At 48.0% G+C, this 69,295-nt stretch overlaps 3 protein-coding genes across 4 annotated transcripts; 1 reads left to right on the forward strand and 2 right to left on the reverse strand.

Moving 5' to 3' along the window:
- Window positions 1-26,387: 26,387 nt before the first annotated feature.
- CUNH7orf25 (chromosome unknown C7orf25 homolog) lies at window positions 26,388-31,585 on the reverse strand. Of its 2 annotated transcripts, none has more exons than XM_027835958.1 (2): window positions 31,469-31,585; window positions 26,388-27,982 (listed from the first exon to the last, which is right to left on the reverse strand). In XM_027835958.1, exon 2 carries the CDS (start codon window positions 27,959-27,961, stop codon window positions 26,696-26,698), a length of 1,266 nt encoding a protein of 421 aa, XP_027691759.1. In that variant the 5' UTR covers window positions 27,962-27,982; window positions 31,469-31,585; the 3' UTR covers window positions 26,388-26,695. The 2 variants fall into 2 exon arrangements, with proteins under 2 accessions (XP_027691759.1, XP_027691760.1); XM_027835959.1 differs by lacking the exon at window positions 31,469-31,585 and adding an exon at window positions 31,154-31,206.
- Window positions 31,586-32,751: 1,166 nt separating this feature from the next.
- On the reverse strand, window positions 32,752-45,336 carry PSMA2 (proteasome subunit alpha 2). Its single transcript, XM_027835939.1, has 8 exons — window positions 45,253-45,336; window positions 37,727-37,803; window positions 36,879-37,011; window positions 36,188-36,310; window positions 35,432-35,513; window positions 34,158-34,231; window positions 33,143-33,200; window positions 32,752-33,043 (listed from the first exon to the last, which is right to left on the reverse strand). Exons 1-8 carry the CDS (start codon window positions 45,291-45,293, stop codon window positions 32,927-32,929), a joined length of 705 nt encoding a protein of 234 aa, XP_027691740.1. The 5' UTR covers window positions 45,294-45,336; the 3' UTR covers window positions 32,752-32,926.
- Window positions 45,337-45,542: 206 nt separating this feature from the next.
- On the forward strand, window positions 45,543-51,734 carry MRPL32 (mitochondrial ribosomal protein L32). The gene is made up of 3 exons (XM_027835957.1): window positions 45,543-45,699; window positions 47,860-48,041; window positions 49,941-51,734. Exons 1-3 carry the CDS (start codon window positions 45,558-45,560, stop codon window positions 50,193-50,195), a joined length of 579 nt encoding a protein of 192 aa, XP_027691758.1. The 5' UTR covers window positions 45,543-45,557; the 3' UTR covers window positions 50,196-51,734.
- The last annotated feature ends 17,561 nt before the right edge of the window (window positions 51,735-69,295 follow it).

Genomic DNA, 69,295 nt, shown 5'->3' on the forward strand with positions numbered 1-69,295 from the left:
TTGTATCCTAGACCCTTCTGGAAGCAGCCTGGGGAGGCTTTTGGACTTCTGCTCCATCAGGTTGTCTACGTCAATAATGAAAGGAAATTGGAAATTTCCATCCAAGGTTAGTGGAAATAAAAATGTACTTTTTTTTTCCCCTTCCAAGTTTTTGAATCCTTTGAAATCTGGCCAGAGAACTGTGGGTTTAGGGTGAGATCTGGCCATCCAAACATGAACCAAAAAATTCACCTGAAAGCCGTCCCTACCAAGTGCCCAGGCTTGCTTTTGTGATGGAAAATGAGCTCTTACAAGGCGCTCTGATTCCCGGTCAGGCGCAGGTCCCGAGACACGTGTATCTCCACTGCGGAATGTGCATTGTTCAGGGCTCAGAGTGGGGCTGGGATTAGGAGCCCAAGAAAGGCTACCTACAGTTTTCTAAATCAAAGAAAAGCTCAGGAAGAATTGGGGGAAAGAAAGGGCAATGTTGAATCTTTACTGGATCACGAATGCCCTCTGCTGGCTGTTTGGATTTTTTCAGCTCTCCAAGTAGATTCTACCTAGTATCTTCCCAATCCAAGTGTGACTACACTTTGACTACTTATGGCATTACCCTCCATTACTGAAACTAAGAGACTTAGACGGAGACTAAGGGCTATTCTAATAGTGGCGTTGAGAACAAAGATGGAGGAGGAGGGTGCACTGGTCTCAAACCTGAAAATATCCACCATTCTCCCCTTTATTTTTCATTCTGGGGGATCCCTTGTTTGCATCCTGGCTCACATTTCAAGGAAACTTCTAGGAGAGAGCCATGGTATACATTTGTAGACATTGTTTCCTAGTCCTTCAGTTTAGGGGTTCCCATTGGATCTGCAAATCAATATAGGCATAAACATTTGGGACAAATAAGAAACCAAAGCTCACATAAACCCCTTCGCACAAAGGTATCAGCAAATGCATTAAAAAGCAACTAATAAGGAAAAAAAATAGGTTTGCTCTGTGTCTACTTCCAGGTCTGTATAAAGTCCTACTACCTTAAAGTCAAGTCAACAAACATTTATTAAACTCCTCCTATGAGCTAAGGAACGGGGAACCAAACAAAGGTAAAAGACAGTCACTGACCTCAAGGAGTGCCCAATCTAAGGAGAGAAACAATATGCACACAACTGTGTATGGATAACACACACATACACTTATGACAGATATATGATCAACTGGAGATAAGTTCAAAGGAAAGGCACTAGGGACCGGGAAAAGGCTTCTTGAAGAAGGTTGGATGTTAGTTAAGTCTTGAAAAAAGTCAAGGAAGCCAGGAATGGAAGTTAAAGTGGGAGAGACTTCCAAGCATGGGGGATAGCCAGAGAAAACTCCCCAAGTTGGGAAATGAGGTACCATGTTGAAAAGTCAGTAAGGAGGACAATGGCAGGGGGTTGCAGAGTATGTGGAAAGCAGCCAAGTGTAAGGGGGTTAGAAAGGTAAGAAAGGGCTTTAAAATTCAGAGGATTTTATATATGACCCTAGAAGTGCTGGGGTACCATTGGTACTTATTAAGGGGGATGGGGTGCTGTGGTCACACCTGCCCTTTAGGAAGATCACTTTGGCAGCTTTGGGGAGGACTGACCAGAGCAGAGAAGGTGCTGGGGCAGAGAGGGCCACGAGCAGGCGACTCTGCTTGTCCAGCTGGTGGGTAATGAGAGCTTGACCCGAGTGGAGGTTGTCAGAGAAGCAAAGAGAGAAAATACTGGAAGAACCCATAGGAATTGGTGAGAGATTGGATGTGAGAAGATGAGAGCGTGAAGAGCCCAGGATGACACCTAGGTTTTGAGCCTGAAGTTCAAATGATGGGAGGGCTTTTTTGGGGGGGCGAGGGGGCAGAGTTCTGTTTGAAACTTGTTCACAGGGCAGCTAGGTGATGCAGTGGATAGAAAGCCAGCCCTGAAGTCAGGAAGATCTGAGTTCAAATCTAGCCTCAGACCAAACACTTGACACTTACTAGCTGTGTGACCCTGGGCAAGTCACTTAATACCAATTGCCTCCCCCCAAAAAAGAAAAGAAACTTGTTCGGTGGAAGGTCTCTATGGTACATCTGGTTTATGATGTCCAGTAGGCAACTGGAGATGCAGGCAGCTGTGTCTGTGATTGAACAGTGGGAAAAGAAGGCACTGGGTGACCACCAGAAAATTGGAGCACACCTCAATCATTGCTGCTGACTAAACCAGAACCCCGAGCTGGGCACAGACTGGCTGCAGCAGCTGGTCTTGGCAATGCCGTGTGTTCAAAAGGCATCAAACACCCTCCTCCAGGAAGTGTGCAGCCCCAGAGGAAGGCAGACCAATCAGACAGTAGGAGCAAGGCATGACAGATGGGCAGCCCCAGCGCTGCCCTGGGACCCAGGGAACGGCGGAACACAACATAGAGGAAACTCTCCAGGCAGCGATCAAACAAGCAAGTGGGTCATCAAAACACATGTATTAAGCACTCACTACATAGCAGGTATGGCGCTAAGCAATAGGCATAAAGAGAGCCCTTGTCCTCAAGCAGCTCCCATTCTGATGGGAAAAACAACACGTAACAGTACGCAACTTAGAGAACAGATGGGAAAAAAGCTCAGAGGGGAAGAGACCAGGAAAGGCTTCTCACAATTGGTGGGAATCGAGCTGAGTCTTAAGAAATGTGGTAAAACAGGAGGAGGAGGAGGAGGAGGAGGAGGAGAAGGAGACAGACCAAGACTGGACTGGAGGTGGAGGAAGAAGAAAAAAGGAGGAGAGGAGAAAGAGGAGAAGGGGAGGAGGAAGAGGAGGAGGAGAAGGAGGGGGGGGGGGGGGAGGAGGGTTGCAGACAAAGGAACAAGCAGTGTCTAGACTCAGGTGGGGGAGCTTCCCCCTGCCTGGGGAAGAGCAAGAGTCAGGAGCAACTGGGTTGCCAGGAGGGAAGAAAGGCTAGAGGAGTGGGAAGACTTTGAAGGAATTCCTTTTTTAATGTTTGTTTTTATTCTTAACTTTAAAAATACCAAAGTGAAAACTGCCATATGCACTGACAGGAAAAGAAGCATATACAAACCTGCCACTCTTGGATGCGCAGCTGGGTTTGAAGAGCTGTAGCAAAGCCAACATAGAACTTTCAAAGCTTCTGCTGGGCAGAGACACCTTCTGACTTGCTCTTCTATTCTATCTTTTTTTGTTCAATGATCAGGCATTTCCCCCCTCCTACCTCCTCCCACCCACTGAAAAGAGAGAAGGAAGGAAAGAAGGAAAGGAGGGAAGTAAGAGATGGTGTCAGAAAGACAGAAAGAGATAAGGAGGAAGAGGGAGATGAAGAAGGAGAAATAGAGACAGAGTCAGATGGAGACAGAGGAAAAGAGAGAACAAGAGAACAAGAGGGAGGAGAAAGAGAGAGACAGAGAGAGAGAGACAGAGAGAGAGAGAAAGAGAGAGAGAACAAGAGCCCTTGTTTCATATAAGCATGGTCAAATAAAACACATTGCTACATTGACCACATTCAATAATGTATTTCTTAATCCTCATATCCATTCATTCATTGACCCTCTGTCATGAGTGGATATCATTCTTCTCTATCAGATTTCTGGAATCATGGTTGGTCATTTAGTTGATCAGAATTCTTTCGGTCTTCAACAAAGATGAAAATGGCATTAAGGTCAACTACTACACTGACAGTAAATTATTTAACTTGAAAAGGCTATAAGCCAAGACTAAAGTGGAGGGAGAGTTGGTACACAACTTTACGTTCATAGAAGACTGTACACTCAATGTAACCCCTGAAGCTAAGATGCCGCAAAATACAGATCGATTCTCTGTTGTTTGTGCTAATTTTGGCTTAACAATTAACACCAAGAAAACACAGGTGCTCAACCAGCCAGCCCCACATCATCCATACATGGAACCATCAGTTATAGTAAATGGAGAAATTTTGAATGTTATGGATGAATTCACTTACCTTGGCAGTTTACTTTCCAGGGATGTCCACATTGATGATGTGGTTGACACACACACATTGCCAGAGCTAGCTCAATGTTTGGGAGGCTCTGAAGGAAAGTGTGGGAGAGAAGAGGTGTTAGATTGCGTACCCAACTGGAGCTCTACAGAGCCATTGTGCTGACCTCATTGTTACATGCCTGTGCAACCTAGACAGTCTACCAGTGCCATGCCAGGAAATTGAATTGCTTCCACTTGAATTGTCTTGGGAAGAATCTGATCACCTGGCAGGATAAGATACCAGACACTGAGGTCCTTCCTGAGCTGAATTGCCAAGCATTCAAACTCTGCTGCAGACAGCACTGGCCACATTGTTCAAATGCCAACTGTATGTTTGCCGAAAAGCCTATTTTACAGAGAGCTCACGCAAGACTAGTGTTCACATGGAGGTCAAAGGAAGCAATCACAGGATACTCTCAAGGTCTCTGAAGAACTTTGGTACAGATTGTGAGATGTGGGAAACACTGGCAAAGGACCACCCAGCATGGTATGCCTGAATCAAAGAAGGTGCTGTGCTGGATGAGGAAAGCAGAATTGCAGTGGCTCCAAAGAAATGTGAGATGCCCACATTTAGAGCCATCTCCACTGCAAATGTTCATGTGGATTCTTTGTGCCCAACCTGTGATAGTCTTCCAAGCTTGCATTGGTCTGATCAGCCATAGCCAGACACACTGTACTTGGATCCTGACATAGTGATGCCATTTTGGTCCTCTTCAAGAATGAAGGACAACCAGCGCTCTTACAATACTAATGTTACAATATAAACTATTCTCCCAGTTCTTCTCACTTCTGCATCAGTTCATATAAGTCTTTCAAATCTTTAAAACCATGTCCTTCGTGATTGTTTGTAGCATAATGGTGTTATATGACATTCATATAACATAATTTGTTCAACTCTTCCTCAATTGATGGGCACTCTCTTAATTTCCAGTCCTTTGCCATCCGAAAAGGAGCTGCTATACGTATGTTTTGTGTGTGTGTGTGTGTGTGTGTGTGTGTGTGTGTGTCCTTTTCTGGGCATCGTTCCAAATTGCTTTCCAGAATGGCTGAACCAATTGGTAGCTCTACTAACCATGCATCAATGTGCCTATTTTCCCAAAAGCCCCTTCAATGTGCCATTTTTTCTTTTCTTTTCTTTTCTTTTTTGGAGAGGCAGTTTTGCCATTATGAAACACTTTAAATGTCAAACAGGATTTTATATTTGATCCTGGAAATAATAGTGAGAAAATAAACCAGAATTTATTGGGTAGTAAGTAACATAGTCATAGCAACACTTTAGAAAAATTTTTGGTTGTTGAGTGGAAAAGAAGAGAGGAAAAAAACCTGTATTAAGCACTTGCCATATGCCAGACATCATGAGAGGTACTGGGAATACAAATTCAAGCAAAAAGAAAGATAGCCCCTGCCCTCAATGTGTTCATATTCCAATTAGGGAAGACAACAAATAAATGGGACCTAAAAGGGTGGAGTGAAAGCTAGACAGGTACCCACGGTTTAGAAACTGGGTAAGTGAGGAGTATGATCAGGGAGGAAATGAAGGCTGGCTGCCCTGGATCTATTCACAAAATGGAGGTCCCAGGAGGAATTCCACTGAGAGCAATGGGTGGGCCTGGCAAAGGGATATTCTGGAGTGAGAATGCCATGTGGACAATTGTTCAACGATCAGGCATTTCCCCCCTCCTACCTTCTCCCACCCACTGAAAAGAGAGAAGGAAGGAAAGAAGGAAAGGAGGGAAGTAACAGATGGTGTCAGAAAGACAGAAAGAGATAAGGAGGAAGAGGGAGATGAAGAAGGAGAAATAGAGACAGAGTCAGATGGAGACAGAGGAAAAGAGAGAACAAGAGAACAAGAGGGTAAGGAGACCCGAGGCTCCGAGGGAACTTCCAGGATGAGGCAGCAGGAGAGACATGGTCTTAGGGTCCAGAAAGTTAGGGGTAGATCCATGGAGGGAAAGTGAGCCAGGAGAGACGTGAGGCCAGGAGACTGATAAGAGGACTCTTGTAGAGTCCACACAAGCAGTAGCAAGGGCCTGAACAGGGAAGGGGCTGTGAGGTGGAGAGAAGGGGACACATGGAAGAGGCATTATGGGAATTGGCAACAGACTTAACATGTGGGCTGAGTGTGAGTGAGGCAGGTTATAAGCCTGGGTGACTGAGGATGGTGGTATCCCCCACCATAATAAGGAAGGATTTTTTGAGGGGATACATTCTCCATAGAGGATTCCTGTGAGGCCATCAACAAGAGCCCCCCAAGATGAGATGGCATGGAGGAGGTGCATCTTGCCTTATCAGAATGAATGCCCATATTTACTGAGCTTCCAGATCCACGGACTATCGAGGACAGAGGTTGCTGTGGTCAAGCGTGAGAAATGTTCCTGTAAAAGCATTTCTGAATGCTGAGTTGCTTTTTGTCACCTTGTATTTTCTCAATTGACAGACAGTCATGTCAACCACTGTCATGTGGAGTGAAATACAAATGCGGGGCATTGAAAGGGGACCTTGTCCCTGCAAAGGTCGGGAAGTCCTGCATTACTCCAGGGAGTATCTCTCCTCCCCAATCTGAAGCCCAAACTCGACACATCGTGAGAGGTTCCAAATGGTCTTTTGGGCTGTAATCATGAAGAGGTTCAGCTGCCAAAGCTTATCTTAGGAATGGGCCTCTCCGTCTGGCCCCCTCAGCTCCAGATGAAATGTTTATCTGGGATGAACTCCCTTCCATCTCCCAAGATAAAACTGCTGCTGGCTCCAGGTTCAGGCAGCGTTCAAAGAACAGAGAGGACGACCATCTGTTCTGGTGAACAGGACGCTTCGATCATCTGAACGGTCCTGGAAGCTTGGGTCCAAGTACACATGTCAGCACATAACGAGAGAACGAGCTAACCTCCCTAGTGTTTCATACACATCATGTCGCTGGATCCTCACACAGCCCTGACAGGTAAATGCTAAAGAGATTACTATCCCCATTCAAAGGATGAGGAAACTGAGTGAAAGAGACAGTGAACTGTCCATTGTCAACCAGCTGAGAAGCATCAGAGGCAGAGCCAACCTATGTGAATAGGCATTGCCTCCATGGTATGATTTCAAGAGTAGAAGAAAGTTCTTCTGACCCACTCCTCCTCACCCCTAATAAAGCCTTCTCCCACTGTCTGGTTGGTGCTGAAAATTCCACAATTATAACCTTGTTTTCTGTGGCTTGAATTTTTACTCCTATTGAAGTGGAAATGGGAGAAACAGTGGAAAGAGCACAGAACGGGGCCCCCAACTAGCTTCCCTCCTCTGGACCTCACCTTGCTTCTATAGAGAATGAAGGTGTTAAATTAGATCATCACTAAGGTTCCCTCTAGCTCTTGAAGTGGGACTTTCTAAAGAGTAAATAGATTTATTAGATCTATTGCTATTATCTATATATTATTGGATATAATGGATTTCATTTATTATAGCTTTTCTTAATGGAAATACTCAATGGAGAGAAGTGTGATGGTCTCAAGCTGACCATGCCATTCACAGAGATGTTTTCCAGCCCCAACACTATTACTATCTGGCCTCTACTCTACTGAGGCCACAGAGGCTTGGGACCTGTGCCCATCCCTGTCTTTTACCTGCCATCACGATTTGCCTTGGGTTCATTTCTCTGGAGTTGCCTGACTCCTCAACGGGAGGATTAATCTCTTCAGCAATTCTTATCATCCCTACATTGGATTTCCAAGAAATATACTACTTGTCCAATTGCTAATTATAGAAATCATTATGTGCTTAAAGTCTAGATTTTTCCCCACCTGCAGGGTTGGGGAGAGAAGTAAAAAGGGGACCCAATGCACAAAATGCCCAAAACTTACAAAGCCAATTCAAAGTTTTTTGGTGAGGAGGTAGACACAGTTTTGTACTTGGGTTCAGGAAAACCACTTTTAGAAGAACATGGTGAGGGAGAGAATGGGGTAGACAGAATTTTGTCTGAAGGAGTTTAAGGGCTTTCAATCGGCTGAGTCCCATGATCACTGAGGAAGGTGCTGTGGAGTTGTTTACCATTGCTGCTTCTCTTCCAGAATGAAGCAGACTGAGATTGTTCTGGGTCATTCTCACTGATGTTGGGCTATGTTCTCCTGATTGTACATTCCTCAAGGCTCAAGGCTCATCTTTTCTTTTGAGGCTCAATTCTGTATAAGCCCAGTTCAAAAGTCACTGCTGCCATGAAACCTTCCCTGATTCTGCCCAACCAGAAGCAATTCTTCTCTTTCCTGAATTTAGTCAGACAATAATCATTTATGAGGTGCTTATTTATGAGGGTCAGACCTTGTGTTAAGTGCTGGCCATACAAAGCAAGGTAAAAACCATCCCCGCTCTAAAGGATCACACTTTTAAAGGAGGAGATCACATGTAAATAACTCAGTCCATAAAGAGATATACAGTGCAGATGAGGGATAGTTTCAGAGAAAAGGTGCTAGCCATAGTGAAGGAGACACAGACAGGCCTTCCTCCACACAGGGACAGACTTGAGCAGAGCTTGAAGAAACCACAAAAGACAGGAGGCAGAGCCAAGAAGGCAGAGCATCCCATGCGAGAGCTACGAACAACCAGAGGAAAATGTGCAGAACAGGGAGAGGAGGCACCATGTGTGAAGAGCCTGGGAATGCCAATGTCATTGGATCATGGAGCAGGTAGAGGGGACTAGAGTGGTAGGAAGGGGCAGGTTATGGAGGGCTCTAAATGCCAAACAGAGAATCATACTTTTCGCTCTGGAGGCAAACCGACATTTGCTGAGGGGGAGGAGGTTATGATCAGACGTGCTTTAAGAAAATGGTTGGGCAGAGGAGAGAAGGATAGGCTGGAGTAAGAGAGATGGTGGCATGGAGACCATCTAGTGGGCCAGGGCAATAATCTAGGAGGTGATGATGAGGCTTTCACCAGAGTGGAGGTGTAATTGGAGAGAAGAGGCCACATGTGATAGATATTATAAAGGTAGAAAAGACAAGAGTTGGCAATAGGTTGGATATGTGGTAAAAATGAGAGTGATGTCCAGAAGAACAGAGATTGCAAGCCTGGGTGACTGGGAAAATGGCGGTGCCCTCAACAGCAATAGGGGATTTCAGAAAATGGAAGGGCTTGGGGAAAACAAAGTGAACTCTGCTTTGAACATATTGTGGTTGAGATAACTGGACACTCAGTTTGAGATGTCAGAAAGGCAGTGGGTGATGCACAACAGTAAGTCAGGAGAGAGTTTAGGACTGGCTAAACAGCTCTGACAGTTGTTTGCAACAAAGGGAATAATTGAGCCCCTGAGAGCTGAGGAGAGCACTTAAGGAGGTGGTTTTAAGAAATAATAAAAGAAAGCCCAGGACCAAGGGGAACACCCACAGGTAGAGAGAGATCTGGATGAAAATACCAACTAAAGAGACCAAGGAGTAGCCAGATAGACAGGAGAGAGAATGCAGAAGATGAGGCGTGTTGACAGCATCAAAGGTTGCAGAGAGTCAAGAAGAATGGAGATTAAGAAAAGGCCGTTATATTGGACAATTAAGAGACCATTGGTAACTTTGGAGAGAGCAAAGTCAGTGGAATGGTGAGGTCCTAAGCCATACAGAAGAGAATTTAGAAGAGAGTGAAAAACAAGGAAGTGGAGGCAGTGAGTGCAGTTGACTTTCTCGAGGGGTTTATCCATGAAAGGGAGGAAAGCAGCAGGATGACAGTTTTCAGGGGCAGTCAAATCCAGTAAGATTTTTTTTAAGGATGGGGGAGACACAAACGTGTTTGGGTCCTGAACATTAGTGAGAGACTGGGGAGGATGCTGGGGGTCATGTACTGGAGAAGGCAGGAATGGATTGGATCAAGGACACATGTAGAGATGTGGGCCTTGGGAAAGAGAAGTGCCGCCTCTCTACGGGGAGCCAGGGTATTTCGCAGCATTTTGCTTGTGCTTCTCTTTGGGGATTTTAGAATCAAAGCATTTGAGAACTGGGAGGGGCTCCCAAGGCCTTTCAGTCCAACTTGTGCCTAAACAAGATTCCTCTCTGCCACAGGGACAGTCATCATGAAGTCTTTGCTCAAAGCCTTCCACTGGTGGGGGGGAGCCCATTATCTGCTGACGCAGCCCATCCTCCACTGGACCAGTTCTCATTGTTAGGAAGGCTTTCCTTACATCCGGACTAATTTCATCCACCCATTGCTCCTGGTTCTGTCTTCTGGGGCCTGGCAGAACAATGAGAGTCCTCCCATGGGCCAGCTCTTCAAATACTGGGAGGCAGTGATCCCATCCCTCCTGAGCCTTCTGTTCTCCATGGCATTCTTCCTTGGAAATGTCCCCTCCTGTCCATTGGAGATGGCCAAGGGGAAGGTGGCAGGAGAAAAGAGAAAGATTTGAGCTGAATAAGGAGAGAGACAGGGTCAAGATCTTTTTGGAACGGGTTTGGGCTTGTGAAGAAGGCCAGAGACTGAATTTGAAGAGGAAAATTGGGGTGAAATAGGGAGAAGTTGAAGGCAAAGAACTCCAGGTCTGGGTTCTGCTTCCAGAGAGGAGATGAGGCTTTGAGCTGAATAAAAAGGAAGAACAGATCACAAAGATGACCTTGAGGGGTCTGGACAATACCAGAGGGTAAATGGAGGCAGGGGGGAAGGGCTTAATCTGCAGGAAGAAAAGGTTCCAAGAATAAGGACCTAAAAAGGACTCAAGGAAAAGGTAGCTAGCAAGACAAGATCAGCACGGAAATAGAAGGACAAGTTCACCAATTCAATTGATAAGTAACACAAATTAGTGAAAGAAACAATGTCACTGAGAGAAGACGAAGGGAGTGGATCATGAGCTGCAAGGTTGTTAAGAGATGATATGAGGCTGTGGAGTTTTCATTGGCTGTCCTCCATGCCTGGAACACCCTCCTTCTTTTTCTCTACCCCCGGCTTCCCTGGCCTCCGTCCTGTCAAAGTCCCACCTTCTGCCTTTCCCAGCCCTCCTTAATCTTAACACCTTCCCTCTAAGGCTAGCCCCAATTTAGCCCATCTTAAAGTTTGTTTGTGCATCATTGTTTGCATGTTGTCTCCTCCATTAGACTATGAGCCTCTTGAGGGCAGGGGCTGCCAGGTTTGTTTCTTTTTACTTTCCTTGTAACCCCAGCACTCAGCATAGTATTTAGTGCATACACAGTAGGTACTTAATTAATGCTAGTTGACTGACTGACTGGGGATATTTAGGAAGTAAAGTGTAAATACTCAAGAGTAGTTTAAAAAAAAAAAAAGCTGAGAACCTCAATTAGTACGGAGCAAAGAAGGGATTGATTCTGCAGTGTTTGCTTTGGAAGTGTGGTGTTTGCATTTATGTCACAGCAAATGACATGCGTATTTCCCTTCCAAGTATAGTCTGCTCTCCCTCATCTAAGAAAAGGTGAAGGTGCACAAGAAACACCTCTCCAAATCCCAAGTTATCGGAGATATCGGAGTGGTCCTGAAACAAACAAATCAACCGAAAATGGAAGTGGGGTTTCAATGGGACAGAAAAGGGATCAGAAGTGGCCAAGGAGAAATGTGACCTTTGGAATGAGCTCAAACATCACCACGAAGAGGAGGATGGCGAGGAAAAGGACAACTGTTTACAAGGCGCTAAAAAGCAACAAACAGAAAAAAACATTGGAGGCTGCTCCTGAAAAAGAGGAAGTGTTTGCTGATCTTTCAAAGACTGATTTAAAAATAATAATAATAATCCATGGAAACACTGAAGTAAAAAACAATCTGGCAAAGACCTGGGGGAAGAAAAGGAGGCTGATGGCAGGCCGTGAGCCCAGGCTCAGAGAAAGAAGACAATTGTTTGTCAGCCTAATAACAACAGCATCGAGGTCGGTCTTCTCGGGACTTGTAGCAAAGAACCTTTTTAGACTTGTCGAACAGGGAGCTGCCGCTAGGTCTGGTATGTCAGCAGGCACGTAAAGTCTGCCAGGAGGAGCCTGGAAGGTGTTGCTGATGATTATGAACACCAGAGGGGCACCGGGTGGCTTTCCTCACGGCCTCACATAGCAGGCAGGAGACACGAGAGAAAAACTGATTCAGAAAGTGGAGAGTTTGTGATGGTAATGAGGTCTGCGAAGGGGGTTTGGATGTCGGAACTATGCTTGAAAGTACCAGGATGACGGTTCCCTGCCAGGAATGAGCTGCGCTTTACGAAGGCTGATTGGTAAGAAGTCATTTGCCTGGAGTCTTGTAGAATTCATGAAAAGAGCTTGAAATTTAAAAGTATGGCGAAGGGAGAACCCCGCCTCCCACTGTCAGTTCGGTCACCAAGCCAAGTACCATGCAGGAGGAAGAGCATCTGGGACGCTCCGAAGTCTGCAGGAGACAGAATCCAAGAAAGACGGCGGCGGTCAGACCCACGGTCTCCCGTGCCTAGATATGTGTGCCCAAAGCCAATAAGCAAACAAACACAGCAAAACCTAAAAAACCTAGGAACCGTAGTGCACAGAGACAAATTTGACTTCAAAGGTATCACTGCAGCTTGGTGGGATGAAAACCTGGCTGGCTTGTGTCTCCAGATACATTTATCTTACTCAAAAGAGCCAGGGTTGGGGGGGGGGGGGAAAGGGAGTAGGGTAGTACTGTGAATATAAAAAACAGACTTGTGTGAGAAGGTCTAGAAACCAGATGGGGAAGCATGGGGAAGAACTTCTGGGAGATCAAAGGAGAAATCAACAGAAGCAAGTTCACGATCAGAGAATTCTACAGATGACCCGGAAAGAGAGCTATTTGGGGAAGAGATCACGAACTGGCAGAGTTTTGGAACAGAACTGATGGGGGACATCAATTATCTAAACATCTTCTATAGCAATTGCCCAGACTTGGAGCTCTCTCTCTGTCTCTGTCTCTGTCTCTGTCTGTGTGGGTGTGCAGGTCTGTGTCTCTGTCTCTTTCTGTCTCTCTGTCTCAGTCTCTATCTCTCTGTGTCTTTCTCTACTCCCCAATCCAATCTGTTGCCAAGTCCTATCTCTTTTCTGCCTCTGCCCCCACCCTGGTGCAGACCCTCTTCACCTCATGCCTGGATCACTGCAGTAGCTGCTGGTTGGGGGTGGGGGGAGGGGGCCTGCCTGCCTCAGTCTCTCCCCACTCCAGTCCATCCTCCACTCAACTGTCATTGATATTCAAAGTAGAAGTCTGACTGTGCCACCTCCTTATTCAATCACTTTCAAGATCAAATATAAATTGTCTTTCTGGCATTCAAAGCCCTTCATAACCTGGGTCCTTCCCATCTTTCCAGTCTCCTTACACATTACCTGCCCCCACGTTCTCTTCAATCCAGTGACACTGATCTACCCACTGTTCCCAGCACAGGACACTCCACCTCCTGACTCCAAACATTTCCGCAGGCTGTGCCTCATGCCAGGAATGCTCCTCCTCCTCCTTTCCTCCTCCTGGCTTCCCTGGCTCCCTTCAAGGACCATCGATAATTCCCTCCTCTGCAGGAAGCCTTTTCTGACCCTCTTTAATGCTCGTGCTTCCTTCTGTTGGTTATTTCCAATCGATCCTCTGCAAAGAGCTGATTTTTACATAAGTGTTTACATATTGTTTCCTCAATTAGACTGTGAGTTCCTGTCTTTTTCCATTCTCTATAACCTCAGCACAGTGCTTAGCACAGTGCCCGGCACACAGCAGGCATTTAATTAGTGCTGGTTGACTGACTGACTGACTGACTGAAGAGGATGCCTCAGAGCTTTGTTGTGCATTCCCCATCTTCAGATACCATAAAGGGCCTGGGTGATCCAGCATCCTGGGCTTCAAAGATCAAATGGGGAGGGGAGGCTGACCCCAGAAGAGGGAGTCAGCAGGGCTGGCCGCACGCCCTCCCCCCACAAAAGCACAGCAGGAAACAGAGTCTGGCCCTGGAGCAAAGTTCCAGCTCAGGAACTAAGGTTGAAGAAAGAAGCAGCCACCATCAAGAAAATGCTGATCATCATCCATCATCAAGAATTGTCGTTCAGTCTTGAGTCACCCAAAATAACACCTAGGAGGACAGAACAACTCCATGACAACTGCAGCAGAATCAAAGGGGAAAACAACTTTCAACAAAGATGCCACACATACCTAGAGGAAGTGAAGCAAGAAGTAAAAAAAAATGGAATAAAGCTTCTGGGGGCAAGAAATAGACAGAGGATGAATGGCTTAAAGGAGAGAATACTTGAGCAAGACTCTTCAGAAATTAAAAGAGACCAGAGAGAAAAAAAAGGCAATAATGATACAGAAAGGAGGGATGGAAGGAACGAGGAAGGAGGGAGGGAGGGAGGGAGGAAGGAAGGAAGGAAAGGAGGGAGGGAGGAAGGGAGGGAGAGAGGGAAGCAGGGCGTTTGCCTGCTGGAGCCCTTCACAACATGGCAGCCCCTTCTGAACTGTTCATTTTCTGACACTTTACAAGCTGTTCCTTCCCCACAAACCTCCACCTCACGTCTGCACTGGCTTTCTGCTATGCCTGGAATGCTTGTCCTCTTGCCTTCTTTCAAGACTCCCGCCTTCAAAAGCCTTTCACAGTCATCTGTTCCTCCCTCCCCACTGCTGGTGCCTTCCCTCTGAGATGGCCTCCCAACTATCCTCTCCAGGTCTCAGGACTCATTGTTCACATGCTGTTTGCCATTAGAATAGGAGCACCTTGGTTTTGTATTTCCTGATATCCCCAAGGCTTAGCCCAGAGCTTGGAACAGAGGAGGTGCTTAATAAATGTTTGCTGACCTACCAACTGACTCTCTCTAGGTGAGGAGAACAAAGCAGCCGCTGAGGAAGAAGTAGTCCAGTGGGAAGATCACTAGAGAAAGACTCAGGAGGACCTGGGTTCCAATCCCTAGCAATATGATGTCATTTCATCTCTCTCAGTCCCCGCTGCCAAATCTGTAAAATGGGAACAATGACCCCCCCCCCCAGGAGCTGGGATGCTCACATAAGATAAGATACTTAAAATACTTTGCAAACCTTATGGCACTAAGTAATGCCAGTGACTGGTAGCTCTGGGTATTCTTGCCTGGGCTAGAATGAATGAATGAATGAATGAGCACTCATTAAGTGCTGACTATATGCCAAGTATGACAGTCTCCCCTCTCAAGGAGCTCACATTCTTTTAGGGGGAAAAGGCTTATCTAGAGATTCAGCCGCCAACCATAGGGAAAGAGCCTGTGCTACTCAGAGTCCAGTGGCAAGGCAGATGGCAATGTGTCTTCTGCCCCATCATTCCCACTGACAAAACACTTGGGGGCCTTAATGGACTGTAAGCCAACGGGAGTTAACAGTGTGATCTGCCTGCCAGGAAAACGATAGAGTCTGGGAATTAAGGGAGGAGTCCCACCTTCCTCTGCTCAGGTCCCACTCGAAGGGCTGGGATGTTGCAATAAGTTCTGGGCAGTCCATTATTAGAAAGGACACTGTGGGGGCAGCTAGGTGGTACAGTGGATAGAGCTCCAGCCTTGGAGTCAGGAGGATCTGAGTTCAAATCTGGCCTCAGACACTTGACACTCACTAGCTGTGTGACCTTGGGCAAGTCATTTAACCCTGATTGCCTTACCAAAAAGTGGAAAAAAGACACTGCTGACCTGGACCTGAGCAGAGGAAGATGATCAGCACAGTATGAGGCTACAAAAGGGATCAGTTGTAGGAAACCAGGTTGCATCTTTTTTTTTTTTTTTGGCTAGGCAATGGGGTTAAGTGACTTGCCCAGGGTCACACAGCTAGTGGGTGTTATGTGTCTGATGCCATATTTGAACTCAGGTCCTCCTGACTCCAGGGCCGGTGCTCTATCCACTGTGCCAAAAGGTTGGATGACCAGGAAGGTTGTGATGTAAAGGACATTCTGTTTCAGGTCCTGGGTGCCCACGGCACTACACAGGACCCTTATGGCAGCCCTGAGATGTTGTGATATTGATTTGATCCTACAAGAGTAGTGTGCCAGTATTAACACCCCCATTACACAGGTGAGGAAATTGAAACGCAGAGGTTAAATGGTGCTCCCAGTCCCACAGCCAGTAAGTGTCCGAGCCCTGATTCTATCGGAGGTCTCTGGACTTTGCAACCATTATTCTCCCCCACATCCTAGGCTTTCTCCCCTTTGTGCTTGAGCAAAGCTCTTGAGTCACTTACTGAGGGTCAAATCTGGCTTTTCAATTACCCCAAGGGTCAGAGTTTGCTGACTCAGATCTGCCAAAAGCCTACACAAAAATCCTGGCCTGCCCAGCCCTGTTCTCTCTCTCCCGTGACCTTTGCAAGAGCCCCTATCCTCTCATACCATCTCTTCTACCTATAATTTTGCTTACCACCGGACCTAAACTGCAAGGCAAGGGAGCAGACCAAGCTCCTTGAGACGCCCAGGTTTTCCTGCCGTGAACCTCCAGGCTAAATGAGGTTTTTCTTACATTGCTTGCTGTTTCCAGAAAGGTTCCCTCCCAAAAAGGTGGAGGCAATGAGCTGACACGGAGGGGCAAGACCCTTTAAATGGATCTCCAGCTGGCCAGACATTGCTCAGCCTGGCTTCCCATCAACCTTCACCATCTGGAGAAAGTCTTAAGCATGTGGAAGGAGGTCCTGATCCTCCCTGCCTTCATGACTCTGGGTCTGGTCCACTCAACAGGTCAAGGTAAGTTGAGGGTGCCATCTTGTAAAGCTCTGCATTGTTGTGAAGTTGGTGAATCAGAAAGAACCCTCTAAGTGGGACTGAATGATGGGCTGGGGGCTCGTACCCAGCTTCCCCCACTCCAGTCCACCCATAGGGTCTCCAGCCCAGCCGACTTCCATCACTAAGAATGGAAAGGCTACAGTTGTAAATCTGCTTTCCAGATGGGTGATATGAACAAAGAAAAGCCAAGAGTGATGGTGGGAGGCTGGAGACTGTATTGGGCCATGGTGCTCTTCTACCTTGTGTCTGAACTCATGAGAACTCTCTCTAATGAGAGAAATGAGAGTATGAAATGTAGCCCGGGTATCTCTGAAAGAAGAGGCCACAGGCTATGGAGTAGGAAGGAATCTTGGAGATCTCTGATTCCAATCCCCTCAAGTTATAAGTGAGAACCTTGAGGTCTCAAGCAGGGCAAGGACTCATCCAAAGGTATGCAGGGAGTCAATCAGCAGAGCTGGAACACCCCGGGGCTTGGGTTCTGAGTTCAAGGGGGTTCTCTCTCCAGTAGCCAGCCAACCTTCTCATCCTTCATTTCTCTGGTTTAATGAACTGGTTTGGGGGAAGGGCAGGCAGTCAAGAGAATGAAAGAAAAGGAGACTGGGACCTGGTTTTTTATTATCCAGAAGAATACATGGACCGTGGGGCTGAGGACTCTACCAGCCCAACTACTGAGTTGCCAACAGAGGGAATGAGCCTGGCGCCGAGCCAGGATCCCACTACTGAAACCAGTGGTATGTTTGGAACCATCGACCGTGGAGAGGTGACTGAGGAACTCACCAGTGAGCCCAGTGAGGAACTGTCTATGAAAACCAGCCCAGAGTCAAGCCAAGAACCCTGTTCAGATATCCCAGCAGTCACGGACAAGATACCACCTGCAGAGCCCACTACGAGCTTCACCACCAGTAGGAGAACCCTCTCGGCTGCCAAATACTTTCCTCGCACCTGCCTCATGGGGCGGGGGGGCAGGGACATCAGACACATTGCAGGCGGTCGCAGAATTGGTTTGCTGGGGCCAGTCTCGGCTCAAGCTACAATTCTTCCACCTATTAGCTGGGTGAACTTGAGCAAGTCACTTATACTGTCTAAGCCTCAAATTTTTCATCTGCAACATGCAAAATAGTATGTTAGCAACATAAGTGGGGGATGGGAAATAGGGGCTCAATTTGGAATCAGGAGACTTGGTTTTGAATTCCACTTCTGAGAGATATTTGTGTGATCTTGGGGAAATTGCTTGACTTTTCAGCATCTCAGTTTCCTGATCTGTAAAATGGGGATAATAATTACTTCTACCACTTGCCTCACACATTGTAAGACTCAAATGAGATAACATGAAAAGTGGCTTGCAAGCTTTGAAGTGTTATACACATGTAAGCAATTGTTGGTGGAGTGGTTAACAATGCTGCGGCCAAGAAATTCGAAGAGCTAAGTTCAAATCCTACTTCATTTAATGATTGGCTGTTTGACCACAGGCATGTCACTTATTTCTCTAAGGCTGAATTGCTTCACCTAGAAAACCTCAAGATAATAAGAACCCCCAACTCACAGGACCATTGTGAGGATCACAGGACAATCCATCAAATCATTCGGAAAGCATCCCCTAAGTCAAGGGCTGGGTACTGGGGAATGTGAAGGATCCACAAGAAATTAGGCACTGACTGTATGCCAGGCACTGCGTTAGGTGGTGGAGATGTCATTAGGGAGAATGAAAGCATCCCTACTGGCGAAGGGGAGGGGAGAGTTTATCTTCTTGATTTGCTTGAAAGGAAATAGTTTCGAAAGCATGTGGATAATTATGCCAGCCAGCCTGGGAGCTCCCTTCTCAAGATTTCCTAACTGGTATGCTCGGGAGTCTGGAAGGCTGCACAGTAGGAGAGATGGGCATGGCTAATCTTTCTGATTCTGCCTGTCTTACATTTGAAGGGGTGACAAGTAAGTAGAGTCATGAGTGGAGGTCCAGAGAGGCAGACTCAGGCTGGATGTCAGGGGGGAAGTCCCTGGGCAGAATGGGCTGTCTGGAGAGACAGTGAGCTTCTCGTCCCTGTAGGTATTCCAGGAGAGGCTGGACCACTTGGCAGGAAGTGAGTTCAGGTAGAGAGGATTCTGGTTCAGGGGCAGGCTGGGCTGGACGGTAAATGAGGGTGTTTCCCACTCAGAGATACTGTAAGTGACTCTATGATTCCCTCTCAGGTGGTTGTTTCTGAACTATGGAGTCCTCTAAAAAAGTGATACTCCAGGTGGAAAATGACAGGGGAGGCATCCCAAAGTATTTCACTAACCAGGTGAAAATCATCTTCTTACTGGTTCGCCCTCACCAGCAGCTCATTCTTTTCTCTTCCTCTCACAGTCTAAGAATCCAGAGAGGAATGCGCCTCAGTCCAAGCACTCATCAGCTAACCACATTCACTAAGGCAGTGCTCTGGGATGGTAGAAGCTGCCATTGTTGAGATGACTTGGTGCTCTTCAGCGTGGTTCCCAGCTGCCTGGGAGAAAACCTGACCCCTCAGCATGAGCTCTGTTCCTGACCTCTTTGTAACCTCAGCAAGGGGCACACTTTTTGTTAGATATGCCTTAAAACAACAAACTAATTATGTAAAATCTCCCTAACCTTTATGTGAGTTGTTAATGGGGGGAAATGCCCAAACCCTGAGGTTCTGAGTCACCAGCACTGGCAGAATTCGGAGTTCTTGCACAAGATCCAATGTCTAACCAATGAAGCCCGGCACCACACCCATGAAACATGCACGTGATGTGGCAGGTTTCACCCCAATTCCTCTGCAGGGAGTCTGTGATAATCCATACAGGAGGCCCAGCGCTCACGCAGAGAGCCCCCTCACGGTGATCGAGGTCAGAGCCCAGGGTGGTTCACAGGCTACCTCCTTAGACTCCAGGATGTTCCAAAAGTCCTGGTGCTGGTCTAACAGAAGCCCACCTCTGATGCCTCATTGCAGGGGGGACGGCAAACTTGGACTCCCAGGAGCCAGGCCAGCAAATTTTATGAGGTTGGAAAGGCATCGAGTACTTCCTCACCCACTGAGCAGAGAAAACACTCCCTGGTGACTTTCGAAAGTCTTCCCACTTGTGCTGGTAGCAGCATCTGTGGAGCAGCAGTGATTGGCTGTAGTCCCTGCTGAGGGGGCTGAGGGACATGCCAAGGAGAGAGCACACACGCTAAAGAAAGGCAGCATCAGAGCCCTGCTGGGGGAGTCCAGCTGAGGGCTACACATACACCACACACCACCAATGGAGAAAAGTGCTTCCAAAAATGAGGAACTTTGGGGGAAAGGGGCAGCCCTTCCAGTTTGAAGGGGGATGGGGAAGGGAACATGCATTTATTAAGCACCCACTGTATGCTGGGCACTGTGCTAAGCACTTTACAAAGATGATCTCATTTGAGCCCACTCTCCCCAGGGACCAAGTGTTAAACACAGGGGAGAGCTGACCCCCAGCGTGGGGGTGAGTATAGGGCAATGTTTGTACTTCTGCTTTTACTTTACTTTGCCATATCAATACCCCTTTCTAAAATCTAATTAATTCTGGCTGCATAATTGATCATCGGTGAAGGACACAGCAGATAGAAGCTTGTGAGTGACAGCTATAGAAAACCATTTCCAGCCTCTCAGAGTTACCTGAACCCAGGGAACAGAATGAGCCTGCTCCAGACAGGGCTAGTGGGCACTGGGAGAGAGGACCTGGAAGGGAACCTCCGGGAGAAGAGGATTACAGTAAGGAGGGAACCCAGATCACATCTTTATAGTAGCCGGATTTAATGAAAGGTACAGAGAATACAAGATCTCACTACATCTATTGTCTGTAGACAAGTAAATAAAACAAACCATTTGACTGGATAATGAAACATGTTGCTTCAAAGCTCTCCTCCAATCTGTGTGTCCCCCACAAGCCCAGGAAGATGTATAAGATCCATTGACAAAACCACAGAGAGCTCTGATGACCACTCAAAGTGAAGCCTACACCTTTAGCATGGAGGTATGTATGCTCACCAGACGTTCTTGGCCCCGTCCCTTAGGATGTCCTAGGTTCTAGCTGAAGAGGGGGCTCCCCATAGGTGGTGAGGCTCCCGGCCGCTCCTGTTTTGGGTGATTTTGTGCTGTCTGTATCAAGTTCCAGAATTTACTGAACCTCCCAAATGAGATCAACGGTGACTCAGGAGGCCAGCCTAATGATCCATACAGGAAAAAACAAACAGATGGGGAAAAAAATCCCTCTTCCAAACTGTGGCCTCCAGGTGAATGGTCAGTCCTGGGAGCTGGTCCTTCAGCACACACCTAGAGCAGGCACTGCAGGTGAATGGAGAAGCTGACCAAGAGTCAGCTCATCACGCAGAGACAAGTTTTTCACACTCACAGACTACTCCCAGAACCCTGCACCCCAGCTTCCAGACGGGCATTCTGAATTTTGCCTAAATACACCGAGCTAAAATTGGCTAAATTAAGTTGGGAAACACAGATTTAGTAAAAACTGTCTTATTTTACAGCTGTGAAAGGCAGCATAACTTCCTGCAGCTCATGTGACTAACTGGGGAGTGCAGAGATCTCTGGCCCCCCCTCCCCCAGCCCCCCACCTCCAAAGCATCAAACAATAAGCCTTTTTCGGCTCCTGAATGTGAACCTCAGGCCTCCCATTATCACCCTTCTTTGGCAGGCAAGGGATGCTGTCTCTCAGTTCTTCCACTATTCCCACTGTAGCAGAGGCAGCAGGGCTTGTGTGCGTGTGTGTGTGTGTGTGTGTATGTGTATATGTGTATACATGTGCATGTATGCACATACACACGTACGCACACTTGCCCATAAAGCATTTCCTTCCCAGGCCTCAGAGACCCGGCCAAGGTAGAGAGCCATTGCAGGGTCACTACTCTTGGTCCAGAACAGACTTGTCCAGAGGCCTAATCGTGGGCTTGCTTTTTTAACTGCCTTCAATCCCTAAGCATGAGTCTAGGACCGCAGCTTAAACTTCTTTGGGTGAGAGAGCAAAGAGATTATTTCCTTAGCGGAAATCATTTTACATGCAAAGGGTTTACTTCCTGACCTCCTAACAAGTCCCAGATCTGAAAGACTCGAATCCAGATGTCTCCACTGATCCCTTCCTGAGAGAACCTGCCAGACATCTGGAAGAGAAAAGCAGCAGAACACGTCTGATCTGGAGGGACCTCATCCAAAGACAGACTGATAGAAGACATGGCGATCACTTGAGCACGCCACAAACCTGGATGACAAAGAAAATCATTTCTGGTGTCTGCTCACTCAGACACCTTCACTCGGATTGTCTGCGTGTCAAACTCAATAGGTCCAAGGTGGGTTCCCCTATCTCCACCAGCCCCAACAGGTCGCCTCATCTCCTCCAGCTCCCCACAGGTCCCCCTATCTCCTCCAGCCCCCACAGGTCCCCCTACCTCCGCCAGCCCCAACCCACCCATATTCCTAATTTCCCTATCCTAGGGAACACAGTCCTCACCTTTCAGTCACCAAGTCTCACAGCTGAGGGTCCTCCTTGGCTGTTCATTCTCACTCACCCCCCATATCGCGTCGGCTGCCAAGTTTCATTGATGCCACTGCTACAGCATCTCTGACATCTGCCCCCATCTCTTAACTGATACAACTACCACCCTTGAGAACCTCATTCCTTCTTGCCTAGACTAACGGTTAGAGTGCTGGGCTTGGAGTCAGGCAAACCTGAGTTCAAATCAGAAACCTATTGGCTGTATGACCCTGAGCAAGTCATTTAGCCTGTCTGCCTCAATTTCCTCATCTGTAAAATGACAGCACCTCCCTTACAAAGTTGTGAGGATTAAATGAAATAATTGTAAAGTGTGTTATAAACCTTAAATGCAATCTACCCTCCACACGTTGCCAGTTATATTCCTCCAGCACATCTGACCATGACAATCCCTTATTCACCAAGTTTCCAGCGGCTCCCTACTATCCCCAGGTAAAAATGAAAACTCAACCATTTGGCACTTAGAGTCGGCATGTTTCTAGGAGGATTACGCCCTAGTTATTCACTGTCTCAGCCCCCATGTCCTAGTGTGCTGTTGTGTGTATAGGATATTGCCCCCTCCCCCACTTCTTCTTTGCCCAGGCTACCTCCAGTGCCTGGGGTGCTCTCCCTATTCACCTCCCTTCACGGCTCAGCTCCAGCATCGTCTCCTACCTTTCCTGATGCTCTCATTTGTGGGCCCCCTAAAGCTATTATTTATCTTGGGTATACTCCATGTTTAGTTATCTGAGAGATGCTGCGTTCCCCCACTAGAAGGTATGCTCCTTGAGGGGAGGGATTATCGCATGTTTCTCTTTGTGTCCCCCAGGCCCTAAACAGGGTCAGACAAATGACAGGCACTACACAAATTCTAGTATGATTTACAGATGAGAAAAACGAGACTCCAACAGATGAAGGGCCTTGACAAAATACTAACATGTCAGCTACAATGAATGAGGCCAGAATTCAAAATGCATTTTGCCGCTGAGCAGGATGTTTACTGAATTGTGATAGACCGTTTTGTTTTTTTTAATCATCAGTAATGTGTTCTTGAAAACGGCAGTCATGTTTTTTAAACAATATTTATTATTTCTAAAGAGCAGAGGAACACATGAGTAGAACTCTGTTTACACTTTGGAGAACTGTGATTTATATTGGGTTTAAGTTGAAACAGCAAGACATTCTCAGTATTAGTATTAACCTGGAAAACTCTGGTTTGCTTAAAGAAAGCCAACACATACGCACAGTCTCCTGGTCTGCATGGAGATTGCAGCAGCTACAAAAAGCTAAGGAAATTTCCGGCCACTTCTGCCAAATGCAGAGCCTTTCTCACGCCCCGATTCAGTTATTAATGAGAAGGTTCCCATCTTCACTTCCTTTTAGTTTAACCAAGCCTCAGTTGGGGATATGGAGCCTTGTTCATTCGGCAACCACTTTAAAGAATATTTTCTTGTTCTTTAAGACAAGGAGCCTATAAAGTGATGTTTCTTCTTGGCTTTGTCCGTGCAACGAGACCAACTCACCCTTTTGCCTTCCTGTGTGAGGATCACCCAAAAGCTGTCCTTCTATTCATCCACCATCGCTCCTTGGAGGCTCTCTAGCAGAGGCTGGATGGTTAACTTTTCAGCTATGTTATGGCGGGCTTTCTGGGGTGAACAAACTGGATTAGATGCCCCTGAGGCCCCTTCTGATGCTCAAATTCCATGAATCCCAACGAATGGGCTCAGCAATACCATGGGGGTATTTTTACTGCAGCCTCCGGGCCTTACTAGAGACTCCTTCAGTTCTGGCCAGTCTCGAGCGACAAGAAAGCGATGGATCAGCTTGGCTAACTGTGGCTTAATAGAAACCTATGAGGAAGGGAAATGGGCAGGGCGACATACTGAGCATCTGTTGAAAAAGGAGAAACTCAAGATGTCCAGCGTCGTCCAGGTTGTTCCTTTCTCTTCTCGTCTCAACTATGAGACTCCGTCACCGCCGCCCACTCCCCAAACTAGCAGGGCGACGTGTGGAAAGCATTCTAGAGGCAAGAGAAAATCAAAACAAACCAAGATAGGAACCAGCTGGAATCTGGAGCAACTTTTTGCTGCTTTGGAATCATTTTGACAAATCCAGAGAGAAACCTCGTATGGAAAATTCCAGTCCAACTCAAGGAGTAAAACTGCCTGCACACACAGAGGTGAGGTAAATCTCCAGATCATGCCATGAAATGATTCCACCCATTCTAGCGGGTAATGGAAGGGGCGCAAAGCACATTGCCACAAGAGCCTGAAGGCTCAGACGCCAGCACACGAAGGGAGGCTTCCTAGTGAATCTTCAGGGCAAGGAAAGTGGAACAGTGTGTGGAGGCCTGGCCCAACCAACCCGGACTTCTGGCCCTTTCCCCATCGTATCCTGCCATCTCCTCATTCCAGGCACTTGCAGTATGTCCCGCAAGGCTGGGCACAGACTCCTTTCAAAAATGTCAAGCAGATGCAGAGCGAGGCACACGTTTTTGGACGTGGCCAATGAGAACTTACGTTACTTGAAGATACTCATTTTATTTTTCCTTTTTTTTTTTCAGGGTGGGGAGAGCAAAAAAGGAATACTTGGTAATTGGAAAAAGTAAGATTTAATTTAGAAAATGTAAACAGGAAGTGAACAGAAAAAAAGCTGGCAAACAATCTCTCTGTTAAAGGACAAACAAATCAAGATGATGGTAAAAATGTATCTTGAAGCCAATACAGTAAGACAACTTCTGATCCCGTACTGCTGCCATATAATCACGGAACAGAGAGGTCTCAGCTAATGAGAAGAATGATATTCACAGCACTGAAGCTGTGAGGATTACCAGTTTATAAAGAGAAGGGGGGAAGGGAACAGTCATTTACTGAGCACCTACTAGGACTAAGTCCTGAGCCAAGTGCTTTACAAACATCTCATCTGATTTTCACAACAACCTTGTGAGGTAGAGGCCCTACTATTATCCCCATTTTACAGGTGAGGAAACTGAGACAGAGGTGGTGACTTGCCCAGGGTCACACAGCCGATAAGTGCCTGAGACCGTGTTTGAACATGGTCTTCCAGCTTCCTATCCACTATGGCCCTTAGGTAACAAAAAACCACTTTGCACCGTCCCTGCGATTCAACAAACGAAAGGCTGTGACTGTGAGACCCTGAGATTCCTCCTCCACCATCTCTCCTAATTCTTTGCCTTGGGCTTGTTCCCTGAGCAATTTAACTTATAAACATATCTACTTTGCTTAGAAATTCAAGCGCAAAGCAAAGTCCTAACCCTAACCCTTGGTAGATCACGTATGGCACATTGGTGCAACAGTTTCCAATAACCTCTCCACTGAGGTATAATCAATGGGCTGTGTCCGCAGCTTGCTTGCTAAAGAGGGTCCAACAGGATGGCCACTCGGTGAGAAGCACCAGTGAAGACTCAGCGGTTTGCCGGAAAAGTCAGTCTGCAAGTCCCATCTGGCATGTACATCCCACCTTCCTACAGAAAAGGAGAGTCCTGAGGCACCAAATAAATACACCCCAAACCTACGGGGATCAGAACCTGAATCGGATGTCTAAGCAATAACGTCCTCCCTGGGGGCACTTCCTTTCCACCTCCCCCGAATTTCTAGAGAAGAGCCAGAGATGTCAGTGAGGCAGTCGGGAAGGGGGGAGGTTGGCATGCCAGCTAGCGGTCACAGAGCTAAGGCTGAAAGTCTCCCACCCTTCATAAAGACAAAGGGTGGGACGGCTTCTTTAAAGTGCCTCAGGCTGTCCTCAAGTCCAAGCCGAGCCAGGGACAAGGTGGGCGGACAGTGAGCGTATGCCTACAGTATTTCATCTTGCATCCCCCAGAGTTTCCTGCACTTAGTCTAGAAACCTAACCGCCATGACAAAGCTTGTTTCTAGAAGGTGCCAAAGGAGGGTCCCATCTCCTCGAAGGGCCAGAATGGCTTTCACTCTCCTTCACCCGCCACAGCCAGGGACATGGCCTTCCCACTCGTCTCCCTCCAGGAGAGGGGCATCCCAGTGTGCCAAGCACCATTCTCCTCCCCCATCTCCTCCCAAATGTCTAAGCTGGGCTTGGAGGCAGGCTGTGCGGCAGAACAGAGCACCCAGAAGCTGGAGGGTGGGAGGTTTCGTCCTTCCCACAGCAGACTCAGGGAACCACATGCCCAGGGTCCTCTGATTAGCTGACAGCAGTGGTCCAAGGAGCCGGTCTGTGCACGGCCTGATTTACAGGCTCCTCCGGCTACCTCCCCTCTGACCCCTACCCCACCTGAAGTAACAAGCCAGGGGAACAAAACCAAAAAAACCAAAAGCCGGAGTCTTCAAGCCGGTGTTTAATGCAGGACATTGTGTGGACAGACTGCCCTGAAACGCTGTTCTCTCAATGGAAACACACTGTGGCAGCCCTTCTCGTGGAAAGGCAGCGACCCCAGGACACGTGGAGCCAGATTCCTCGCCTGTGTTTCTGCGGGTGGACGAGCGGGGTTTGTCCTCCCGTCGCCCTCCGGGTCTGTGTGTCTGTACTTTGAGAAGACTGAGCAGCGACGTGCCCAGCGACGGGCTGCGAGGCCCTCTGAGGACTGGCTCTGCCGGCCTGCCTCTTCGGTGGCAGAAGGGCCCGCCGTCAGAGCTCACTGCTGGCCGCACAGCTCTTCGGCAAGGGGGTGGCGAGGGCCTCTTTGCTCTCAGTCAGCGCCCGGGGCTGGTGGATGAACACACTGAATTTCACGCCTTGGTTGATGGCAGCCCTCACAAAGCCACTGTTGGCCGTCATCGTGACGGCTTTTAGAGCGTCTCCTGTTCCAAAGATGGTGAGAGAGCGGCTGTTGATTTTGGAGCTCGCCACCAGTCTTAAGGCCCGCTCGGAGGGCTGGTCCGGCACCACGCTGACCCGCCCGATCAGCCGGGCAGCCCGCTCCCTCTCGCCAGGCCCTCCCAGGGTGTCCAGAATGGTCTGGAAGTCCCTGACGGCCGACTCGCAGGCAAACAGCTCCTTGTTGGCCATGAAGGCCTCCAGCTGGGGCAGGACGCGCTCCTTCCGTTCCTGCACCGCCTGCTCGGTCAGCACCTTCTCTCGGAAGACAAAGTGGCAGCCTCCGTAACTCAGCGCAGAGACGTATGTGATCAGAGTCGTGATATCCAGGTTCACGCGACTGCACACGTCCACCTTGACCTCTGTGGGGAAAGCCACGCTGGCCACGACGTTCTCCCTGTCGACGCGGGTCACCTCCAAGAGCCCCGCGGCCTCCTCGTCAGACTCGCTGTCGCTGCGCAGGCACTGCTCGGGACGCTCGAGGGGGGCGTTCACGGCCACGATGTCCCCACGGACAGAGATGCCCATTTCCTTCAGCTGCTCGGCCACGGGGCTGGACACACTGTTGTAGAAGGCGAAGACGATGCGGGGGCTGCTGTACTGCACGGGCTGCTGGGAGCTGGCCTGCAGGAAGCCCTCGGCCTGCTCGACGACGCTCTTGTCGCCATACTGGCCCCGGCCCAGCCAGATGTTGTGCAGGGCCTCGGCCTTCCGGCCAATGGCCTTGACCCACGTGTGGCCGCCGTCGGCCACCACGTCCACCACGAGGCTCTGCTTTTCTCCCGAGCGGTCTACGTAGCTGAAGACATGGAGGACGCCGACCACCTCGTCCAGGCTCTCGGCAGACTCGACGATGGCGCGGAGGTGGGTGAGGTTGGTGCTCTGCAGGTGGGACTCCTTGATGGCCACATTCCCGGCCTCCACCCGGTGCAGGAACTTCAGCTCAGCCTTCAGTTTGCTGCACAGCTTGGCGCCCCCCTCGACGCCTCCCTTCCTCGATCTCGAAAGGGCCTCCGCTCTCTTGATCAGCTCCGTGGCAACGGCGATGCGCTCACAAAGCATGGCGTGCACGGACATGCTGGCGGCATCATTCGTACGCTATGAAAAGAGAAGAAGAAATCCGGGTGAGTCAAAGCCTCCAAGGAGGATCCTGGCAACCCGGGCCTTCCGGCTCCGGCTACACGAATGACAGCGAGAGCCGAGAGGCGCACGCGCTGCAGACGCTCAGCAAAGTGCTTCAAAGTCAGGCTCCCCACATCTGACCCCCCGAGGCCCCAGGGGTGGGCTCCCCTGCAATTCCACCAGGCATGGGGACCTCCTGGCCCTGATTCAGGCCCGCCACTCCTCCACCCCATGTAGGGCCCTGACAGGAGAGGCCTGGACCACGGGAACCAGGGTCCCAGGGGCAGGGCTGGAACCCAGCCCACTTCCCACTAACCCGCCGGTCATTACAGAGGCTTCAGAGAGGTCGAGAGCCTGCCACGGGTCGCACGGCTCATCCGTGAGAGCCTGACAAGAGCATGAGATCCCGAGCCCCCACAACAAGGTCCCCCACCCCAGAGATGATGCAGAAATGCCAGCCATGGGCAAACTCATCCCCAATCACCTAACAGCATGTATTAAATGCCAACGACGTGCCAGGCCCTGGGTGAGGGGCTGGCAATATAGCGACCCGGCGCGAAATGATCCCTGTGCTACAGAGGTCAAATGTGAAGAGAAGAGAACGTAAGGGAGGAGGCGAGAGGAGCTGGGGAGCAGAGAGAAGTATCTGACTGCACTCTGAAGGAAGAGGGGATCCAGACGCAACAATGTTAACAAGAAGCATCTATTAAGTGCCTACTGTATGCTAGGCCTGTGTAAGCGCTGGGGATGCAAAGAAAGGCAACGCCAGGCCCTGACCCGGGCGCCCACAATCCAACCAGGAAGGCTGCGTCAGCAAGCTGAGAGAGGATAAGCTGGACGTCCTCCCAGGAAGACGGCCTCGGCACCAAGAGGACTGGAGATGCTTCCTGTAAACGCTGAGCCTGGAGGGGCAGGGACAGCATTTCAGGAACGGCCAGTGGACAGACGAGCAAAGTCTCTCTGGTGGCCGCGGGAAGGACGGACGGGGTGGGGCGAGACCGGTCAGGAGGCCACGGTGGTGCCCTCCCTTCTGCTGATCGCTAGTTCCCCCTGCCGCCAACAAGGCTGGAGGTGAAGCGGGGATGGTGGGTGGTCCTCCGGTCTGACCAGAAAGAGCCTGGTGGGAGCCAGATTCTCGCACACTAGGACAGAACAGGGGGTATTCTGGACAGCACGGATGGCATTGTGGAGATAGTGTGGGAGCTGAGTCCAAAGCCGGCCTCAGACACTTATGAGCTGAGAGATCTTGGGCAAGTCATTTCACCTGTTTGCCGCAGTTTCCTCGGCCGTAAAATGTGGACAGTGATAACACCTCCTTCCCAGGGCTGTTGTGAGGATTGGATGAGATATGTGTAAGGGGGTTTTAACCTTTTCTTCTGTATCAGTCACACATTCATTTGGCCACCTAGTAAAGCCCACGCATCCCCCTTCTCAGAATGCTTTTACGTGCATGAAATAAAATGCATAGGATTAGGTAGGGAACCGATCATACTGATACAGGTGTCACAGGAGGCGCGCCACCTAGGTGGCATGGCAGATACAGCACTAGGCCTAGAGTCAGGAAGACCTGGGTTCAGATGTCTCAGACACTTCCTAGCGGGATGACCCTGGCTAAGTCTCACCTCTGCCTCAGTTTCCTCCACGCAAAACAGCGCTGACTCCCAGAACTGTTTTGAGGATTGAATGGGCTACTTGTAAAGTTCTCAGCACAATGCCTGGCACAGAGCGGGCCCTACTAAAAGCCACAAACGCACAGTCGGGTTAAGACCCCCAGTGATTCAGGGAGATGGTTCTGAAGCCTTCTGAGAGGCTGGGCACAGGGATACCTGTGGGGCTTCCGGTGACAGTCCACTCTGGAGGCAGTGACGGCGAATGGCAAAGAAAGGATGGAGGGAGCCCACGGGGGGAGACTGGGCAAACCATGAGCGGGGAAGCGGAGGGGCAGGGCAGGGAGATGCCTCCCCAGGGTCGGGATGTCCTCTAAAGGAGGAGGAAAGCCGTCAGAGGAAGCTCCCACCTGCCCGAGGCTTCCGAGGTCCTCGGGGGCTGCCTTGGGGTTTGAGCTGCACAAGGAGCCAAACCACCTATGAAAGGGGGAAGGCTGAGGGATCCGGAGGCTTGGGGGTCTCCCGGGCGCGCCCGGGACCCCCTCCGGAGCTCAGCAGGGCTCTTGGGGACCGGGGCCAGACGCACAAGGACCTTTACTGCCAACTGAGTCCCAGAAAAGGGAGTGAACGTGGATTCTGGGGGCAGCTGGGTGGCAATGGAGAGAGCATGAGCCCTGGAGTCAGGGTCACCTGAGTTCAAATCCGGCCTCAGACACATAACACTCACTAGCTGTGTGACCCTGGGCAAGTCACTTAACCCCACTGCCTAGCAAAAAAAAAAAAAAAAAAGGCGTGGATTCCGCCGGCCCTCGTGGGGTCACAATTATCGTGGAGGGCAGTCCGCCCTGGCCGGCTTCTGGACACATGGACAACGCCCCCCCCCTCCCCTGCCTGCGGACCCTGACCCTGGTCACTGCAGACCCTCGCGGACCCCCGAGGCAGGCCAGACAGAAAGAGGCCAATTCCAGGGAAAGCAGGAGGAGCAAACACGTGGAAGGGGCCCCTGGCCTCCCCCCGCCCCAGCAGCTCGGTCTCTGGTGCTGTCCTTCAAGGCTCAGCTGGGGGGAGGGGCGCTTCCTGCATCCTGCCAGTGGGAAGGGGGGATGGGGGGGAGGGGATGGCCCCGCCCCAGGCAAGGGTATAACTCCCTCCCTGTTTCTCCCCCTCCTCCCCTCGCCCTCACCCACCCTGCCCACCTCGGGGAGAGGGGGAAAGGGAACAGGGTGGGAGGGCTAAGACGACCTCGCTCTGGCCCTGGGTTCCAGTCCTGCCCCAGACCGACCCCTGCAGGGGGCGGGCGCCAGACACAGCAGGAGATTAATAAATGCTTCCTGAGCCGGATTACGTGGACGCCCGGGCACGGACACGAGTGCGGCCGTCAGTAATGAAGGACCTTCGTCAATTACGCTCCCCTCCATGGGGGGGGCCCCCGAGTGTCCGGCCCCGCGCCCCTCCCCCGCACAGCCCCCCGCGGCCTCAGTTTCCCCTGCCCGAGGCCCCGGGCCATCGGTGGGGTGCAGGCGGGCGGGTGGCGCCTCACCTGGCGGGCGCGGTCGGACACTCGCCCCAGGCCGGCCCGGCTCAGCTCCCTGCCCAACGTCGCGGGTCACGTGACACCCCCCCCCGCGGCTGACACCGACCCCGGCATCCCCAGCACGCGGACGCACGTTCGACGGCGCATGAAGCCGGCCCGGCGGCCATCTTGGCTGAGGGCACCCGCCCGCGGGCCGCTCCCCCCTCTGGCCCCGCCCCGCGGGCAGCGCGCATGCGCAGCGGCTCCAGTTCGCCTCTTGCATCATCCCCGAGTTCCCAGCAAACTCCCAGACACTCCATCCCTCCGTCCGCTCCCGGAGACCTGGAATCCTCGCAGCCAGCGGCGGAGGCCGTGCTCGGTCCCGCGCCCCTCGGGGCTGTTCCAGGTTCTCCCTCGGTCCGTCTGTCGTCAGTCCACTACCTCGGCCCCTAGCGTGGCGTGCTCCGCCCCCTCCTCCAGCCCCGCCCCGGCGTTCATAGACGCCCTAGCTCGGCAGCGTCGCCCTCCAGGCCTGTGCTTGCTGCCCCTAGGCAGGTGCGCGTGCGCGCTTCCGCCTCCGCCCGACGCAGCCGGCTGCGCAGCTGGGCCGGTTCCTGGCCGGCCGGCCGGTGCGGCAGGACTCGCAGCAGTGTTCGTGGCCCCAGACTGGACAGCACTCGGGCCCTTTCGTTACTCATAAGGGCGCCCCAGGCCTGTTACCCCCCTTGGCCTCCATCCACTTGCCACATTCTTCTCTTCCTAGTGTCTACGGTGTCCCCTCTTGGGTAATGAGCATCATCCCTTCCCCGGGGAGCAGCCTGGCCTGGTGCTTCTCCTGCCTCTGCACAGATGCTGCACCGTGTTGTGTCTGCCTGTCACTCCCACCCCACCCCACCCTTCTGGGTCCCGCTAAGGTGCTAGTTCCAGCAAAGATTCAGGAATAGGTCCTGCTGCTCCCCTGGGGCCCTAGGGTTGGGAGACTTCGTGGAATACCCCTCCAGCCGGCACAAGTTGGGGGGCACTGTTGGAGGTCCCCCCAACGGTAACTACCGGGGAGCCCCCAGCCCTCTGTGGGAGCCTGGCTGCTGGCGGGGGACCTGGGTCCACACCCCAGCTCCACCATTGGCCTTCCTGCCTCATCCCTCCCTCCGTGGGCCTCGGGGCCATCACGGGCCAACTCTGCATGGTGACTGGTCCTAAAGTCAGCGTGCTCTCCTACAAGGGATGGCCTTCCTTCTCACTCCCCCATGGGGTTCCTGGTACATGGAGATTTCCTCCTCCACGAGCTGGGTGTCTCCCCACCCGCCTTCCTGCCCAGTCCATCCTCCCCATCAGTGCTGGGGCATCTCCTACCATTCCTGCAGGGGCTAGGACTGGCGTCATCTCTAGTCCTGACTTCAGTTCTGTCCTGCCGAATCATGTCTGCCTCCCTTATTTCTGGAAAATGGCTGAGCCACACCCAGAAACTGAAGTCAACCTTTGGCCTCCCCACCCACAGACACAGACACAGAGGCAGACTGACAGACAGACAGACACACACACACACACACACAGTCAAAAAGGAGAAAGTGCAGGCTCTTGGTGGCCACTTTCTCACTGTTTCCTCAAACACTAAACAGTGGAAGTTTGAAACCAGCTGGATTGAGTAGTTTATTAGGATTTACACCTATCATTTTTAAAAACTTCAGTCCATTCAACTATGTAGAAATAAGTATGCAAAAAACAGAAAAACCAAAACATTTTGAAACATTTCAAATTGGTAAATCAATTGAAACTCCTGATGATCGAGTCACTGGAATACTATGCTATGGCAGCCAAGTAATCCTTGACTTCGGTGGGGGTCAGCCTCCTGAAACCGGACTCATTGCAGATGCCCACTTCTATGTTGTCTTCCGTCATCTGCCCTTCAAAACTTTCCTGGGGAATTAAAAACATAAAATAAAGAATCAGTATGGAAGACCTGTAGTGATGACGGAAATCACTGCGCACTGCCTCCTGGCTGCAGATCTAACTAACCTTCAGTGTTAAGATGGCGGTATGAATGGCATCCTCCAACTCCAGGTCTTCATTGTATCTAAATTTAAGAAAATGAAAGAACTTAGCAGTGCTAGCCTTCTCAAATCTTCATGAACATTAAAAAAAAAAATCCTGGAATGAATTTTGGTAAAAAATATTTCATTTCATAATTTACATCAAAACAATGCTGCAAATTTTTGTCACCTCATTAGCAATGTCAAAGTAATTTCTCACCCATGTGACACCTGCCAGCAAGAAAAACTAGCCCCCAAGTGAGTTACAAATAAACATATTTTGTAATAAACACCTTCATCTAATCAAGATATAAAACTATATTATAAAATAAGAAAATTTCAGATTGAAAATATGTGACTTTGTCTAATTTAAAGTGAACGATCTTTGATTTTAAAAATAATTACGGTCTTTCTAAATTGAAGACAAAAATGGTGAAGAACAATGAAATGGAGTCGTCGGTATTATTTGTGCCATTTTTAAAAAATGTTAAAGTTCCAAAAGTCACATCCAGAGGTTTCTCTGTAATGTACATAAATTAAACACACATGTATAATCCAGGAGTTAAAAGAGACAAATAGGATGGTGGTGCCGTGGACACAGAACGGGGCCAGACATCAGGAAGACTCACATTCAAATGTGGCCTCAGATACTTACTAGCTATGTGACTCTGGGCAGGTCACTGCAGCACCACCCGCCTTAGTTTTCCCAATGGCAAAATGGAGATGGTAACAGTCCCAACCTCCCAGGGAAGGGCCGTTGTTAGGATCCAATAAGAAGTAAAGCGCTGTGCACAGTGCCTGGAACACTGGGTGCTCAAGAAATGCTTGCTCCCTTTCCTCTTTCATGAGAGGGTTACAGACACCATGGAGTAGGGGGAGGGGGGGAGAAGAGGGTGGGAATGCTTTGTGTCATCATCCCAGTCCAAAACGTAAAGCTAGTTCTCGGCAACTCTGAAGGGCAGCCTTTGCACAGGTGCCCCGGGGACTCAGAGCACACCCACCTTTTCTCCAGGAAAGTTTTCCCATTCACATAATTCTTCCCCATTGCTGTAGCTTTCCAAGCAAAGTAAGCTCCCTGGTCAGAAAGGGGAGTTAAAAAAAAAAAAAACCACAACATTATTACATAAAGGAAATTTAAGTCTACACAAAAGAAGCCTTGAAATACAATTCAAAGAACATGACGAGTGGGCAGAATGCTCACAATCACTGAAGACACCAGAAAGGTCATCACCCTTCTCTGTAACATAGCAGGGGGGAGGGGGGAGAAGTGATGAAAGCCTGGAAGAGGATCAAGAGGCCACAAGGTGTAGCAGGTGGGGCACTGGCCTCACAGTCAGGAAGGTCTGGGTTCAAATCCTGCCTCCAACATGTCCCTTCACCTTATCTCTGTACTTCTCCTAGGCCTAGCCCCTTTAAGGTCTTTTCAGGCCCAATTAAATTCCAAGGGAACAGAGAGATGGCAATTTCCTGAGAAATATGCCAAAGTAATGGATTAGTTAAAGACTCATGAGGGAAGGTTAAAATAACTGCAAGGGCTTAGACCTAGACAGAAAAAAGTACAAATCCAACTCCATGGAAATAAATCATGGTGACTCGACCTCCCCAGATGACACAAGAATAGCTGTTTTTCCTTCTAATTCCAGAGCAGATGATGAACACGCATCCTTCCTCTAAGCAGAGAGGTGGGAAGCCACAGCAGCAAAGAGCGGCACATGGGTGCACAAGTGGTCTTCTTAAATGGTGGCATCCAGACAACTAAGAGCTGGGTTTATGGCACATGGGATTTGGAAGCTTTGCCTGCAGTTATTCAGCCATGCACAAATTCGACTATATTCCAAATCCTGGAAAAGTGTCAAATGGGACAGAGGCAGCAGGGAACATCCCAAGGCCTCAAGACCAGCCCAGCACATAGAGGTCACCACCTCAAGCCCCATCTTCCTTCTCATGTTTCCTAAGGTGCTAAACCTCTTCGGCTTGGAAGGTTGCCTACTAAGGACCACTGCAGCCATCTCTGATTACATCAAAGGAACTAAAGTTAGGAAACATGCACGGGATCATCACACCGTGAAGGGTACGAATGAAAACCCTACAGGACTCATACATGTCCCCATCAGAAGGGCCACAGGAGCTCGGGTCTTCTAAAGACTTCCTGACACCACACCTGAGCAACGTATTTGGATACTTAATGCCACCCTCCGACTCCCCCCACCTCTGGCACATTTTTAACATGGTTATGGCTTGACATGAACAGATGATCCAACAGTCTGATACTCACAGATGGATCAGATTGAAATAAATAAGGTCGGCCCTCATTCCAACCACAAATGAGCAGTGATACTCCAAATGGACGTACGCCACTACAGAAAGGAAAAAGAAAAATTAACTGTTTGGATCAGACATGGGTCTGTCACGGGGGAAATGACAACAAAAGTTATCCCACAAGCATTATAAAGATAAATACACTTGTCAGTCTCACATGAGATTTTAGAAAGAACACTGATAATTTCACAAATGTTACCCTTAAATCAATGTTCTTTGATGAACTGGAAGGTGCTGTGACACCTGCTTTTCTCTCCTCCAAATACATACAATTTAAAATCTGGGCTCAGTAGGAACGTAGCAGAAGTTTGAGGGGCTTATCAAAAGGACAGCTTCAGCTCATGCCAATAAGCCAATAGCAGTCCTACACATGAGGGGTGTGTGAAAGAGTCCCTCTAGAGACCATTGGAATCACACCTGATTCAGATGCTGGGTTTAAGCCTCTAGTGCGCTGTGCAAATAGCCGGGTGTTTCTGAGGAGCAACAGAAGCTGTCCACAGAGGCTGGGCAGGGAACTCTCTGCATCATTAGGAGCCCCTCACCAGCCGAGGACACCCAGAATTAGCAAAGAAATCTAGTTTTCCCTAAATGGAACATTTTTGACACTTCATTAACAAGTCATAAGAAGTCCCAGTGAAGCCCTTCCACAGCGGCTGCTGCCGTTACAGGAACATTTCCTTTGCACAAGTCTGCCGTCATCCAGGGCACTCACCCTGACTGTGTGTATTCCTGCATCACTGAAGCCACCCTCTGCACCAGCTGTGCCGTAGGGATGGGCTCATGGTACACCAGATAGTATTGCTGCGCCAGCTTCCGAGCTCGGTGAACCAGTACTCTGGCAAGAGAAGGGAGAGAGAGGCAGCTCAGTATCCTAGGAAACTCCCTCAGCTGCCTGTGAGGTGGCAAGGAGGTGCTGGCCTGCTTTGGTCTCAGGAATTCCCTTATCCAAGAGTTCCCAGTATGGTGAGTGACCTCAGGTCTAACTCCTATCCCTGTCATAAAGAGGGGATGTTTCCAAGTGACTTGATGTTGGGATCACTTAGCATCTTTCCTAGCCCTGCCAAATGTGGGCTTGAAGCATCTTGGATTCCAACAGCAAGTCCAAGGTGCTGCTGGTACCTCCCCCCAGGACACAAAGTGCTCTAAGGGATGCCTCCACTCCTAACCCTGAGAAGGGAGGAGGAATCAGGCATGGGTAAACTAAGCACAGTAGCTAGCTTTCCTCGTGCCCCAACTTTGCCAATCTTGCCCGCATTTCACCACAAACAACATTTCTACAATGCTTTCCTGTTGAAAGAGGTAATAAAAATGGTGCAGACTTCCCATGTTATAGATGTTCAGTCCCCACCACCACAGCCCTGCCCCCCCAGACCTGTAGTCAGGGCCCATCTGCCCCCCCAGACCTGTAGTCAGGGCCCATGCCACTGTAGACCAGGCCGATGTGCTTGGTGATTGGCTCCACCTTGTGGACGCTCCTTTCATCATACAGGATCGATTTCTGTTTTTTCTCTGTTGCCAGCACCACGCCGTTGGCAGCTGAAAGAAAACATTCGTCAATGCTCAGCTGTTTACAGACCTTGCTCCATTTGTCACAAATGAACACCTGACAGAATTTTCTAATTACTCTAATTTTCTCCCTTGGGTTATCAACATTTTGTGAACTCTTCTGCTGTGTTCCCACACTCAAAGTTACCTTTCTTAGATGAGGAATGAAATCATTTCCCATCACTACTCAAGCCTGCTGCATTCACTGGAAATTCACACGATTTAAAATAGCACTGGCGTTCTGCCTTTTCATAAAAACTTAGTGCTCAATTAAAATGAAATTTCAAGCCAACTACAGTCATTAAAATAAAAGGCAAATGCTCTTAGTAAAATACACTACTTCATTCACCACTGTATGTCCAAGAAAAGAATGTAATCATCAAACTATCAACTCACAGGAAAAATCACTTAAAAGGTTAAAAAAGGAAATGAGAGAAAGCATTCCAGGGTCCTCAGAAGGGAAATGAAAAGATACCAAAGACTACAGTTCCCTGGGGCTGAATAAGTTAACTGGTGAATCTAACTCAGACTCAAATTCATATGAGGATCAATGTAAGAAAAATACCATCTCCCCAGGAAGTATCTGCTCCAAGTTTTAAACTGTCTCTAATTATCCCAATACAAGGGTCACCTAACAGCACTATCTGAAATGAAGCTTAAGTCAAAGGGAACTTAAAGTCATCTGGAATGGCCCGGCCTCCATTACCTTTGATTCCAACGGATGGGGCTCCACCAGCGACAGCCGCCAAGGCATACTCAATCTGAACAAGCTTACCAGAAGGACTAGGAGGAAACAAAGACACAAGGTGCTCAAAGGAGGCATTACAAAGGTTAATTCTATTGTGGGAACTCTATGGAACAGCCCAAGTCATGGTTTATCACCATGTTCATGCTTAAAACAGATGACTCCTTCAGAATGTTCATTACTATTACAATATTATTAAAAAAAATACATTTGCAAAATGTTTATAAGAAACCGTCGTAGGCCTCATTATTCCTCTCAGTAACTTAGCAACAGCCTGCTCTTCTCTACATAACACCTGACCAGAGTAAAACAGCAGTCCGTGTGGGACCTGCTTCTCAAGGTCTGGTCATCCACAGTCAGGATTCTGCTAGGATCCTTAAGCATATCTGTCCATCTCTGGCAGCCTCACTGCTGTTCCCTGAGACACCATCCCCTCCCTTCTCAAACCCTGCCCAGCACACTTGGGCACATCTGATAACTGCAAACCTCTCCAACAGCATTTCAACAACCAGATTATCAAACTAAAAAAAAGGTTTTAAATGTAAAAATCAAGTACAAAGCGCATCTTACCTGGGGACCACAGCTCTACAAGCACCAAGCCAGCTACAAATGACTCAGTTTTACAAAGTTACTACAAGCGCCTAGGAAGTCATTAAATCACCAAGACAACTGTGGTGATATGCAAAAATGTATCAACAACTAACCTTGCAAAGTTACGTTGTGAACAACCTCTTGTTTTGGTGGTGGTGGTTCTGCAGTACACCCTTACAAAGGAGGTGATTTTTAGATCATCTCTCACCTGAGAGGTAACTTTTCATTTTTAGAAACCGCTACAGCAACTAATCTAATAACTTAAAAACAAAAACTATTTCTAAGGTTTATAAGATGGAATTCACAGGTGTATTTAAGAATCTCTCCTCACCAACTTTAGAGAGGAAAATGATTGCATTCGTCTATTGAAGCCAGTAACGGAAAAGAGCTTTAGAAATCTTGCTTTCAGTCCAACGGCAATTACCTGCAACCCTAACCCCCCTCCACATACACAGAAAATTTAACTTCCAAAACACCCAGGAAACGTTATTTGTCACAGAGAAGCTATTTTGTTTCTAGGTCCTAGTGATTTATAATCAAATCCCCACTACATTACAATGTAGTGTCACCCTCTATGCAACAATTTCTCTGGAGTGCCTTGCACAGAGTAGATACTCCCAGTAAATGTACACTGTTCACTAAACCTCAAAGCAAAGCTCACATACTGCCTCCATGAGGCCTTCCTGGATCTCTCCCAGGAGTTACTCTCCGCACCCCACCCCACAAAAAAAAACACCCCAAAAAACTGTAAGCACCTTGAATTTACACAGCTTCCCTTGTTGTCTCTATGTTATCAGTGCCTTGCACAGAATGCTTAATCAATGTCTGTTTAACGGAACTGTTAGGGATACCTTCCTAAAAATGGCAGGGAAAACTAGTCAAATAGATCTCTCCAACACACAAATGGGAAAAGGACCCATATGTACAAAAATATTTATAGTAGCTCCTTTTGTGGTGGCAAAGAATTGGAGATTGAGGGGATGTCCATCAATTGGGGAATGGCCCGAGCAAGTCGTGGTATATGAATGTAATGGAATACTATTATGCTATAAGAAATGATGAGCAGGCAGACTTCAGAAAAACCTGGAAAGACTTGTATGGTCTGATGCTGAATGAAGCAAGCAGAACTAGGAGAACGCTGTACACAGTAACAGCCATGTTGTATGATGACTAGCTTTGATAGACTTAACCCTTCTCAGCAATGCAAGGATCTAAGACATCTCCAAAAGTCTCATGATGGAAAATGCTATCAACAAAAAAGAACTGTGGAGTTTGAATGCAGATTGATACATACTATTTGTTCTTTTTTTTTTAACTTCTGTTTTGTTTCTTCTTTCTTGTGGTTGCTTCTAATTCTTCCTTACAGCATAACTAATGTGAAAATATGTTTAATAGGAATGTATATGTATAGCCTATATCAAATTGCACGCCATCTTGGGGAGGGAGGTAGGGAGGGAGGGGGAGAAAAATTTAAAACTCAAAAGTTTATGGAAGTGATTGTTGATAAATCAAAATAAATTAACAAAAAAATAAAATAAAACAAATAGATCTCTCTAATATTCATCTGTCCAAGTCTATTTGTATAAAATTGTTTTGTTGTGGTTCCTTATAAGTAGCAGAAGTTCAGCTTGGGGATTATGTAAATAATGAAGGTGATCAGGAGCCCCTGGGCTCTGCCCCTGACACCAGCACTAATCACTGTGGGGACCCTGAGCATTCAGCCATTTTTACTTTACTATAGAAACAGGAAGAATTATTATCCTTACTACCTCGTTGGATTATGGGATCAAGTGAGATAATGTCACTCCAACCTCTAAGCTGTCCTCTCTCCCAGAAATACTGGGTCCTCCTTGCTGCCTCCTTCTCCCAGTCTTTAAAAAGCAAACAAACCAACCAACCTGACTGAGCCCTACCACCCCCACAAGCTATCTTCCCATAACTCTCCTTCCTTTCTCAGACAAACCCCTAAGGGGGATAAAACAAAAACAAAACAAAACCATCTACACTGGCTGCCTCAAATTCCTCTCCTCAGATGCAATCACTTGCCTTATGGTTTTCTATCTTATCTCCGTTCCCTCCACAGATACCAAGGATCTCTTAATTGCCAAATCTGATGGCCATTCCTCACTCCTCCTGGAATCCTGTAGCATTTTACACTGATGACTGACACTGTCCTCTCTGGATTTTCTTGTAACTGCCTTCCCCTGTTTCTACTGCCATCCCTCCAATTTCTCTTTTTCAGTCTGCTTTGTTGGACCACCACCCCCACTCTGCCTTTTAACTGTGAATATAAATCAAGATTTTGAGTTGGGATGGCTTCTATTTTCTCCCTATACTCAGTCTCAGGGATTTCATCAGCAACCACGGGATCAGTTATCATCCCTATAAGATGACTTCCAGATCTACACTTCAGCCTCTCTCCTGAGCCCCAGTTCCCTTCACCAAATGACGACTGGGTATTTAAAACACGTCCAAAACAGAAGTCATTATCTCTTCCTCCAAGCCCACCCTTCTTCTGAGCATCCCTATCACTGTCTCCTGGTTCTCTTTCTACCTATCGGACTCCTTCTTTGTCTCTTCCGCTGGATCCTCCTCCTGATCCCGTCCTCCAACCCTGGGTATCCCTAAGGGCTCTGTCCTGGGCCTTCTCTTCACCTGGTGCTTTCATCAGCTCCCATGGATTTAATTACTATCTCTATGGTGATAATTCTCAAATCTACCTTCCTGCCCCAGACTCTCTGATCTCCAATCCTGTATCTTCAACTGCTTTTCAGACATCCTGAACTGCATGTGCAGTAGATATATGAAACTAGATGTCCAAAACAGAACTCATTATCTTTCCCTCTAAACCCTTTCCACCTGTTGAAGACACCACTATCTTCCAACACCAACCTTCCAGCCCCTCAGGCTTGAAACCTAGGTGTCACCCTTGACTCCTCACTCCCCTCACCCCTCCATATCCCAGCTGTTGACAAGGCATGTCAATTTCACCTTTGCAGCATCTCCTGAATGAGCCCCCTTCTCTCCTCTGAAACTGCCCCTAGCCCGGGCCTGGTGCTGGCCCACATCACCTCAAACGGGGACCACTGCTACAGCCTGCCGGCAGGTCTGCCTTCCCCAAGCCCGTTCTCCACTGGCTACCAAAGTGATTTTCCTAAATCAAAGGCCTGACCATGTCACCCCCTCTCTCCATTTAATAAAGTCCAGCGGCTCCCTATGGCCTCCAGAAGCAAATGCAAAATGTTCTGCTCGGCATTCAGAGCCCTCCATAACCTGCCTTCTCCTCCCTTTCCAGCCTTCTTATATCTTCTTCCCTACTACGTCCTCTTCAATGTAGTGACCCTGGCCTTCTGGCCGTTCCATGAACAAGACCCTCCAATCTCTCTGCTCTGGCCATTCTCTCTGGCCGTCCCCCAGGCCTGGAATGCTTTCCCTCCTCCAATAAGGAAACCTCCCTGGCTTCCTTCAAGTTCCAACTAAAGTCTCATCTATAGGAAGCCTTTCCCAACTCCTCTTAATTCTGATGCCTTCTCTCTTTTAATTACTTTCTATTTATCCTGTTTGTAGAGATGTATTTGCTTCCTATCTCCCCATTCGATTGGGAACCCCTTGAGGGTAGGGACTGACTTTTACCTTTTTGTAACCCCAGAACCTTAGCCTGTCAAAGACATTATTATCCTTCAAGTTACAGAGGTTTTCAAACCAGTTGTCACCCTTGACTCCTCACTCTCACTCACCCTATATATACAATCAGGTGCCAAATTTTGTCTAGCTGCCACAACCCACTCAGACAACCACCACTCTATCTTGGGGCCTCCTCACCTCTTGCCTGGACTGCTGCCATAGCCTTCACTGGCAGACCCTCTCTCTAAATCACAGAATTTGAGTTGGAAAGGATCTCAAAGGTCACCCACTCTAACTCACACAACAACCTGGTCTAGGTTATAAAGGTATCTCCATTATACTTTATAACAGTTCGTGGTCCCCACTCCAATACATTCTCCACATAGTGGCTGAAAGGATTCTCCTAACATACACATCTAATCATGTCACTTTTCCAAGTGGACCCCTAGAGGTCCCTGAGTTCAAAACCATCTTCAAAATAATTCTAAGATGCTATTTGCCTACTAAAATACTCCTTCCTTTTCCAACTATCTGGGTGAGGCTGGATTTTCTTCATATACATCAAATAACATCAAAACTGACTAAATACAAAAGCAACATAAAAATCATTCTATCTTCTATTAAGCTAGATGTTAAAGAGATTTGCAAAAATATGTAAAACAATGCCACTCCTCTGACTTTTTTTGGAGGGGAGGGGGTTTGGAAAATATAATTTTTAATTTGTTGTTCAGTCCTGTCCAACTCTTAGTGACCCCATTGGGGGTTTTCTCAGTAGGGATACTGGAGTGGTTTGCCATTTCCTTCTTCAGCTTATTTTATTGATGAAGAAACGGAGACAAACAGGATGAAGTGACTTGCCCAGGGTCACTCACACAGCTAGTAAGTGTCTGAGGCTGGATTTCAACTCAGGAAGATGTGTCTTCCTGACTTCAGGCCCAGCACTCTATCCACTTGGCCACCTCGTTTATTATTACTTAATAATTTTTAAAAATTTATCATTTTAATTTCGAATATAGTAAATACCTAAATTAGGTAGTTGAAATATCCCTAGATTAATTCACAGAGTAAGCAAAATCTCTTCGGGGTCCTCAAGGTTTAAGCATGTAAAGGGGTCCTTATTAACTTTAAGATCATAAAATAGTCACAAGACCAAAACATTTGAGAACTGCTGATCCATAGGATCAAATACAAACTAATTTGCCTAACAATTAAAGTCCTTCACAACCTGGTCCCAACCTTTTCCATCCTCTGTATCATTCTTCCACAGGTCAGCCCAGCTGGCCTATGTGCTGTTTCTGACACACTTCATTCCGTTTTTCCATGTCTGTGCAATTACTCCATGCAGAGAGTACACTCCCCTCCATCTCTGTCTCTCGGAATCCCAATTTTATTTCAAAGCGCACTCAAACACAGCAGGAGGCTCTTCCTTGTCCTCTCAGGCACCTCACCTAAAAAATTTACTGTGTTTACCTTCTATTTTGAAATATACTTAGGCAGGACCCTGTTGTCTCCACACCTGGAGGACAGGGTCTATTTCATTTCTGGGCTAGTACCCCCGAGTCCAGCACAGTGACTGAAACACAGCAGGGAGAACTTAATTCATGATCATCTATCATGAAAAGGCTGTATAAATGGAATGTCTCAGAAATGTTTGGTGTTAGTATGCTTCATTGTATCCAAAAAGATGTTCTTAAAAAATTAGGTGATCCAGAAAAAGAACTGCTGGAGTGTGAACGCAGATTGAAGCACACTATTTTCACTTTCTTTGCTTTTGTTCTGTTTTTTTCTTTCACAACATGACTAATGTGAAAATATAACATATAAAAAAAAAAGAATGTTGAAAGTTGTCTTTACATATAATTGGAAGAAATAAAATACTATTAATAGAAAATAGAAAAAAGAGTTGAGTGAAAAGTCAATTTTTATAACTCTAGTCTTAAATGTATTTTTCCATAGACAGATATTTAATTATTACCTAATATTCTAGAATGGTGCCAAAGGACCTGAGCCCTAATGTACTTCCTACCTGCATGGCCTTTAGCAAATTATTTCTCTGGTGTGGGTTTCAGTCAACAAACATTTGTTAAGTGTTTACTATGCGTCAGGCACTCTGCTTTGTGCTGTTTCTTCATCTAAAAAGAAAGGGTAGGACTGCATCTGGGATGCTTAAACATTTTTGTGTCATGGACCCCCTGGGCAGTCTGTTGAAAGTCATAGACCCCTTCTCAGAACAATGCTTCTAAATGCATAAAATACATAGGTTTGTGGGCAGTTAGGTGGCGCAGTGGATACAGCACCGGCCCTGAAGTCAGGAGTACCTCAGTTCAAATCCAGCCTCAGACCAAACATTTGACACTTACTAGCTGTGTGACCTTGGGCAAGTCACTTAACCCCAACTGCCTAAAAAAAAAAAAAATACACAGGATTGCAAAGCAGACCAATTTTATTGAAATAGAAACTCAACCTTTTTCCCCCTCCAAGTTCACAGACCCCCAAGAATTCAGTCTAGTAACCCTTACAGCTTGCGCTTACTTATCACCTTAAAGTTTGCAAAAGCACTTTGGTGGCCCAGTGTCACGAAGTCCCAAGTTCCAATGCAGCTTCTGACACTCACTAGCTGCGTGACCCTGGGCAAGACACTTAACCCGTCTGCCTCAGTTTCCTCATCTGTTAAGTGCAAAATGACAACACCCAGGCCTGTGGTGAGGTTCCGATGAGACGGCATTTATACATCGCCTAGCACTGGGTCTGGCACATAGTAGGCATACAGAAGTTGTCCCGGGACGCGGTCCGAGCTCCTTTGGCCGCCCCGATCCCCGACCTCCCACGAGCACACAGACTGCACCCCGCGGGAGGGGGTCAACGTAAGCCCTGGGGGGCCACCCGCTCCTGCAGCACCCGTGCCAGCATTCGCACCCGGCTCCCGAGGGGGGGCCGCGCGGGCGGCCTGGCGGGCTTGGAAAGGAAAGTGAAAGCGCTGCCCGGGAGATGTCCCGGCCGCCTGCGATCGCGACCCCGGCCCCGGCCCCGGCCCCGACTCCCGCCTCGAGCCCCGAGCCCGGCCCCGGCCCCCGCGGTCTCGGGACCCAGGCCTGACGGGGCTCACGGTGACTCGGCACAGCCGCCCCCGCGCCGGCTCCGGTCCAGGTCCCGGTCCCGGCCCCCGCCCCAGCTCCGGCTCCGGCTCCCCAGGCAGCCTCGCGTCCCTGGCTCCCGGCCGCCAGTGGGCCGGCCGCCTCCGGCCCTCACCGGCCTGGTCAGTTCGGCCCTACCTGAAGGTGGTCAGCGAGAAGCTGTAGCCGCGCTCCGCCATCTTCCCCCGCTGCAGCCGGACCGAGGCGCTGCGCCTGCGCACGACGCCCCGGCCCGGCCCCGCTTCCGCCCGCGCGCCGGCTCTTCATTGGTGGCCTTCGGGGCGGTCGCAAGGCACGCCGGGACACGTAGTCCGCGAGGAGAGTGGGCGGGGAAAAAGAAGGCCTCGCCTTCCCAAGTCCCCGCGCGCGGGCCCTCCGGCAGGAAGCCAAGCCTCCGTCGCTGTCCGGCGCGCTCGCTGTTTGCCTCCTTTCTCGCGGCGGCCATGGCCCTGGCCTTGGCGTGCCTGCGGGTGACCCTGCCCTCGTGGCCGGCGGCTGCCGCGCGCCTGCTACAGAACTGCTGGGCCCGGGTGGAGAAGACGCTTCCCTCGGACCTTTCTGCCGGCTTCCCCGACCCTTCCTGGGGTAGGTCCTGGTGAGGAAACCGGGGAGGCGGCGCCGGGGACGCGCTCGTCGCACGGGCTGGGGACGCGCACGTAAGCGAGCGCGGGCGAGGGCGCGCGACGCAGAGTCGCGTGGGTCTCAACGCACGCGCAGAAGCGGAAAGCGGTGCGGGCGAAGGGGGGGGAGAGCACGAGGGTGCGCGCGGGGCATGCATTTCTTCTTCCGTCCTCGCCCGACCTTCTTCCCAGAGGTCTCTGCGGCACAGTGGCCGGAGCAGGCCGGGAGCCCACGTGGGCCGCTGACCCCAATTGTCTAATGACTGCCCTGGGGGACGTGCTTGGAGCCCCAGGATTCCCATTTAACTGCGCAGGACACTGAGGCGCCCTGCCCAGAGTCGTGTCATTTAAATCAGGCCCCGCCTCCCGATCGGTTTCTTCCCTTTTCCTGACCTTTGAACCGTACAAGGTCATTGGCAGCAGCATTCCGTCCATTTCTGCCTCGGCCTGGCAGGACCCGGAGCAGGGGGGACAAGACCCTCTGAGAAAAAAAAGACGACCGACCCCCAAGCATTTCCTAGGGTGGGGGATGGGTGCCTGACACTCAGGAAGGCGCTGCTTCCGACAGTGGCCCTGGGGAGAGCCTTGAATGACGGGGCGAGTGTGCTCACTAAGGACTGCCCCTTCCCGATCGGGAGCGCCCCAGGCTTGGCCCCCGCGGCCGGTTTGGGTTCTAACCTTGTTCTAACTCGGGGTCGGGGGCTGCACCGAAACCCCTCGGCCCCGGGCTGTGTCGGCCGGACCTTTACCGTGGGCCCCGGTGATCCCCGAAATGCGGGCCGCACCCCAGCTGCCCGGGAGGCTTTGTCACTTCTGTGTCTGCGTCTGACCCGTGTCTTCACCGCCCTGCCCAGCCCGGCCTCCCACCCGCGCACCCCCCCGGGCTGCTGCTTTGTCCCGAGCCCTCCCCGCTGAGAGCCTCTGTGTACGCTCTGCAGCGATTCCCGAGGCCAGTTAGCATCCCGTCTCTCCAGAGATCTCTGTACAGCTTGAAGCTCCTGAACCGCCTGCCCAACGTAAAGGCCGTAGGGAGACTTGGAAAGAGAACTGGGCCCGGAGACGAGACTTGGGGTGCAATCCCACCCTCCAACACTTACTAGCCCTGTTTGCCTCAGTTTCCTCATCTGTAAAATGTAGGTAATAATAGCAGGGGGCCGGGTTGTTGCATAAAGTGATAAGTATAGCCCTTCCGTTCATGAAGTTGTTCCTGATACCCCTCCTCAGATGGTCTCTTCCTTGAGAGAGAGAGAGTGTGAGTGTGTGGGGGGGGGGGCTGCTTTGTGTTCTGGTGCCTGGGCCTCAGTTTCCCTATCTGTTGAGTGAGAGTTGGAAAGGCTGGTCTCTGAATTCCCCTCCAGTTCTGAATCCTGTGACTGCTTCCACTGGAATCCTGCAGTATAGTAAAATAAAATACTCCGGGATATCATTCCAGCAAAACATGCTTTCTTTGGAACTGGCAGCCCTGTCACATCCCACCTCACATCACATTGTGTTTTCTGAGCCAGTTAATGGAGGTCCCCAATTTCATCAGTACTGCCCTGGCAGGAAATTCACTCCAAATGGACCAAGTGTTGTGGGCCTCTGGTCCCTGTGCTCATACATGGGGGTCTGTGATCTCACTGATGTGCCACCTTCCAGAGGTCACTTGGTGCCACATGGTCACACCCCCATCCTCTGCCCCTCCAGCAGAGAGCCCTTGCTCTCCCGGCCAGCCTCCACCCATTAGTTCCAGTTATTCGTCATTGTGATTCTTCTTCCAGGACGGTGCTGAATGGGGGTTTGCAGGCCCATAGAGAGCATTGCTTGAGAGGGGCTAAATGATTTCCAAAATGGCTCCTGCCTCAGTTCCTCTTGGTGTCTTCTTAGCCCAGCTGGGTCTGTTGGTGGGGTTTACTTTAACAGACAAGACTTGCCTGCTTTTTTGGGTTTAGCTTTTCTTCTAGTGCAGACCTGACAGCAGATTCCAACCCATTTCCAACTTGTACTGTACTCTGGGGGCGAATGTCAGCAGAGTCATCTTGTATCCTGAAGGGTAATGACGTGTCTGCATGAATCGGCATCATTGAGCCTGAGATGGTCGCTGACGGGTTGTCAGTGAATGAAGCCTGTGTTGTGCTCTTCCTAGGACCAGCAGTGGCGGTGCAGGGCCCAGCTGCCCTCCTATGGCTGACGCCAGAAGCCAGCACTGGCGAGGAGACTCCTGGCTTTTTAGATGGAGTTGTTTGGATGGCGGCCCCCAAAAACAGACGGACGATTGAAGTTAATCGATGTAGGAGAAGAAACCCCCAGAAGATAATTAAAGTGAAGGTAAAAAAATGACTTCAGGTGTATGTTTTTCCCTCCCCTGAGACTGTGTAGCCTGTGAATGTATTACCATGAAGAGGTTAGAGGAGCTTGGCAGTTCTGGTAGATGATGCTTTCGTCTGATGACAAAAGGTGTTTAGGGTGGGCTGTGAATTCTCTAAATTTGTTTTGAAAACCCTCCAGAATGCTGTGCCAGCATGAAAGATGAAATAGAGTGCCCGCAAATGCCCGCGCACCAGAGCTGGAGGGCAGCCATCTGGCCTGGCCCTCTCCTGGATGACGGGGTCACTCGGCCCCTGCGTGAAGCCCTTCGTGGAGGGAGGGTGGGACGGGTTGGTGGGAAACGGGCCTTTCCAAGAGTCTGCCTCTGGTACCTGGGAGCAGTCTCTCAGAGAGTTGCCTTCTTGGCCAAGGAGAACAAGCTCAGGCACTTGAGGGCGGGGCTCTTGGCCCCCACCCCCCCCCAGCTCACTGATGTTTGTCCTCACTTGAGGCTCTCAGACCTGAATTCTAGATGTGGTGGCAGCCTCCAGCAAGGTTATCACTGCCCTGTCCCTGGAAACCGTGACTCACAAAGCGTCTGGCCACACGCGCTCACTTGGTGGCCGTCTAGCTCACACTGCTCTAAAACCTCCGGCCACGCATGTGGTTAAGATGTCCCGAGGTCTCTGACGGTCAGATTTTATTCATCATCCCAGTGGGACGCAGGGTCCTGAACAGCCTGCCGAAGGGGTCTGCAAGCAGAGCGCGGGCCCCAAATGAGTCTGGAACGGAGCTGGCCTTGCTACCCACATCTGTCTGCTGGCTGTGGGAGATGTCCCCGAGCTGCCGAAATTATTTGGAGGCAGGAGAGCACTTCCTGCTCCGCTCCTTGCTTTTTCTCTTCTCGAAGCGATCTGTCCGGTCCGCAAAAGGTCATAGACTCTCTGCCTCCCAGCCCCAAGAAACAGTCAGCCGTAGACTTCCTGTCTCTTAGCCAGGACAGGGAAGAGGGAAGAAATGAACCCTGCTTGTGCCTGTGGCCCTTCTCTCCAGCCCCAGCTCCAACCCTTCCCAGGGCCCCACTCATCAGCTTTGAGAGCCCTTTGTCACCTGGCCCTGTCTCCCTCCACGTGCTTTGAGATCCAAGGCCCCTGGCCTCCTGGGTGTTCATAAGCAAGACCCTTTTCCTTGAGGCCAAACGCTTGCCCTGGCCCTGCCCCGACCTGGAAGTTCTCTCCTCATCTGCTCATCTCCACATCTCCACATCTCCTCATCTCCTCATCTCCACATCTCCTCATCTCCACATCTCCTCATCTCCTCATCTCCACATCTCCACATCTCCTCATCTCCACATCTCCTCATCTCCTCATCTCCTCATCTCCTCATCTCCACATTTCCACATCTCCACGTCCGGGCTTCCTTCAGCTCTCGGCTTCTGCTGCCTCCCCCCAGCTGATCCATCTGTATCTTGTTTGCATGTTGTCTCCCCCATGAGACGACGAGCTCCCCCAGGGCAGAGCCTGGTGTGCCTTCCTTGGTTCCTCCAGCCCTTGGTGCACTGCCTGGCACATAGTAGGGCACTTGGTGCAAGCTGGACGACTGATGGATGTACCGTCTAGTTAGCAAGAGAGAGAAATCGTGTGCCAGGCCATTCATTTCTCTCCCCGGTTTGTGCTCAGAAATAATGTCATCTGCTGCGCTGTCAGTACTATGAGTAAGTGAATTGTTGGAAGTATTTGGAATTTACTATATTTAGATTCTGACAGACCATATACACATTCTGTCCTCCATACCACTGCCCCTGAACTTGTGAGTGCTATGAAATGCCATGTTCCTTAAAGTGCAGTTTTTTAATCATTTCTTTCTGGTTTGTTTGGGTTTCTTTTCTCTCTCTCTCTCGCTCTCTCTTTTTTTTTTTAGAATAATATAGATGTATGTCCTGAATGTGGCCATCTGAAACAAAAGCATGTCCTTTGTGGTTATTGCTACAAGAAAGTTCGTGAGGAGACTGTGCAAATCAGGAGGCAAATAGGGAAGCAGGAAGGGGGACCTTTTAAGGCCCCCACTGTTGAGACTGTGGTGTTATACCAAGGAGAAGTTCCCTCAGCAGAAGATCAAGGCAAGAGAATCATCGAGCGAGACAGGAAGCGACCATCCTGGTTCGTCAGGGATTGATGCTGCAGAGGTGTTCAAAGAGGATCCTTCTACATTAAAACATCACTCCGGGAGCTTGGGCCGTTTGGTTTCTTTTTCCTTCTTTCTATGTGGGATTCCAGGCAATCCTCTCAAGAGGCAGCATGGCCTGGTGGGTAGGGCATTGGGCTGGAAGTCAGGAAAACCCAGGTTCAGACTCCACCTCAGGTGACTCCGGCAAGTCACCCAAATGCTGCACCTCAGTTTCTTCTTCTGTAAAATTAAGAGATTGGGCTCAGTAACTTTCTAGGGTTCTTTCCAGCTCCAACCCCTGGAATCGCTTCTGTTGCTAAATAGGACGTGATCTGAGCGCAGAACCGACGACCCACGTCAGGAAATGCTGATGCTTGCAAGTGTCCGCCATCTTTGGGGGGAAATGTTATTTTGCTGACTATAACTTAGATGGTTTTAAAATTAGTGTGAAATGGGGAAATTCGAATTTTGTTAGGAATTCTCTTGGAGCTTCAGTTACTTTTACACAATAAAGCCTGTGTCTTCACCCAACTAGAGAATAGTCTGATGAGCTCAGCCCTGCAGGTGTGGATCAGATTTGCTGCGAGGTCTGGCTTCTTACTCAGGGTGCAGTCCATCACCTCCAGCAGCCTCCGATACTTGAGAACTGTCTCAGGACGGTCACCTGGGATTTCACCGATCCATTCCTTGCTGAAAAAATATCCCTGAGGGCTGCAGCTCCTGCGTTTGGAGAAATAACATGTGCCAAATAGGATAGTGTCTGTCTGGCTTTGGAGCCAGGGGCCTAGGCCACTGACCTCATCTTACACAGAAGCAAATGGGTTTGGAGATTTTAAGGAATGTGGCAAGGTCACTAAGTAGTGTCAGGTGAAATTTGAACCCAGGCCCTTGGACCCACCACACTGCACTCCTGCTGCCTCGTGGAAGATGGGGAATTCTATAGAAAAGATTCGTTTAGATTTCAGCTTTGGGTGAAGTATGTGATGTATTTTTTGGAAAATGTGCTGAGGAGTGGCCTGAATGATAGTACAGTTGGGTGGATTTCCATAATATGGATAAATCATAGTTGGCATATCATTATGTGGTGCTTGGAAGGTTTGCCAAGTGCTTTCCTGCATCTTGTCTTACCTTCACAACAACCATGTTAAGTAGGTGCTGTTATTACCCCCATCTTACAGGTGGATAAACTGAGGAAGGAAGGCTAAGTGATTTGCCCAGCATCACACAGCCAGTATGTGAGAGAGGATTTGAACTCAGTTCTTCTTGACTCCAGGTCCAGCACTATCCATTGGACCACCCAGGTGCCTACAAAGCCATGAAGGAAGCATAAAGGTAGAGGCGGCATCTTTATCCAATTTGCAGATGCCACGAAGCTAGGGAAAGATGGCTGACAAGACCCTGGGTGCCAAGATCAGAAGGATCTCAACAAGTTGGAAGGTTGGGCTGGAGCTAATAATAGCAACAGGAAATGAAATAGAGAGAAATGTGGCATCTTACACTTCGCTTCAAAAAACTGACAAATAAATCAGTGAAGGTATTTATTAAACACTTACTGTGTGCCAGTCATTATAAGAAGGGGAGGCATTATCAGCTGTCTAGAGATCTGGGGATTTTAGAAGACTGTAAACTCTGAGTCAATAAGGCAGCCCAAGCAGCAGCCCCATTTTGGAGTACCATAAGGGCGCCATCCCTTCCAGGAATAAGGAAGAGACAGTCCCTCGGTCCTCACACTTTGTCAGGTCAGATCCAGAAAACTGAGTTCAGGGCAGTGAGTCCATGGCAGAAGGGGGTTGGGGCAAAGAACTGGTCATTTCAGAGAGAAGCAGAAGACGTGTTGATTGTCTTCAGGCTCTCGTGGGGGAGGGATAGACATTCTGTCAGCACCCCAGATCAGAAGAGAAATAGCCAATGGGTAAATTGAGGCTTGAGGTCAGGAAAATGCCCCAACAGCTAGAGCTACCTCCAACTGAAAGGAGTCAGGGAAAGCTTGGTGAACCCCATGACTGCTGAGCCCCATGGACATCTCATCCGCTGGCTCGTACAGTGGGGATGCTTTGGGGGGCACACTTTGGTTTTCATGTCCATATCCAACCAAAACTAAAGCATGGTTTGTGTAACGGGGTTTGCATTTTGGGTCAACGAAAATTCCTCCTCTATAGTAGATAAAGGGCTTCCATGCATTCACTGACACAGACACTGGCCCCAGAGTTACCACAGTCTTCATCAGAATTTCTTCATTTCCAAAGGGGAGGACTACATGTTTTTTGATTTTAACAACTGCACATTCCTTGTTATAAGAGCACTTCTTATTTTTCTTGGCCACATAAGGGTAGCACTTCTCAGACACTAAGCCCTTATTTTTTTTGATATAGATGAAAGCACCAATGGCACTCCCCCGCCCCTCCCACCCCCCCTACCCCCCCCCCCCACAGCCTTGGAATCTGGAACAGTCAGTTAGGTTCTTTTTACTCAGTTCTACAAGTTTGCCTGTTTTCCAGAAGAGCTGGCCTTCTAGAGATACAGTTGCACTAAGTGCCCAGTAGGAGCCACACCTCCTTTGATTTCTAACAGGGGTCACCTAGCCAAGCTTTCTCCAGTTGATTGATTTGGGAGGATCAGAAAAATTTGAAAAAAAATTGCTTGTGGTGGTGTCTGTCCTTGGTGGCGACATCTTGGGGTTCATCATTTCCTTGAATTCTTCATCAGTCATGTCTCCAAAATCATCTCCAGGTGGTAGCTCGGCTTCCCCTCTCTATACAGGAGATTCTGATCATTAATGAACTCCAGGTTCTTCTCCCACACCTGTCTCCTAAAAGATTCCTCCTTCTTCAAATGGCCTCTATGTCCTTGGGAATTCTAAGATGCTTTAATGCAGGAGAGATCACAGGGTCATCTAATCCAATCCACACCTAAGCTGGAGTCTTCTAAAATGTCTTTGAAGAGATGTCTTTCCCTTTGAGGTCCTTGGTCCATTTAATACATGACATGGCCACCTAAACCACTTAGGGACAGCTCACCTTGGTAGGCAGTTTCTCCTTATTATAGAACCAAGATCTACACCTTCCAAGCTTTTCTCTGAAGGCTGCCTTGTACAGAAAAGTAAAGCAAGTTTGATGGCTTTCCCATATGGACGTGTACTAGAGGGCACCTATGATAGTCATAGGTTTTGCTCTTCTTGATGAGGTCTAGAGGTTTAGGGGTGCTGGGACCCCAAGATCATGACAAGCGGGTCCTGCCCAAAAGAATTCGACCCAAGCCTTCTTTCAGTCAAAGACTGGGCTTATTAAAGATCTGCTGTATTAGCCAGACTCTTAAGGAATCTGAGCATCTATGAGCTATTGGCTGGATTGTTACAATCTGAGCAGTGGCTAGATTAAAAGAATCTGAGCTGGAAGGGAGCATTTCTAAAGGCCCTCCCAGCTCAGGGTCTGAATCCAGGGCTACATTTCTGATCAGAAAGGACCAAAGGGGGATAAGGAAACCCAGAACTTTGAGGTGTCTCAGTGTTTGCTTCCCCAGGACCTCAGACATTGCAGGCACTTTTAAAAGGTTGTCGATTGGGTGCTGGACCCCTGAGAATCCCCAAAGGTTTACAGATCGTGTGGCTTACCAGGCACTATGCAACGTGCAGACTGAACATTGTTCTGCTTTCAAGGAGTTTCCAGGTAAGAGCAATAAGGTGATGGTGTCTCTCTAAATCGTATGTGGGAGGGGGGGCAGAAGGATCGTGTTCAGACAAGTTCTGTGACCTAGATTTTCCCTTGAGCTTTAGTCTCATCCATTTGCCTCCTGAGTGACACCCACGTTACACCGATGCCTCCTGCTATCCATGTGCAAAACTCAAACTCCTCCCCACCCGCCCCGTGCTAGGCCTTCCTCACAACTTCCCTCTTTCTGCTGGTGCGCTCACCGGCCAGGGAGTCAAGTGCTCTCAGGCCCTTTCACTCCCCACATCCTATGGGTTGATTCTGCCTCCGTGATCTCTCCAGCTCAGCCCATTCTCTTCCCTCGCACTGCTGCCCCTCGTGTCTTGACGATGAGTTTCCCAGTTAGTTTCCCATCTCCCCAGTCTTCGATACATCCTCCACTTACTCTTTCTAACATACGGACCAATGGGACCCCCTTACTGAAAGGGAGAGAAAGAAAAGCCTTCCATGGCTTTTACCTTTTACCTCTAGGATAAAATAGAAACTCCATAGCCGAGCGTTTAAGGCCCTCCAAGGTGGGATCCCAACCTCCTCCCCCTCTAGCCTTGTTGTTCTCCCTCAGCTTTCCTGATCAACTTCTTAGCCAGACTAGACTATGAGCCATTCCCTGAGGTTGGCAGATACCACCTCAGACGTCCTCACATTCTTGGGCTCCCGCTTCGTTGCCTCAGTCTAAATCCTCCTCCCCATCAAGGCTCAACTCGAGCTCAACCCCCCCCCCCCCAAAAAAAGAGGTATTCCTTGAGTAGTTGTCTGGATCCCCTTTTGCCCAGGTCAGACTCCCACCTTCTATTATACTTACCTGTCCACACATCATGTCCCCCATAGTAGGAGGGGAGCTCCCTGAGGGCAATTTCACCTGTTTATGTTTTAATCTTTCTATCTCCGAGTATGATAGCATACTACTTTGGATAGAGGATCAGAAAATGAGAGATTAGAGTAGGATGGAACTTGCATAGCCCAGGGCCAGCCTGGCATGTAGAAAGCACCAGTCTGGCCCCACCATTTTACACATGAAACAGGCTTAGCGAGGAGAAGCCACTTAGCCAGGAGCTTACAAGATCATGAGTGGCAGACCCTGGATGTGGATCAGGTGTTTGTTGAACTGAACTGGAGCTAAGGAAAGTATATTGGATTTTAACAAACATTTATGGAAGTCTGTGTTTATGCTTTTGTTTGGCAAGCCCATCGATGGGGCTGGCAGCTTTGTTCTTGGGTTTTAAAACAGATTCCTTCTCCCAAATTTAAGGTGTCTGCCTGAAGCTTCCAAGTGTAATGCTTCACCTGCCTCATGGTTTTCCAGATGCCAGCTCCTTGATTGCATTGGAAAGAAATGGGACAATGCATAAAGAGATTAAAAGCAGAGACCTATACAAAACACCCATTTCATACCTACAGTTTTCACTTTGAATTTGATTTTCATTTTCCACTGAGACCTTTGTATGCCAAACAGCAAGTTTCTTTGATAATGAAACCCAGAAAGTGAAATAAAATTATAATCTAAAATAAACAGTCGGAAATGGCTTGGTTCACTCTGGAACACTCTTTTCTGCCTGAATGACGTGGAGCTGAACCTTTTATGTACAGAACTAAACACTGGGAGATGAGAGGGTCTAGCCAGGGTCTAGGGAGTAATTCTGAGGTCCTAGCATCAATGCCTACTGTGTACCACTGGCTTCCAGGGGATGTAGGCAAAAGAGGCACCTGAAAGACATAATACGGAATCATTAAATTTAAAAGAACAGATCCATTTTCTCCAGGAGAGAAAGTCAAGAGGAAGAACAGAAGACTGGCTACTACTTAGCCCAGCCTTGAAGACCCCAGTGTCTGGCACAAAGGAGGCATTTAATGCATGCTCGCTGGATTAGATGAGTGGGCCGTCACTGCCCTCAAGGTGCTATGTGAGGCTGGTAATGAAATCATTTCAGATACCCTGCTGCCCTGGGTCAAAAGGACATCGTCATCATCATAGTTGTCATTTTTTGCATGTGGTCATTGCAGGTTAGGATGCAAAACTAAGCATTACTTAATAATGCCTCACTATATCCTCAATGTATGGTTAAAAAAATTTTACCCTATTCTGACATTAAGTATTTTTATAAAAGGCACTATTTTCAAGGGATATAAGTGCAAGATTATATAAGAGTTCACCACGTTACCAAATTAGGATTGCCTTGAAGATGGAGCAATCAAAGATGATATGCATTTTGTTCTTAAGGCTTGTCATAACTGGGTCAACTGGAGTCCAACTGTTTAAGGAGAGGAATGTCTTTAAAAGTGAAAATTATCTTTACTCAAAGTGTTTGGGATAATTCTATAATGGGCCCATGAGGTTTTTATCTTCTGGCTGTGGGAGAGTAATCTCTATAAGAAAATAGATGAAAGAATGTCAAGTTTGAATAGTAAAGTTAACTCAATCTTGATCATTGTACAATGTTGCTGCTACTATGTACATTGTTCTCCTGGTTCTACCATACAACTTTTGATAAAAATGATAGCTTTTTTTTTCCTTTCATTGTCTTCCTTCCGCTCTCCCTTCTTTCCCTCCTTCCTTTTTTTCATTCCAGTCAGATGACTTCTTTCTTTTCTTCCTTCCTTCCTTTCCTTCCTCCCTCCCTTCCTCCTTCCTTTTATTTTGTGTGTATATGTCTGAGCCAAGTTTTACTTTTTAAAAAATTTTTTTTGCCAATTATATGCAAACATTTTAAATTCTTTTTTTTAATCTTAAGTTCCAAATTCTCTCCCTCCTTCTTCTCTCCCCTCATTGAAAAGGCAAGCAATTTGATATAGGTTATACATGTTCAATCACATAAAACATTTCTGTATTAGACATGTAAAAGAAAACAGAACAAGAACAAAAAAAAACAAAAGAAAAGTAAAGAAAGTTTAAAAAAAAGGTATGCTTCAATCTGCATGCAAACTTCAGTTCTTTCTCTGGAGGTGGATAGCATTTTTCATCACGAGTCCTTTGGAATTGTCTTAGATCATTGTCTTGCTGAGAAGAGCTAAGTCGTTCACAGTTGAGTATTGTACAGTATTGCTGTTACCGTGTGCAATGTTCTCCTGGCTCTGCTCACTTCACTTTGTATCAGTTCATATAAGCGTTTCCAGATTTTCTGAAAGCATCCTGCTTGTCATTTTTTAGAGTATTCCATCACAATCATACCACAACTTTTTCAGACATTCCTCAATTGTTGGGCATCCCCTCAGTTACTAATTCTTTGCCATCACAAAAAGACTACCATGCATATTTTTGTACATATAAGTACTTTTCCTTTTTTTTTTATCTCTTTGGGATACAGACATAGCAGTGCTATTGCTGGGTCAAAGGGTATGCACAGTTTTATAGCCCTTTGAGCATAGTCCCAAATTGCTCTCCAGAATGGTTGGATCAGTTCACAACTCCACCAGCAGTGCATTACTGTCCGGTTTTCCCACGTCCTCACCAGCGTTTGTCATTTTCCTTTTCTATGATGTTAGCCAAATCTGTTAGGTGTGAGGTGGTTTCTCTGAGTTGTTTTAATTGGCATTTCTCTAATCAGTAGTGATTTTGAGCATTTTTTAATGTGATTATTGATAGCTTTAATTTCTTCTTCTGAAAACTGCCTATTCATATCCTTTGACCATTTATCATTTAGGGAATGGCCTTTTTTTTAATATAAATTTGGCTCATTTTCCTATATGTTTGAAAAATGAGGCCTTTATCAGAGAAATTTCCTGTACTTCACTCCCCTTCCCAGTTTCCTGCTTTCCTTCTAACCTTAGTTGCATTAGTTTTGTTTCTGCAAAAACTTTTTAATTTCATGTCATCAAAATTATCCATTTTACTTCTTGTGATCCTTTCTGTCTCTTGTTTGCTCATAAACTCTTTCCTTATCCATCAATCTGACAGGTACATTTTCCCATGCTTTCTTAATTTCCTTATGATATTGTCCTTTATATCTAAGTCATTTCTCCATTCTGACCTTCTCTTGGAATACGATGTGAGATGTTGGTCTATGCCTCGTTTCTGCCAAACTGATTTCCAGTTTTCCCAGCAATTTTTGTCAAATAGTGAGTTTTTGCCCCGAAATTTTGGATCTTTGGGTTTATCAAACATTAAATTTCTGTGGTTATTTACTAATGTGTATCATCTACCTAATCTATTTCACTGATACACCACTCTGTTTTTTAGCCAGTACCAGATTTTTTTGGATGATTACCACTTTGTAATAGTTTGAAGTCTGATACTGCCAGAATGCCTTCCCTCATTTTTTTTTTCTTCCTGATGAATTTTATTATTTTTTTCTAGATCTCTAAAATACTTCTTTGGTAGTTTGATTGGTATAGCACTGAATAAGTAATTTAAATAGAATTGTGATTTTTATTACATTACCCGTGAGCAATGAATATTTCTTCAGTTGTTTAGATTTGTCTTTCTTTGTGTGAAAACTGTTCTGTAATCTTCTTCATATAGTGCACTTTACCTTGACAGGTAAATTCCCAAGTATTTTATATTGTCTGTAGTTATTTTAGATGGAATTTCTTCTTCTTCTTCTTTTTTTTTAATCTCTTCCTGCTGGGTTTTGTTGGTAGTATACAGAAATGCTGATGATTTGTATGGGTTTGTTTACATCCTTGGACTTTGATAAAGTTGTTAATTATTTGCTTGATTTTCTAGGGTTCAATACCATCATGTCATCTGCAAAGAGTAGTAGTTTTGTTTCCTCTTTGGCCATTTTTGTCCCTTCAGTTTCTTTGTCTTGTCTTTTTGCTATAGCTAGAGGGTGGGGTGTTGACATGACCAGGGTGGTATCAAGGGTGTGGCCCGTGGCTGGGAAACAGAGCAACGTGGGCTAGGAGAGGGCCTCTGCTGTGATCCCAGAGCCCAGCAGATGCACGGCCCAGGACCGGTCACCTAGTTTGTGTCAGAGCTAAATAAAATCTAACCACAAAACAAACAAAAAAGAAGTTGAGGAGATGAATAGGATATTAGAACATCAGATCCATCACACCTTTGGAAGAAATTGAATGGGAGCAGAAAGGAGTATCCTTTTTTTTTCTCAGCTGTACGTGGCACCTTCACAGAAACTGACCTTGCATTCGGGCATTAAAACCTCACAAGCAAACATGGAAAAGCAGAAACATTCATTTACGGCCTCATTTGAGGCTTTGCTTTTGGCTGTTCTGACATCGCTGGCCTCTTCTGAGTGTGTGTCTTGATCTTCCCCGTCACCACGATAGCTTTTTACGGTCAGGTTCTCGTTGTGTTGCTGTTGTTGGTGGTGGCTCATTTTTCCAACCTATTTCTTGACTTTGAACTTTATGTCAAAGTTGGGCTCTGTTCCTGGAGGTGGGGGTGGGGTAGGGGAGAATGCCCCAAGCTTCAAACTTTTTCATGCTGCTATTTTCAGACTTAGTTCTGGGGTCTTTCAGTGCTTCCAAAATGGTGTGATCCAGGGAGAAGCATGGCCGCTGCCTTCCTGGTCTGCTCTTTGGTTCTTGCCCAGGGAGGGCTTTCGGCTCCTTGCAGCTGAAATCACGGTTGTTCCTCTGGACCCCTGCTTCCTTGCTCCCACAAGCACCCCTCTCCACCCTGGAACTATGACTCAGAAGTGGGAATAGGCAATGAATTTGCCAAATAATACCCAGTCCTATGCCCAGTGCTAGGAAAGGAGTTCCCGGTAATCTTTGACAAGCTACCTGAACCCTGCCCCCCACATCCCTACCACCTTACCATCTCTGGCCTGAGAGCTTGCAGAGATGCTGCTATTGCCACCACGTGGGCTCTGGGCCAACCCCCACCCAGTGTCATACACCTCTTCTTCAGGCTTCCTAAGTTGTCTTGAGCTGGAAAAAATGCCTCAACCCGACCTTTTATGGCTTTTCCACTCCAGAATTAAATTTGAATCATTATCTTAGAGGAGAATGTTGGGAGAGTTTGGCTATAGTGCTTTCTCTACTCCGCTATCTTGGTTCTGCCCTGGATTACATTCTTAATTCAGTAAGCAATAGGAAACTCCTAGGGGTTTGTTTTGCCTTGTTTGGAGGGTGGGAGGGGTGGGAGTGTTTTGGGCAGACCAGAAGCTTAGGAAAATTATTTTGACAGCTGTTCAAGGAGTTAGAGTAATAATTACTCAACAACCAGGCAGATGAAGAATATCCGTTGTCCAGATGATAATTTGTGGTTGAATGGACATTACATAGAAGTTGGCCCCTTGTTAAGAACGTCTTGGACAAATTCAGCAGATGGACAAAAAATTGGAGCCAGAATTAAATACAAAGAGAGTGAACTGAATTGCTTTTTGGAAGTATTACGATTTAGAGATTGTGCTGTGCCATGTATAACCCCCAAGCTTTTCCCTAAAACAAGGCCAACAGTTAATGCCAATATTCTTCCTGTCCTACCATAGGATAGTGAATCGTGGAGCATCATGATCTCCAAAGAATCAAAAGTGTAGCTCGCTCAAAATATTGATGGAGGTGTCCATGATGGGCATGAGGAGCCAGTCACCAAAAAAGAACCAGGAGTCACATGAGAAGTGGGGATCATCTAGAGCTCATCGAAGAGATACACGACCATGAGGAAATGGATTGGGCAGAAGGTAGGAGCCACCAGTGAGCAGACTGACTCCAAAGACCATTCTGGCAAAGTCCAGAGAGATTCCTTCCCAGACCGGCTGCAGTCTAGTGAAGTTTTGGGCCACTACAAGTCTCCAATATCGTTTGCTGAGTCATAGAAGAGATGTAATCTTGATGGGGAAGGGGGAGAAGTGAACAAGCATTTATTAAGCACCTACTATGTGCCAGGCACTGTGTGAAGCGCTTTACAAGTATCATCTCATCTGATCCTCACAGCAACCATGGGACGGAGATGCTATTATTATCCCCATTTTAGGAAGAGGAAAGTGAGGCAGAAGGAGGTGAAGTAACTTGCCCAGGATCACACAACTAGTAAGTGTCTGAAGCTGGATTTGAACTCAGGTCTTCCTGACTCTAGACGCAGTGCTCTATCCACCTAGGTGCCTGTCTTACTGAGGAAATCATGAATCCTTGAAGAATCCAAATGTTTTTTGGTCATCCTGGGTTAGGAATGGATAGATTGGATTAGACTTCAGCCTAAATTAATTCCAAGGAAAAGGAATACCATTTCACTTTAGCCTGCCTACAAAGTAAGTTCACAGCTGGCCACCGCAGCACGACTAATGACTGCATCGTAGCTGGGATCGTCGGTGCAATAGCTATTAGTGGTCATTGATATTGGCAGTGATTAGTGATTCATTTCTATTAGCTACCGTGTAACAGAGAGACACCTACCCCCAGTGCCATCCATCACCCTGAGTGATTGCAGGGATGCAAAGAGGAAACAGCAACAGTGGCCATCAGCCAATGAGCCAAAGCCCGTTGGAAGGATGGAATTCATTTAAATAAGGAATGTCGATGTAACAGTGGGCCATCTTCCAAATACAAAGATATGCTGTGAACTGTTGCTAGCCTGCTTTTCCCAGTTGAGTGGAAGGATTTGAATCATCCATCAGTGTTCTCTCCAGTCATTCTTCTTCCCAACAAAAGCCCACATTTGGAGGCTGGGGCTCTGAAGCACAACGAACTGACCCCCAGGGACATTCAGCTCTCTACCCTGATCTCATTAATGTTGAAGTGGTACCAGCTGAGTGAAGCTGATATCTCGAACAGAGAAACATCTCCTAGGAAGCATCTACGACCATCAGTCAATAGGTATTAAACACCTACTATGTGCCAGACACCAGGACCACAGACACAACTGTGAGGCAGTCCCTGCCCTCAAGAGCTTATAGTCTACTTGGGGAATACAAGACAACAAAGTAAAGAATGCAACCACATCTGCAAGGACTGGGAACAGAAAGAACCTCCAGTACTAACGCACATCAGGGCAGCAGGTGTGCGCTTCAGAAAGGCTCTTCTGACCCACAAATAGAAGTCACTCTACGGGCATCAGCCTGGAGGATCACTAGGAAGGCAGCGATGAAGATCAATCCTTGTTAGTGTAACGATCATTTCCAGGAGTCTTTGGTGGTACATGAGATCAATAGGCTATTTGATCCTGACAGTAATCCAGCAGTGTGTGCTCAAACCCATAGGTTTGTCTTGTGAGTAATGGAGTCTGGGTGGGTCATTCTTAGGGCTGGAAGCTTGTTCTTGGGATCTCAGGTCGGGTTTGCCCCACTCAAGGGCAGAGACAGATCAGGGCAGAGACAGATCAGGACAGAAAACCTAGCAAGGCCTTGGCCACACGGGCATTCTCTCTAGACCTCTTATTCAATGGTAAGGTTGCCCCCACTCTGACAGCACTACCTTTGGGATGTAGGGTTCCCCTTAGTGAAGAGCACTTCATGCTCCAGGTGCTTCTTTTGGCTTCCCCTTCTTTTTCCCCTGGAGAAATTTGATGATTTAGGACTTTCCCCTGGCTTCAACCCAGATTGTCTTTGGCCATCTGAAAACCCAGGAGATCACTTACCTGAAAAAGAGAAAGTCAAGAAGAAGGCAACCAGCTCAGGAAGGGGATTGGAGAAGAGGCCCCTGAGGTCTGGTTCAAGGAGCTGCAGAAGAGAAGACTGAGGGAGGATAAAATAGAAGTCTTCTGCAGTCTGAAGAGCTGCTGCATGGATGAGAGATCAAGCTTTTTCTGCTTGACCCCAGAGGGAAGAGTTAGGAGGGCTTGGCAGGAATTATAGAGGCAGATTTGGCTCAGTCTAAGGAGCGTGCTGAGTCAAAGAGTGGAACAGGCTGCCTTGGGTAGTGTGAGCAGAGACCTTCCTGCAGACTCTGGATGACTTTGTCAGATATGTTGTGGAGGCCGAGCTTGATTCCTCAGTAACTTCTTGGTAAAAATTTAGGCTTAGTCCACAGTGACTTTGTCTATACCAAATTCTTGGATTTGAGTTCGTTTTTCCTCTGTCTCCTGCCAGACTGCTGACTTGCCTTCCAGCTGGCCCTAAGTGTCGTAAAAGTTAGGGTTTGCAAATCCTCTAATTTTACAAATAAGGAAAGATCTAAGAAAGGTTAAGTGACTTACCTGAGGTTATTCCACAAGTAGCTGGAGGAACCAACATTAAATTCCAGGTTTCCTCATTTCCAGCCCCATGCTTTCTTCTTTATTTCACTAGAGTGCATTTTACACTCAAAAGCCAGGCATCTCCCCTTGGCCTAGCCCTGGGCCAAAGGTGCTTTTTAAGTGACATGAGAACCACCAGGGGGTGCCTTGATCTTCTAGCAGCCTGAATCAATGATTGGTCTATTTAATTTTCTGTTGATCCTTATTCTAAGCCCTTCCATTGGCCAAGAATGCACCCCTTTCATCATTGCCAATAAATGAAGCTGTGTCTCATATTCATTCCAGTTCATCATTCAACCAATAACCATTTGTTAAATGCTTACCATGTGCAAAGTACCATGCTAGGCACTGGGGGAGACACAAAAATAATAGAATCAGCAACCTTCAGAGTTGGAAAGACCTCAGAGATCATCAGCTCCATTGTTCCCCTGAGTGGGCATCTCCTGGTATAGCGCCACTGACAAAGAGTCATTCAGACTCATCTCCAAGACAAGGATAAGGACCTCCATTTTACCTGAAGCACACCCCACACACACACTTGAAAACAGCCATGATTGCTAGGAAGTTTTTCCTTATCAAATGAAGATTTTGATCCCTGTGTATAAAAAGGGAAGTAGGACAGAGAATATTCCTCAACTGTGAGAGAGAAGGGTGCTCCAAGTTCCATGAACTCCCATTCTATGGATGGAAAAAAATAGGCCCAGAGAGGGGAAAGTAGTTAGGAAAGGTTACCCAGCAAGCACGTGGCAGAGCCAGGCGGAGGTCCTCTGACTTCCAGGGCAGAGCTCTTCTCCGTGTCACATGGATTTAGGGACGTGAGTTGGAGGCTTGAATCAGTTCAGTGTTCTGGAAGGTCCTTGATAGAATTCTTGTCCAGGGCTGGCAGAGAAGAAGCTGGGCTAAGAATTTGATTGAAACGGTAATGTTCAGTGTGAATCATGGTTTGATCCATCAAAATTCAATTTCATTTGTGCTTTTGAGACTCCTTTCGCCATCTCCGCTCCTGTCTCCTGCATATTGGCCTGCAGAGTCTCACGGGAGCCCCAGTGACTCACAGCCGCGTGCTGGAGGTAGCCGCCCTGCAGTCGGAGCCTTTGACTCTGACTCTTCTTGGCATTTCCCATCCCATGGATGGGACTGGGCTGTTTCTCTTCCGTTCTCTTCTTTCTCATGCTCCTAGTTTTCCAAACAACACAAATAATTCATCCATCAGCTCCAACTGACTAAGAAAACATCATATCTTGAAGTTTTGTGCTTGTATACACCTACAGGAGGGCCCAGATGCCTAGCCAAAGTGAAAGCAAAATACTCTTGGGTTAAAAGGTTTTTGCAGAACCATCCTATGCATACATCCATGCACACACACACATGCATGCATGTCCAGTCTTTAGTTACAAGGCAGAGAATTGGACTCCATAATTCACATGTAAAGTGAGAATGAGTGAGTCTGTAGAAGCCATCCCAGAAAGCCCCCTTGGTTCTCCTGGAAATTTCCCCAGATTCCAAGGACAAGGTGATTCACTACTTGGGGTTCTGGGGATGGCAGAATTCCTGGCTGCTCCTGGCCCTACTTATGGACAATGCTGAAAGGGCTTTTTTATGCTGTAGGATGACGTAATCGATCCTGAGTGGTCCCTGGTCATGCCCCGTCCCTGTGCTTCAATGGCAGCAAGAACAGGCTGACCCCAAGAGCTTCAGGAGCAGTGGGACGTAACTGAGGCAAAGAAAGAGACAGTTTGAGAAAGAGATAGAGAGGCAGACACACAAAACGAGACATGAACAGATTGAACAGGAGAGAGAGAGAGAGACAGAGAGATAGACGGAAGGGGAGGAGGACAGGGGACATAGAGGGAGAGAGAATGAGGGAGAAGACGAGAGGGGAGACAAAGAAAAGAGGGGAAGGGGCCCCAGAAAGAAGATCCTGCTTGGCGTTTGATAAGGCTATGCTCAGTAGAGATGAAGTGTAAACTAACTAACATCCTTGCAAAAATTGTTTATGTCTGAAGGAGAATTAAATATTAGCAACCCTTCTCCCACCCCCAATGATTGGAAGAAGAAGAGGAAGGAGGAGGGGTCTTGATTAGCACAGCCAAGCATGGAAACATTAAAAAAGCATCATATTTTTAAATGATACCACACCCTGAGCAAGTTTTCAAACAAAAATAAAACCCAAAACACCTTGATATATATGTTGCCAGTTCCTGTGAATGATCATAGTTTTATTTGATCCTGGATATGTCCTCAGGGTGAGGATACTTCTTCCTAATGCCCTGAATCCTTCTCTGGGAATCCCTCCATTTCTGGGACAGTTCTATGCCTTCATGACAAATTCAGCCAAAAATCCTTCTTGGTAGTTGGTTCTCAGCTACTAATGGTACCTGTCTACCTCTCTAACAGGTGATCCTGCTCACCTTGCTAGGATGTCAGAGGATAACGGGGGAGGGCAGTGTGAGGGAGTCCAGACAGGAGAGACTGTGGAGCACCCTGGGCCTGGCATGCCACAGAGGCTGCTGAACTCAAAGAGGCTAAGGCTCATGTTGTGGCTCAGATGCTGTCCACTTGCCAGCCCTTGGGCCAATAACCTGAGTTCTCCAGTCTGCAGTTTATGTATCTGTGAAGTGAGGGGAGTGGATGAGGTGACCTCTGCAGTCTCTTGTCGGACTAAACTTGTGATGCTATCTTTTACACTACCCAATTACGTGGCTGCAGACAAGTAACTTAAACAGGATAAACTTTACTTTCCTCATCTGTGAAATGGGAGTCATCGCATTGGATTGAGGGTTAGAAGCTCTAGGCTCAATTCCAGATGCATCTTGCCTCAGAGGCTGTGATGAGGAAGCACCAACCTCAGGGCATCACTTGAAGTTAAGCTATTGCTTGAACTGGAGTGATGACAAATATAAAAGAATTTAACTGGAGGAACCAGAGGTGTTCGACATCGTTCAGCCTCCCTGACCCCACTCCAGGACTCCCAGCTCTGCTGCCCACCTCTGGTCCATGCTCACCTCTCAGAAGATATTTACAGAGCAAACAAGAACACTGTGAGTGATCACTAGAACCCACCCAAAGGGGGAAGTATGACCCACAACAGTCAGAACCAGTCCATTCACCCCCAACTGATGAAATTTAAAGCAATAGCCTTCGTCAGTCAGTCAGTCAGTCAGTCAACAAGAATTTACTGAGCACTCACTATGTGCCAGGTACTATGTGCCAGGCTAAGAGCTGGGGCCATGAAGAAAGGCAAAAGACAGTCTCAGCACACAAGAAGCCCCCAGTCCGATGAGGGAAATGACAAGCAAACAGCTACATACAGGCTGAATGGGGGGTGGGGACACCCTGGCCCTTTGGGAGACTGGGAAAGGCTTTTTAGAGGGTGAGTTTGTGGTTGTCTTTTTTTTTTATAATGTTTTATTTTTCCCCAATTATAAACACAAATTTTAACATTTCTTTTAAAAGTTTTGATTTCCAAATTCTGTCCCTCCCTTCTTCCCTCTCTCCCCTCCCCTCTCCCTGAGACTGTAAGCAATCAGGTACAGGTTATACATGTGCAGTCATGTAAAACATTTCCATATTAGTCATTTTGTACAAGAAAACTCAAATAAAAAAAGAAAGGAAGGAAGTGAAAACTAGCAAGTCAATAGACAAATAACGTGAAGAAGGTGCTCTAGCCGTACCAGATCTCAAAATGTATTATAATGTTGTAATGATCAAAACAATCTGGTACTGGATAAGAAATGGAGTGGTGAATCAATGGAAATAGATTAGGCACACATTATATTATAGTAAATGACCATAGACCCTTAGATCTTCCTGAAGATCTAAGCTTTAGGAACAAAAGCTCATTATTTGACAAAAACTGCTGGGAAAACTGGAAAGCAGTATGGTAGAAACTAGGTACAGACCAATATATCACACCATATACCAAGATAAGGTCAAATGGGTACATGATTTACACCTAAAGGGTGATGCTCTAAGTAAATTAAAAGAGCATGGAATGGTTTGTCAGTATATGGATAAGGAAAGAATTTAGGATCAAAGAAAATATAAAGAGCATTACAAAATGTAAAATAGATATCTCTTGATATCCTTGACTTTTTGTTCTTCCAGATGAATTTTGTTATTATTTTTTCTAGTTCAATAAAATAATTTTTGGTAGTTTGATTAGTGTGGCACTGCATATAGAGATTATTTTAGATAGAACTATCATTTTTATTATATTGAATTGATCTTTCCCTGAGCAGTTAATATTTTTCCGATTGTTTAGATCTGACCTTATTTGTGTAAAAAGTGTTTTGTGTAACTGAGCCTTCAAGGAAGCCACGAGGCATAGATGAGGAGGGAGAACATTCCAGTCATGGAGAAGTCATTGAGTTGGGAGATGGAGGGAGGGATCCTGGGCATACCCCCAGCTGATGTCCCCAATTCTCTCAACAAGGGCATCCAAGGGTACTCCTGCACCCTCCCCCGGAAGAAATCATCAAAGGCTCACCCTCCTGAAAGCCTGCTTTGATCAGCTGTCCATATGCATGTGAGTATTTGCTGGAAAACCCCAGGCTTTTAGTGTTTGGAGCTGGAAGGTCCTTTCTAAGTGCATTGCTACCCAATGAAAGAGTGAATGGTGCAAACAGGCAGGAGGACCCTGTGAATCCCAGCTTCCATCCTCCTCCCCCACCTCCCCCCTCAGCCTCTTATAATGCAAGGTTACAAATCAAGCTGCTGAGGCCTGAGGAGTTAATGACTCTACTTTGGGGTTTGGGGGGGGGGACTTGAGGAAAGAGCAAGAAGGGGAGGAGGAGCTGCTCCCAAAGAGGCCTCATTAGTTTTCTTTCAATTAGCTGGCATTGAAAGGCCACTGGGTAGTGAATGTCAGGCTGAGAGGTCACAAAAGAACCCGAGCTGTGGGCCAGGCAGTAGTAATGGAAGCCTGGGGAAAAGCACAAAGGGAATTAGGCTGTTGGGAGCAGGAAACCCAGCCCGCTCCCAATTACGCTCTCAATTCTATGGAGAGGGTGGGCCCTTTGGGTAGGAATCCCATTGTCTAAGGCATAATTCCTGTCTTAAAGAAAAAGGAACGAACACTATTGGAAGCTTTGTAGTTGGGGCTTTTGACCAAAAAATGGGGGAGGGGAGAGCTTTATCAGAAGCTTAAGAAAGAGTCAATTCTGTGCTAAATGCCTACTTTTGCAGGCTTTCTAGCCTGAAAGCAAAGCATTCCCGTAACTATGCCACATTTCTGGTGTGCATCTCTCCGGCTATAATAATTTGTCACATTCAAAATTCAGCAACTGCTGGTCTCAGACCTCTCTGAGTTTCAGCCATGTGCGTGCCTCTGTCTTTCTGAGAAATGATTTCTTTGAGAACTTTGAGGAAAACTGCCTTAAGCCCACCACAAACCTCAGTGGGACAGTCCAGGAATCTAGGAAACTCATCCTTGCTGGGCTTTGCAGTGCTGTCTCCAGTTGTTCCCTCCTCCCCCCCCCCCCCACTTCCCCATGTCACCCCCCAACAAAGATCCTGGGCTAGAAGCTGTGACCTTCCTTTCCAAATGCTCACCCCATCTGTCACCAGCACCTGGCCCAGATCCTGCTTGCTGTCACCTACTGGACCTTCTCCAGGGAGGGAGAACCCACTTCCTCCCATTTGTTCCACTTCTGGATGGTAATGAAGTTCCAGGGACAAGCTGTTTCTGTTGGGGCTAAGATAGACTGGAGACACAGCTCACTGGAGTTGAGAAGGCTGATAACTGGAAGATCCATGACCAAGTCCCAGAGTAGGTGGGCAGGATCGGGCAGGGACTGAAAGCCAGGTAGAACGCTCTCTTTTTCTCTTTTCCGTCCAAGAAAACATTTATTAAGCACCTATAATGGTAGATACCACTGCAAAGTGATATTACTAAGGTATCGATCTAGCCATATAATTCTCTTTCTCAATTGATTCCCAGTCCCCTGGACTGTCCTCTTTCCACTTGCAAGGGACCCTTCCTGTCTGCTAGGTAGCACAGTGAATAGAGTGCTGGACCCGAGTCAGGAAGAGGTGAGTTCAAATCCAGCCTCAGAGACTAGCTGTGAGACTCTGGGCAAGTCACTTAACTGGTTTGCCTCAGTTTTCTCATTTGTAAAATGGAGATAATATTAGCACCTATCTTCTAGGGTTGTTATGGGGATTAAATTAAATAATAATTGTAAAGCACTTAGCACAATGCCTGGCACACAGTAAGCACTATATAAATGTTAGCTATCATAAAGATGATGATGATGGTGGTGATGATGGCGGTGATAATGGTGATGATGATGATGGTGATGATGGTGATGGTGATGATGGTGATGATG

Source organism: Vombatus ursinus, unplaced genomic scaffold (genome assembly GCF_900497805.2).
Source record: "Vombatus ursinus unplaced genomic scaffold, bare-nosed wombat genome assembly UNPS02014817.1, whole genome shotgun sequence".
Taxonomy (NCBI): Eukaryota; Metazoa; Chordata; class Mammalia; order Diprotodontia; family Vombatidae; genus Vombatus; species Vombatus ursinus.

Excerpts from the sequence above, each read along its gene's own strand:
- CUNH7orf25 (XM_027835958.1), bottom strand. The coding sequence starts at position 27,961 with ATGTCCGTGCACGCCATGCTTTGTGAGCGCATCGCCGTTGCCACGGAG.
- MRPL32 (XM_027835957.1), top strand. The coding sequence starts at position 45,558 with ATGGCCCTGGCCTTGGCGTGCCTGCGGGTGACCCTGCCCTCGTGGCCG. Across the intron at positions 45,700-47,859 it reads CTTCCCCGACCCTTCCTGGG|GACCAGCAGTGGCGGTGCAG; the intron begins GTAGGTCCTGGT and ends TGCTCTTCCTAG. Across the intron at positions 48,042-49,940 it reads AGAAGATAATTAAAGTGAAG|AATAATATAGATGTATGTCC; the intron begins GTAAAAAAATGA and ends TTTTTTTTTTAG.
- PSMA2 (XM_027835939.1), bottom strand. The coding sequence starts at position 45,293 with ATGGCGGAGCGCGGCTACAGCTTCTCGCTGACCACCTTCAG. Across the intron at positions 36,311-36,878 it reads GGCATGGGCCCTGACTACAG|AGTACTGGTTCACCGAGCTC; the intron begins GTCTGGGGGGGC and ends TTCTCTTGCCAG. Across the intron at positions 35,514-36,187 it reads CAGGAATACACACAGTCAGG|TGGCGTACGTCCATTTGGAG; the intron begins GTGAGTGCCCTG and ends TCCTTTCTGTAG.